This window comes from Amblyomma americanum, chromosome 5 (assembly GCF_052857255.1).
Source record: "Amblyomma americanum isolate KBUSLIRL-KWMA chromosome 5, ASM5285725v1, whole genome shotgun sequence".
Lineage (NCBI taxonomy): Eukaryota > Metazoa > Arthropoda > Arachnida > Ixodida > Ixodidae > Amblyomma > Amblyomma americanum.
The window spans coordinates 54,103,229-54,164,176 of NC_135501.1; the positions used below are offsets into that span (position 1 = coordinate 54,103,229).

General features: G+C 46.3%; 2 protein-coding genes across 2 annotated transcripts; both read left to right on the top strand.

Moving 5' to 3' along the window:
- The first annotated feature begins 6,428 nt into the window (after nucleotides 1-6,428).
- Nucleotides 6,429-24,960, top strand: LOC144134694 (uncharacterized). The gene is made up of 4 exons (XM_077667542.1): nucleotides 6,429-6,490; nucleotides 8,385-8,685; nucleotides 23,085-23,192; nucleotides 24,793-24,960. The coding sequence occupies exons 2-4, from the start codon at nucleotides 8,434-8,436 to the stop codon at nucleotides 24,880-24,882; spliced, it is 450 nt and encodes a 149-aa protein (XP_077523668.1). The 5' UTR covers nucleotides 6,429-6,490; nucleotides 8,385-8,433; the 3' UTR covers nucleotides 24,883-24,960.
- A 15,585-nt stretch (nucleotides 24,961-40,545) lies between these two features.
- On the top strand, nucleotides 40,546-56,764 carry LOC144134695 (uncharacterized). Its single transcript, XM_077667544.1, has 4 exons — nucleotides 40,546-40,582; nucleotides 41,775-41,987; nucleotides 42,974-43,166; nucleotides 56,683-56,764. Exons 2-4 carry the CDS (start codon nucleotides 41,933-41,935, stop codon nucleotides 56,714-56,716), a joined length of 282 nt encoding a protein of 93 aa, XP_077523670.1. The 5' UTR covers nucleotides 40,546-40,582; nucleotides 41,775-41,932; the 3' UTR covers nucleotides 56,717-56,764.
- The last annotated feature ends 4,184 nt before the right edge of the window (nucleotides 56,765-60,948 follow it).

Sequence of the window (60,948 nt, forward strand, 5' to 3'; positions counted from 1 at the left end):
CAGGTGGTGATATGTGGCCACTGATAGCTAGACCTTCATCCCAAGGAAAGAATGCACAACCATAACTTGGTGCCGCTGCTGCTTTAAGCTAACAGAACGCTCTACCATACACCCCGCGAAAGCAAGAAAAGCAGATGTCTTCCTTTGGACTTCCTTGATGGGCTTTTCTACAGGATACGCCCGGTGTGCTGCCATAACACTACTGCGCATATTTTTGTAACCGCAACGGTTTACGAACATTGCTTCTGAGAATGTCACAGATTTGCTGCTAAAACCACGAAAGTAAGAGGGCTTCAGGGGTGCCAGTGATTTCAGAGAATGCAAAAAAAAATTGGCGGTGGTTTAGCTCCTGGTTAAACCTGAAGTGACGCGATAGCTACAACTGGCCGAGTGTAACTTGCTGAGTTGAATAGCAAAGTCTTTAGCCGCTGAGTTTCGCTGGGCGTTCCTTCTTCATCTTCTTCCCACTTGACACGGCGCATGCGCACAGCTGTTGCAGCTCGGTTTCGCCGGCGCGCCGCTGCTGGCAGCAGCTTCTCCGCACCACAGGGCTGGTCACGTGACGAACGACGTGATCAGCCACGACGCCGCGCCACCGGCAGCTGCTCTGCAGCACGTAACTAACCACGTGAAAGCGTGGCGGCGCAGCCACAGGGTGGCGGCGGCGCCACGCTGAAGGCTCGAAATGCTACCGTAGTGTAGCTTTCGCTACAAAATAAAGCGGAGTATTAAAGTCAGTGCTTTAATCGGTCTACACCTGTACGCACGCTGCGCATAAGCTTGTGTTAACATGCCGGAAATAGATCGATCGCTGTAGCTCCTATGCCGCAAAGAACGAGCATGCCGGCCGCGGCCTGATCTCTACTTCGTTCGTTTCTTTCGAGAGCAACGCCGGTACAAATGCCCTTAACTGCACTCTTTCGACGCATGTGGGCTGCAGGGCCGAATTTTTGATCCCGCCATGCACGGCACTATGGGGTGGTCCCACATGTTGCGCAACGAATATTAAGAATTTCATTGAGAGAAAAAACGGAGAGAAGGGGCAACGATTCTTAACAGGAAATTTCTTATTTCAAGGGGAGACAAGCTCTTCCACGGCCGACTCACCAACTCATAAATTCGATCAATTTGTGGCGTTCTTCAGCGAGTCTAGTGGGGACACCAAAATGTTTTTTTTTACATGTGGAGCAGTGCTGTACCAGCGTTCCTATCGCTCTTCTACCCCCTTTTTAAGGAGATGCAGGATTAGGGGAGATAGTAAAGTTGGTCGGAATATTTGCTACTGGTGCGAACCAGCTCTCAAAAATGTGAGATTCAAGTTATGAAAAAGCCAGTGGTCAAATTCTTAGTTCAATCCCCCAAGGTGAAGTGGATTGTGTAATTAGGAAGTAATTACTCACTGCATACACCCAAGCGTAGCCGTACGGCTATAAATGAAACCTGAACAGCCGCTGTAAAAACTTTGTAGTTAAAAGAAAAAATCGTCTTGGTCCGGGGTACGAACCCGGTACTACAGCTTGAGCAGAGCACGTACCAACTGAGCTCAGCTTTTCTTTGATTAGCTTTCCTTTGTTGCCTTACGGCTGCGCATAGTTGGGTTGTAATGAGCAATTACCCCGAAAAAGGTAGGTAATTACCCCGAAAAGTGTTGGATATGAGTTTCCTTGGGAGAGTGCACTAATACATCGTGTGAAGGTTTGAAGGTGACCAGATCTATTCGACAGTGCGAGACCAAACGCCATGTTTGCGATGGTTTTGGAGATGCGTACCTCAAGATGAAGGTTCATTGCGTAATACTTCCACTTATTAAAGCCATGTAACCTTCATGACTTTAATATTAGGAGCATCTCAATAGCATGTGAAACTTGCACTCGTGGCATTCACTCAGTTGCCATTGCTTGCATGCCTGTTTGAAGGACTGGTAAACTGGATTTTCATCGACGTTGCTAGAAGTGTGTGGAAACTGGCGACTGAGGAATAAAAGCACATTTCAGCTTTAAAACAAGAGGGGGGAATAATTACCGCCTAAGAAGAGCAGTTTATTGCGTGCGCGTTGCATCAGCCTGCAACAGCTGTGTGAGAAAAAAGACCGTTTTTATTTCATGATTTGTACTCGCTTTCCTCGCAAGTTAATCGGCGGTCGCACAACTTATCGAGAAGAGATACGTTGAAATGGAATATTTTCGTTTAGGTTTTTCGTGTGGCATGGATAAATCAGTATAGGCCTATATGCTTTCCGTCCGAATAAATATTCATTCTGGCATGCGACAGATGCCACCCTCATCATTCTGTAGTGCGGTAGCTGGTGTTTCCAAAATTTTAACCGCGTGCGGGACACAGCCTACGTACAACTGACATCATTTTATTGCTTAGCATGAGCCGAACCGAGGAATTTCTGCTTCGTAAACGCGGTTGGGAAAAAAAGTGCTGTTATACATTTCCACTCATTTTATAACTCATGAAAAATTGATGTAACGAAAATGGCATCAAGTTTTCTATAGCAGCATTTATATTCCTAAAATCGATAACCACAAAAAAAATATCCGGTCATGAATACATTAAACAGATAAATATCACTTACCTTGGGCTCATGGAGCCCGTATAATAGAGGGGGTCAGAGGTTACAGGTTAGTGCGCCGATGCAAGCTTCGCAGCGACTCCCTGTCAGAACGCCTCTAAGATTGCCCCATAAGCTTAGATGCGAGCCCGAGTCATGTGTCTTTAAAGACACCCTTATTATCACGGAAGAAGCCTTACGTTGAAAACTGCGCTCTAATCTCGTTTTTCAAGTGCCATTAGTATTCGTTTCGTCACCAGCATGGCGGTTAATAATTTTTTGATGAATGTTTTGCTCCATAAAACTTTGCTACACTTCAGTAGATAGAACAGAAAGTTCCGGAGTTACCGCCACATGTCATCAATTGCTACTGCTTGTCTTGCTATCAGATTTCTGGGCGAAAATTATCATTTATTGTGACCCGAACTTCGCAATGGCACTTACTTTTCTTTTTTGAATTTTAATTTTTCAGTAGCCATTTCGAGCCTGGTAAAATACCGGAAGGAATTATGGTGTTCCTGCTGCACATAAATTTATCGAGCTCTCCCAGCTTAAAAGATGAAAGGTTTTCTTTTTGTCTTGATTATTTTACTGACTAAAAATACCAGCACAAAACTATCTTTTAACCATAAGTGCACCTGCTGTGCAGCTTTAGGGCAAGTATAAATAAACTAGTGTCATTAGACTGCTGCTGCGTGGGCGCTGTCGTAATGAGGTGAAGTATAAAACAGTGGAAGGTTTAGTTTATGGTTTATGCAGGTTTAACGTCCCAAAGCGAATCTGGCTGTGAGGGACGCCATAGTGAAGGGCTCCAGAAATTAGGCCACCTGGGGTTCTTTAGCCATGCACTGACATCACGCAGTACATGGGCCTGTGGAATTTCGCCTCTATCGAAATTCGACAGCCGTGGCCGAGATCGAAGCCAGATCATTCCACACCAAACAAACCAGACGTTGCTCTCGACCATCTCTAATTTATTAAAAAAAATTGATGGCAACTTATCCTAATGTGTGCAATCAAAGCCTGAAATATTATTTCCGAAAAAGGTTATTCTTGAGTTGGGGGCAGTTTGAATATTTAGAACAGGCGACAAACCAGTCACTGCTCAATAATTAACAAAAAATTCAAATTTGTTGAAAACGCTTCACAGTATTTTTCGTTGAGATTCTCAAAGGCTTTTTGTTTAGATATAATTCGGTGCGTGCATTTTTATACGACACAAATATTAAAAAAAATTAAAAATATATGAAAATACTATTTTGTCGTTTTTTGTTTCAAACATGAACTAGCTCGCGGAAATTTTGAAATAACCGGTTTGTTTTTCTGGATGTCTTGTACCTATAACAAACGTTACAGGTGACGAAACTGCGTACATCGGTGAAAAAAAAATACTAAATTTGCAAAAAGGAGCGTTTTGAGCCAAAAACAGTCGTTATTTTCACCCCGAGGTGGTCCAAGTAAAAATACTAAGGATGGCGGGTTGCAGAGATCAGTTTATTGCCTTTCATTTCTGAAATTTATATCCATGTTATTTTTGTTTAAAATGAAAAAATACTTTTTGAAGTTGAGCTCTCGCGCCTCAAGCCGCGTCATCACTTAACGCCTCTTTACCGCAAACCACGGCGCCTGGAATGGCACGACACTTATGACCAGATGATAACTTCAGTTTGTCGTCGTTCGCTGCCGTGCATTTTCAGGGATGAAGCTAAAAAATATATTGTGTGACATTTGGCGGATGGTATGCAAAAAACGAGATCGTTTTCGCCTTCAAAGTTCGATCAGACCCGCTTTGGTGCGGGGCAGCCAAGAGAAGCAAGGGTATTCAGCGTGCTGTTTTGCATAGACCACGAGGAGGGATGACCAGCCGGCATGGCAGGCGTATCGAAAGTGTTTTATTTATATCCAAATAAAAGCGCAGGCCTCGGAGCGCACGTGAAGGTGCGAAGTGCACACCGCTGCGGCGAGTAACGCGAGACGCGCTGGCGGTGAACGCGGCCCGATCGCGCGCAGGTGCGTCGCTCGCATGAAGGTGCTTCGCCAGCACAGCGGCTCGTCTAAAACTGTCGCTGGAGTTTTAATGCTGAAATTGCACTGATTAAGTGAAATACATCCAAGACATCACATCGGAAACAACCGGGCATGAAAGGGTCAGGTACCACGTGGTGCTGCTCTGTCGCGTATAGTTTCAACACCGGATCGTTCTGGTCGTTTCCAGATCGACGTATTACAAGCTCTTATGCTGGTGCTTTCGTCTGTCATGGCGCTGGCAAGAATGACTGAGTGCGATAGAACTACACCGAACAACTAGCTCACTTGGGCATCTGCAGCCCCGGCAGAGTTAAAGAGTCTTTTCCCACGTATACCTGTTCGACTACTCAGCGTTCCCATGCTTAGATGCACTGCACACCTCACTTAAGAACAAGAGCTCTACATTTTGTCTGGCCGCAGTGTCGGCATTGTCGTGCTCGGCGCTGAAGAGGCGTTAAGAGACGACGCAACTTGCGGCGCAAGAGCTGAACTTCGAAAAGTCCTTTTTCACTTTAACCAACATTTACCTCGATCAAATTTTCAAAAATGAAAGGCAGTAAAGAGCTCGAGCTAGCCCGCAATTGTTTCATTTTTAGTTTGTCCACCTCGGGTTAAAATTAACGAGTGTTTTTGGCTCAAAACACTTTCTTTGCTACCTAAGTATTTTTTTTTTAGCTCGATGCACGCAGTTTTTTCACCTGTAACATTTCTTAAAGTTATTAGACATCTAGAAAAACAAAACGCTTACTTCAGAATTTCCGACAGCAAGTTCCAATGTAAAATAAAAAACGACAGAAATGGTACATTTTCATATACTTTTTAATTTTAAAAAAATTTTTGTGCTGTATAAAGCTACGTGCGTCGAACTATATCAAGAGCCAGAATCTGTGCATTTCAATGGAAATAAGTTTGGTGTTTTCTATAAATATGAATTCTTTATTATTCATTGAGCAGTGCCTGCTTTCTCGCCTTTTCCAAATATTCAAACTGCCCTCACCTCACAAATACTTTTTTTTCGGCAAAACTATTTCAGGCTCTGATTACGCACATTAGGGTAAGTGTCCGTGAATTTTGTCATGAAAAAATTGGAGATGGTCGAGAGCTACATCTGAGACGTTTGGCGTGGAATGAACAAGCCGCGTCTTTCGGGTCAGCAGCCGAGCGCCATAACCACTGAGCCACCGAGGCGGCGAAACAGTGGAAGGACAGGGGGATTAGCGTAACACTGCTTATAAGTGTTTTTTAACGGTAATTGTGGCTTTACACATTTATACTGCTGCGGCCGACGACGCGCTTCGCGCTCATACTTAGCCCCGCTTTTGCAAGAAAAATCGAGCCTGGTTAACAAGTGTATAATTATCCTGCTAATTTTACACCCAAGAGAGATGCCATAATCTGACCTGAAAATAGCTACACACTGTGATCAGTTTTGTTCTAAATGTTTTTTTTTTATTTTGAAATAGTAACAGTGCTAGTGCATTTAATCAACGTGAAGGAGCAATACGTAGAACCAGTAAATATTTTTTGTGCGGGGAACCTCTTTTTTTCGTGGAATCTCCGCTGAGTTCGTCCATATTCGCAAATGGGTAACCTACCTTCGTAGAAACTATAAAACGGCGGCGTCATGCTGGAACTAAATAAACAACACTTGAACAAGTTGGCACGAATTTGAATCGTGCACTATGAATGTACAGATTTCGTATTTCCGGTCACACTAACAAACTGCTTACACAGAGAGTGCGCTCGTCTTTTCAAGTTTGCAACGAGAAATCACATGCCTCAAAATGAAAGCATTTGGGAAATCTCTCGCTACAAGGTGCAATGGTGTCACGCAGCTGCAAGAGCCCGAATGCCAGGCGCTGGGTTCTCGGTAGCCGGACGTTTATTCCTGTTCTTGTAAAACAGGTGGGTCTCGCATACCTTGGCTTCACTTCCCAACGTAATTTATCTATTTCCTATCACCGCCTTCCACGACACATTTTTCGTTAATTGTTGATAATTTTAAATCAAATAGGTTTTAATTCGCACTGCTTGCTACCTTCCATGCTAGGTGCCATAGTGATGTTTGGTGTATGTAGCCTGGCAGCGCCGTTGCTGTCATTTCTTGCGTCTGGTGTTGATGAATGTGCTATCGGGGGCAAATGTCTCTGGGACGTTGGGAAAGCGGCTTAGGACTATGGGCGCTATGTTTTTCGGTGATCGCGTCACTTCACTTCCGCAATTAAAGGACGTCAGTTTGACTTTAACCTCCTACAATTTTGGGCTTCATCCGGCGGCTAATAATAGAGCTAGCGTCTTCGTTTCCGGCTCGCGCGTGTTAGGAACATTTCGCTCCGTTTATTACCCGCTGAGCTCGCGAGGGTCAAGAGCCGTCGTGTTCGTTGATTGTTTGTCTTCAAGGGTGTACCTCTCAGATGAATGATTTTTTAAAAATGTCTCCCACTGCAAATATAAGTGCACCATTTTCTGATGTAAAATATGACCCTTCTAACCCAATAAAACAAGCTCAGACCAGGGCCTAAGAAGGCGTATTGGAGAAGAATGTATCAGGACTGAGCTTGTTTTCTGGTCATCGATATGTGGAGGCATTATTGCAAATCAGCTTTGTCAGCCCAATAGTGCTTTTGATATTTCGTGCTCTGTACGGCACTCCTGAGTCTGACTGCAGCAATTGATCACTGAAGCCAACAAATTCCTTGTATCGATCACTGAGATAATCTTGATCATCATTATTTAAGTCTACCGTATTTCTGATTCCACAGCAATTGGCATTATACAAATATTTGGATACTTAAGCCGTTATTTTCATTCAAAGCTGGTGGAACCTTAATATTTATTAGCGCACAATAAAGCTAGAAAGGCTTAGCGCCCCATGAAATGCGGGCGCGGAAGGAGAGCCAATTGGAGGCCGATCCTAGAGTTTCCCTGCCTTACATTCCAGGTGACCTAGGAAGTCACGAAAGCTATCGTTTTATTTTTTCTCATTCAGCGCCAATCGAATTCTCGAAATATGCTGAATATACCAGCAGACGTTTTAGACGAGAATGCTGAGTTCAAGCTCAGTTTAGTGGCTGCAGATTGTTGATTCCTTATGTAAAAATTGCGATTAATCGTTTTTAGAGGCCAACTGCTACGTTTTCAAATCTGAAGTGTTTTGGCACCCGAGATACACCTCACTGAAACTTTGCGCATGAGCGGTCGATATGAAATTGTGGGAATACGGAATCCGTACGATCTGTAAAAACATTAGAACTCCGTTTGGCTGCTTTAAAAAAGTTTTCTATATGATTTTTTATTCTTTTTTGTAGTATTCAGGTCAATTTCTTAGGATATATGTGACGTCATATTATGTGAATGAAGTGGAAATCATGTGCAGCACATGGACAACGGTAATGGTTTAGTTTAGTTTTATGGGGTTTAACGTCCCAAAACAACGCATGCTCTGAGGGACGTCGCAGTGGAGGGCCCTCGATAATTTGTACAATCTGGGGTTCTTCAACATGCTTTGACATCGCCTAGTACACGGGCCTCTAGTATTTCACGTTAAACTAAATGTGGCCGCCGCAGCCGGAATCGAATCCACGTCTTCCTTGTCAGCAGTCGAGCGTCATAACTCGTAACCAGTCTGCTACCGCGGCGGCTCGACAATGCAAATGGGAAAGTCGAAATCAGTGTATACTCTGCATGCAAGGTCCGTATGAATGTTGACTTCCCCACCTAGAACAATTCCATGAACGAGATTAACTACTGCAGCTTTATGCTATCTCGATGACCTAAAATTAGAAAACTTTGTTTTCAGCACCTGTGCTTGCAAGCTGCTTGGCGAACACCGATCGCGGATCCTGACAATGCCCGCTTACGTAGCAGGTACTGGGCTGCTTGCTACGATCGCTTGCGCCACACTTTTCTCACCTGGAGACGTCAAAGGTGAAACGTCGGTCTGGCGAGATCCTGGAAGAATTGTGGAGGCGGACTGGGAAGGCGTAGACTTTTCGGGTAAATCGCATTACAAAGAAATGGCCCGCTATGCTGCAGCCCACTACGAATCGCCTAGCGGCTTCCGTCTGTCGGTTGTGAGAGTCTTGCTGGTCGAAAAGAGGGTAAGGAAACTGTAACCAATGGAGGAAAAATTTTTTCCATTGCCATGACTTTTTTTTTAGTATTGCACCTTCACTAGGCCAAATGCAGTTCTGCGGCTAACTTGCGGATTAATATACATCGAATGAAATAATGAACTAAAGTCATGCCTTAACTTGCGCGGTGAACTTCGTACGGCAAAAAAATCTAGGCTCCCCGAAGCCACGAATCCGTCGCACCACGTTCTACGCGCTGAACAGAGAGAGAACGCCGCCAACACACTGCGCCATCTGGTCATGCAGAGCGCGCAGCCGTAGCAGCGAAGCAGTTAGTACGCGACGGCCGCTCTGCAAAGTAGACACTGCTGAGCGTTCTTTCATAAAAAGAAACGAAAACACTTGAGAGCTCTCTTTATCACATTCTTGAACAATAAAATGCGATAGCATTTAGGACCCGCTAATCCACCTTAATCCATTTTCTGAGCTGGGCCTACTTCCAGAACTTTACAAATCTTTGGGGGCCTTTTGATATATTCAGGAGTGGACCAACATCCATATTTTGGGGTGCTCTCATTTTAAACTTTGGCGGTGTCCTATTATTGCCTTACTGTTGGTTACGCAATGCTGATGACATTATGACCCTCTGAATCTCATTGATAGATCACGGAGAGTTCTGATATACTGAAGGATGGACATCTGGGCGGGTTGGTAATAATTCACTGTGGGCGGTACAGCCTGAACTTGACGACGGACAAAAGCAAGAAGACGCTAGCCTGTGTTGTCTTCTTGCTTTTGTACTTCGTCTAGTTTGCGCTGTACTACCCGCAATGAGCTCTCATATACCCCTACTGACGCAGTAGTGCAGCGGTTAAGCCAAGCGCCACTGCCCTGCGATGGCATTTGTTGCCACCGGTGAGGCTTGTGGGACACATGTCTCGAGCTGCCGTAATGCTCATGCGTGGCGGTCATGCGCAGATCCACGGTGGGCACGTGGTAGCAGCATTCAGTTTGCCAGCGGAGGGGGAGGGGCTGTTTGCTCACTATCCTGTAAGCAGGCTGCCACCTTCCAGTGGGCAGGCTGTGATGACATCACAGGGTCTCACGACCTCTCACGACTAATTAGAGATTTTCGAATTTCGCGGCACTCTTCGATTTGTCAGTTGGATGACGTGACCCTGATGACTCATCATAGCATTCACAATTGACAATTCATAGAATCTAGTTACGGATAATCAAGAACTTTTTTTATGAGACGACAGGCTAAATGCTATCCTATTAATAGGCGTCGGGAAAGTACTGAACTTTGGGTGCTCACGTACCACCAGAAAACTCTTCCATGAGACCAAGAAGCTTTTTCGACTGTGAGCTTGATATATTGTTTTCTTCTGCGATTCGAGGCTCTCTACATGTACTGCATTCTTATGTTTCAAGTTCGATTTGGAAGGTGCCGTTCGCCGCACGCCTTGCATGCGGCGGTTGAGTTTCAAACATGTTCTTTCGGTGGAGGAGGTATTCTTCAATACCACGATGCCTACCCGACAATCGGCACAAATTTATTGGTCAGAGATCTCGTAAATGCTTCATCTTCGCTGCAGAGAATACAGGTGAGGATAGTGACCACAAAGGTTTTCCACGTTAACTGCATGTGACTGAGTGGGCCTCTCAATGTTTTAAATTAGAAAACTCTGGCTCACATTGCCAGACTACCGGCCCCGCTACACGTGGTATCGGTACTTTTTTAGGCGACAATGCAATACAGCATGTCGAAGAGCTATAAATGATTTTAGATTTAGCTATCGTTTATCAGCAAGAACTCTGACTTCAATGCTGTGCTAGCGAAGGAGTACGTAAGGGAGTAGACTGTAGGAAGCTACGACATAGGTGCCCGAAATAGCAGCATCAGGATAGTGCAGTAACCTACGATTCACAAATTCATTCTTGCGCACACAAGTGGCAGGAATTGGAGGCAGAATAATATGAATGAGAAAACAAAAATGATTGTTTATAATGCGTCCATCCCAGTATAGAGCAGCACGTGGATGCTGTAGGCAAGTCGAGTTGCAACGACTGAAGTACTGGGAGGTCCAGAATTAGCCTAGACTTGTGGAGGGGCAAGGAGATGTATTGTAGAAAAAGGACGTGGATGATTTAAGATTGGTAGAGAGAACGCAGGAATTTGATAATCTTGTTCGAGAACAGCTGTTCCGCTCAGTTGAGAAGGGCGAATACATATGACAAGTTTGCCGATACCATAACGGAGAGGATACTGCAGAGTGCTACCACGCGAAGGAAGATCTTGCTTGGAAAGGCCAGATAATAAAGGCCTCCGTCACCATGTAAAAGCAAAAAAAAGAGAAAAATGTGACGACGGTTCACAAAAAATGATTCCTGGAATAATGAAACGGTGTTAAAATTATTGCTGTAAAAAAATAATTTTATATATAATGATGACAGACAGAGCGTAATGGTTGTTTCAATTTTTTTTAAAGTGCACATATATCCCTTTCTTTACTCACAATTCATCTTAAGGACACTTTGGAAGTTAGTGCCTTATGTTTGGCCTCCCATAAATTATTGTAATTTTAGGCGCTGCAAGATTTGGGGGTTACAGTTTTTCGCTTTTCCCTTCCTTCAAGGCATTGACTAAAAACCTAGTCTAGTAGATATGTGACAAGCTTGCCAATACGTTGATGGAGAGGATCTGGCGAACTGTGCTAGGCGATGTAAGATGTTATTTGCAGCGGCCGAAACTTGAAGGTCTAGGGCACCATTTATTAGGGCAAACTATCCGAAATAGTAACGCAAACTAGTAACTATACGGCAAGCGGTGGTAACGAATTATACAGAAGGCATTGAGCGAACTATAACAACTATGTACGTAGCCTGAAAGCAGCAGGTGGAATAAGCAAAAGTCTGTTCGATACAATAAAAGACAAGCAAATGCACTACAACTAACTCATGACTGAAGAAAAAGGGAACGCCGACCAAAAGGTTGTTGTTTAAAACGAAGACGTTTCGGCTTCCATACGGAAGCCTTGATCACGGCTTCCGTATGGAAGCCGAAACGTCTTCGTTTTAAACAACAACCTTTTGGTCGGCGTTCCCTTTTTCTTCAGTCATGAATCTTCTACCCGACCAGACGAGATTTCGTCAGACTTTAGATTTTACAACTAACTCTATAGGCAAGACTGCCAAAGTAGCAAAGAAATTCTGTATTGATTTATACTATCTCTGATATAGCGTAAACCGCCATGACAGAGGCAGCAGCGAAGGAAATGTATATTAATGAGACAGCATTAGATGGTTCATCCACAAGAGAACGCGACGTCGCTCATAAATTGCCGGTATTGAAAACCTATAGCCACTGGTCGAAATTCTATGGCGTTAAAAAAGGCGGGAAAAATGTTATTTCAACGGCTAGTAGTCGCTACTACTACTTGCAGTCCACAAAGGAAAAAAATAGAACAGAATTCGGAACGGAGTTCGAATATATTTTACTGGAATGGGAATATAGTTGCAATGCTTCTCGCGTTACCTGCACGTACGCTCCTTAGTACCCCCGTAATTATTTGCGGATGCAACATACGTGAAGTCCGGAAACCCCTGCAAGAATTGCGGGGGAGGGGGTGGAATAAATGCTTACAAGCTGGAAAGACGAGAAGTTGGGCTAGAAAAACTTTCTGCACTGTGTACGCAATGCTTCAGAGGCGTTGAATATTCCGAAAAAAAAAATGAAACTTTATTCTGAGGAAAGAAAGCGACGCAGTAACTGCCCCAATACCCGAACCGCGCCGTAAGGGAAAGAAGAAAGGAGAGAGTGACAGAAGACAGGAAGATAGAGGTGCCGTAGTGGAGGTCGCCGGAATAATTTAGACTACCTGGGGATCTTCAGCCTGCACTGACACTGCACAGCAGACAGACGCATTTTTCGTTTCGCCTCTGTCGAAACGCTGCCGCCCCGGTCGGGTTCGAACCTGGGTAGTCCGGCTCAGTAGACGAGCGCCTTAACCACTGAGCCGCCGCGACGGGCGAGAGTGTACCGGAATGAGGATGAATGCGGATGCTTAAACGTATATATAAATAAAAACCGATTTGGTTACTCCGTTGCTCCCAAGCTACTAACAAATGAAAGCGCCATATCGCGGAAAATTAAGAGAAGACGCTGGCATTCAAAAAATGGAATTACTAACCAATCACAATAACACCATTATTCAGATTTCAGAGAAGTTTACAGAGTACATACGTCCACACATTTGCCTAGAAAACTCGAAAGGCGCACTGGGGAGCAGAATGGCTCCATTTACGAAAGGATTGGAACTTAAAGCAGCAATTTACCGTGCACGCGCATTCCCATGAATCGTGGCATAATTATCATGTCCTGGAAAGCTATATGGAAGCCGACAGACAGTGACGAAGGCCAGGACCGCAAACCCGTGCACGTCGTTCGAGTGCGCTAGACGAGTACCTAGACGCCTGTACTATCAGTCCTTGCATAAAGCGTCTGCTTTCTAAGCGCACGAATGAGAAATTCTTTTTACGACTCATGTTCCAAACATTATTAGCTTCCATTAAAGGGGCGAATATTTAATGTTGTCCCGCGCATGCATCTGTTCAAAGCAAAAATATTTTATTTGGACCAATTGGACAGGCTGCGTGTTTCATAACTGTTTAATCGTTAATTCTATAACAGTGCTAACAATTCGTCGCTGAAACTTGTTACTCAAATAAACCGTTCGAGCAAGGAGTCACTTGTCAGATTCGGTAACAAATTGCGTTATCTCCAGGAAAAATATAAACAATCTTTAAACGAATTCTTTCAAAAGACGGTCTAAGTCGCATGTAAAGTAAAAGGTGATTGTAACACCGTCTTTGCTCACCTGAACGCAGTGCATAAGTTATTGTCAGAAAAGGCATCAATGCACAGTAGAAGCAAGTATTTTTTAAACTTTAAGTCCAATTTTACCGAAACAAAAAGAGCGATTAAAGATCTACTGAGAGCTTCTAGAAATAAAATGCAAAAGAATGACGACAGCATGGTGTACGGAATCACCAAGACTTAATAAAAGATGTTACTGGGCAAGTCGGTCAGTTTTTGAAAAGCCATGATTAATGCAGCAAATCAGAGGACACACAGTAGTATCAGTGGACGGGCGCTCTTTAGCAATGAATCGTAGGTTGCAACTGGTCTTACAACTCAGTTGGACGTTCCACGCGCCGCGCTTGCACCATTCAGTTCACAGAAAATATTCATGGCCGCCAGAGAGAGCAGAAGGACTTGAATGGAACAGAAGTCTGCCTGGTTTTCGGCTTGCATGCTACTTCTAAAGGACGCCAGGCTGTTTTGTCAATGTTTGTGAGCATTCCAAGTCTTTCCCATGTAATAGAGAACTAATGCTTTCGCATTCACATCCAAAGAATCCCTCTAATTTTGTTGTCTTGAATTCGCAGACATGATATCGATGTGCAAGTATACCTCGAACATCCACCAGTCCCTCCACGTGCCTTCTACATATTTCTCTTGTACATAACTTTCTGTTTCTTTTTTAAGACACGGCGCTGCAATCATACGCACAAAAATACGAGGAGACTCTCTACCGCCGTCAGCACGATTAACGCAAACACTTGATTGCGCCTTTTGCACTGATATTACGGTCACTTTGCGCTGGGCACTGAGTCCGAGACCACGCTGCACGGTGTGTTCGCGGCGGTTGAAGGAAGCTCGGGCCCTGATTGCACCCTAATATTGTCTCAGACCCAGAGTTGAGTTGCGTTGAGGTGTTGAATGCTACAGGTGAGATTAGCCTTGCTTATCTGCCGGCAATTGCTCCACCGTAGCGTCAATTCTATGCTAATAATGCACTAAAACCTGTCGGATCTACCCGCTATGCACAGAGTCACATATAATACCACATATTCCACTCCCGCAGTCACCATCAATGCACACATTCAGTTGAGTTGAGTTGAGTTGAGTTGAGGTGTTGAATGCTACAGGTGGCGTCAGCCTTGCTTTATCTGCCGGCAATTGCTCCACCGTAGCGTCCCTTCTATATTAACAATGTCCTGAAGCCTCTCACATCTACACCGCTATGCGCAGTCTCTTATAATAGCACACATTCTCTCCCGTAGTCACCATCTATGCACAGAATCAATCCACACAATCCACATCACAGTCCACTCCAGAAGTCACCATCTATGCACATATTCAGTCACAGTAGAACATAGGCCATTGTAGTGCCAAAATCCATACACATATTCACTCACAGTATAACGTAGTCCACTCCGGAAGACACCATGTACGCACACATTCCATCACAGTAGGCTATACTCCGTTCCTGCTGTCACGATTTAGAAACAAGATCCGCGTCCTGCAGAAATGTTAAAAGAAGGCGAGCAGCCTCCCTACTGCATGTCTTGTTTCCACTCGGGTAGACAATGTCCTGAAATGTGGTGTGACGGGTCCCTCTCTTCTTGAAGGAAGCGAACATCACATGCCTTTCCGCGTTGTACTCTGGGCAGTACATAATATAATGGTCGATATCCCCGCACACACCACATAAATAGCAAAGCGGAGACGATGCTATGCCGGTCTTATGCATCCATGCAGGAGTGAAAGCAGAGGCCGGGCGAATTCGATGTAGAAGGGTCGCCTGAGATCTTTTCAGTCCCTTGGTCACACATGGTTTGTGGGACGCACTTCACAGGGTACTGAAATGATCGAGCACCGTTTTCCTGCAGATATTTTTCCATTTTGAGGTACTTTTTTTGATGGAATCCTTGACAGAACTTTATGGGCGAGATTGTCTGCCACCTCATTACCGTTGACTCCTATGTGAGAGGGCGCCCATTGGAAATGTATAGTAAAGCCTCTGCTGTGCAGATTCTGCACCAAGCGCAGAGAGCTTATAGACAAGGCTTCAGTAAGGAATCCGCGCTCTAACCTCTGAAGGGCAGATTTTGAATCAGTTAGGATGACAACAGGTTGAGCCGGAAAAGACCCTAACTTCCGTAAAGCCGCATCAATGGCAACACTTTCAGCCTTTGTGGAGAATACGACAGCAGTACAGCGTACGGACCACTTACAGTACAAAAAAGGAATGTAAAAAGCCGCTGCGCTAGCTTGTTTGACCTTGTCCACAGAGCCATCCGTAAAAATTTGAAGATGGCAGGCATACTCTGTTTCCAAGTGTTCAAGTACAAGCGAACGCGTTGCTGCCAAAGGAGAGCAGCGCTTTGCACTCACATGGGGAATTGTAACCTTAAAGTGGAGGGTCGGAAAAGACCAGGACGGGTTTCAACCCTTTCCTTTGCCTTCGGACATTAAGGCCTAAAGAACTAACAGTATTAAGTGCCGAGTAGGCCTTCGACTCATATCACTTGCAGAGCCGCTGGAGAAGGGATCGCCCAGCTACCGTCTCTCCTAGGCGGTCAAGATGCATTAGTAGCCTCTGAGAAGCGATACGACTAAGAAGTTTTGATAGGGACTCATGAAGTACTGCCTTATTCATAGCCGCCTGGGGAACCTCAATGGCTCTTCTTAGGTCCTTTCTGTCGACAACTTCGAAACGTTCAAGTTGTGATGCCGAGGGGGAAATTAAAGGTAATTGATACATTATGCGACTGACCACCAGCGCTTCATGAAGTTTGACCATTGAAGAAGGGTGGTTTCCCCATTGCTCACGTGCAATTCTACGGATCACATTGAGACGAGAAGATTAAGATGAAACAATCGCGTCGACAGCTTTTCGCCACTGTAGACTGGAGTCAATAATGACGCCCAGGAAACACGTGTGGTTGAATTGGCAGATGCAACAGTGACCAACGTTTATCTTCAACCACGCTTGACGCCTTCCGACACCCGGAAACAGAGCAAAGCCGGATTTTTCCACTAATAGAGACAATCCCACACCTTGAAGGTAAGCTTAATTGTACCGAAAGTAGAGCCTGCCGAGCTATCACGGCTAATCGCTTGTGTTCGTAATAGGGAAGGCCAGTCATTACGTCGTTAAAGAGCGTGGGGGAACAACACTTCCTTGAGGCACACCTCGTGATAGAACCCTTTCGGTGCTTAAGGTACTCCCTAACCGTACATGAACTACACTATCACTTATAAACTTGCAAATGAATCTTAACATGTGGCCCTGTTTGCCCATGCCTTGAAAACTGTTTAGAATTGAGCTTTGAAGCACGTTGTCGTAAGCTTTTGCAACGTCAAGAAAAATGGCTAAGGTGGAAAGGCCGAAAGCTCTCTGGTGTTCAAAGTGACTCATCAAGTCTAATACGATATCATGGTGCGGGATCTTGGCCACAAAGACATCGGCGGAATCCTGTCATACATGTTGGCAATGACTTGCTTTCCTCTAGCCACCATGATAAGCGTTCATTTAGCAGCTTCTCCATCAACTTAGCAACACAGGAGGTCAATGACAGAGGGCGGTATGAGGCACGGTCCGTCATGTCTTTGCCATGCTTCAGTACTAGAACTACATGTGCCACCTTCCATGACGGAGGAATTTCGCCACGCTCCTAAACTCGATTGATGAAGTTTAGGAGCTCCTTCCTGAGTTGCAAGGGCAGATTATTCAGCATTTGATTGGTGATGCCGTCGGGACGTGGTGCACACCGGCGCCCCAGTCCACTGAGCGCAGTCTGAAGCTCGCGAAGCGTGAACGGGACGTCCATGATGGACCTGGATGATGTAGGTGGTATATATATATATATATATATATATATATATATATATATATATATATATATATATATATATATATATATATATATATATATATATATATATATATATATATATTCCAGAATTGGCACGTACGAGTGCGTCTGCAAATTGTTCTTCCAAGCACGCATTAAGTTTTTCCTTGCGTATTGCAACAGCTTCAAAAGGCTTCGAAGGGCGAGATTCTCCTGCAAGGCTGGCAACAACTCGCAATATTCTTGTCATCGGTGAGAACACAGTCAAACTAGCGCGGAATGATGCCCATTGCGCCTTGTAGAGCTTGTTAATGGCCGTCTAATGGCTGAATTCAGCCTATTTAAGGTCGACTTTAAGTCGCTGTCGTCCTTCTTCCGCATGAGTTGGCGCTCCGCCCTTTTTCTTCCTGAGCAAAGGTTACTGAGTTTTAAATCCGGGGCCAGAAAATGATCAGGTAACTTGACCACCGTAGTTGCTGCCAGCCTACTAGAAATCATTTTGCCGATAACGTCACCAGAAACACGTCCTAGGTGCTCTCTGTACTTGTCCCAGTTGACCACATTGCTAATTTTAGGACCACGCATACGAAAGTTGGCCGCAAATACAAAATTCGGATAGTGAACATTTCCCATACGGTCAGGCGCTGTTGACCACTTCACGCCGACGTCAGGTGAGCGCAGAGGCAGGTCTATAGCTGTTGCTGAGGCTGGAGGCCGGAAGAAAGTGGGGCTTCCGTCATTGGCATCACAGAGGTCCAAACTGTCAATTATAACGTCTACGAGTTTGCGTCGACGGGAATCCGTGTTCCTGCCTCCCCAGACGGCGTGATTGGCGTTTAAATCACCGCAGATGATTCGAGGAGCTGGGCAGCTATCGCAGAGCTGTTGTAGAAACAAATGCAATGCTACCTTCTTCCGCGGGGACACGTACACGGATGCAATAGAAAGGGTTCGAAAGCCGAGCTGTATTCTCACAGCCGCTACCTCAATGTCATCCGTGCAAAGATCGGTAACGCTTAGAGAAGCATGTGGAATTTTCCTTTTTATGTAATGCGCGGCACTTCCCGCAGGAAATGACTTTATGCTGCAGTTTTTAGGGGCGACATATCCAGTCAAACATCTTCCTCTTGGCAGGCTAGCTTCCGACAGGGCAAATACTGGAACACAAGTCTCTTTCAAGAATAGTTTTAGTTCAACTAACCGACGCAAAATTCCATCGCATTTCTATCGCAATATAAACGGCACTATTTGCTTGATACTAGATCTACGAGGTTGAACGCCATCCATATTAGATCTAAAAGAAGTTTGATGCGAAGGTGGTAATTGGGGACTCAAAACAAAAGCCCCAGATGAAGGAAGTTCTTCAGGTAACCAGGCGCCATCGCTGAAACATGTCAACGCAGGGCCTCAAACAAAACATGAATAAGGTCAGACAGACTGATTTTTGAGCTCATTATTTTGCGGAACGCCCTCACAACATCGACAAAAGATGCCGACGGGGACACACTCTTGGCCGCAATAACTGGTTTTTCTGTAACTTGTGCAGATGAGAGCCTACCTTGCCGTCGAGTCTGGCTGTGATGCGGTCGCTTAGGAACATGGACACTTTGTGCTGGAGGTCGAACAACCGACTCGCACGCAACAGAACTTGGCGTCTTGCTGGACTCAGGTCTCTTAGGGACGTTGTTGGGTAACGCAACAACATCAGACTCCAGCACTCGGAACTCGTCCAAACCTGGCACAGGCGTCTCAGTCGGTTGGGTTTTGGGTCCAGGAATAACGTATATTCGACGGTGCAGAGCGCTCACACGGAAGGGGCAGCCTCCGAAATTCGCTGGATGACCACCACCGCAATTGGCCCAAGCAAAATCTGCTTTGCAGGTTTTAAAGTCGTGGTCGCCACCGCACCGCTTACAGCGTCGATCCTTTGTGCAAACTTTGTCCACATGCCGAAACCGTTGGCATCTAGAACACCGCGGAGGAGCTTCAGTGAAATCGATAACTGGGTGTTTTGTGAATCTCAGATCAATTTTTTCGGGGCGCTCTGTGTTGGGAGCGAATGTCAGCACGATAGAGTTGGAAGGTTTAGCAGACAATTTATTTTCTGAAGACTCCACAGGACGTATGAGTCGTTTCACGTGCAGAACACCTTGTGGTTTCAACTAATCAAGTAGGTCGGGTTCTGAATACTACTTTGGTACACCAATAATAACACTGGTTTTCTTCATGTAGGAAATAGCAACTGCACGTTAATTTTGATATCACCAATCTGAAAGCACTGCAGGAGCTTGTCAAAGTGCCCTTAAGTCGAGACATCCAGCTGAAGAGCCCCTTGCATGGTGATCCTCCTACGAATCGGAGCTGATCGCAGCAGTGATTGAATGGCCGCGAAAAGCAAGATGGGATTCACTCTCTCTGAAATCAACCCCTTTCTCTGTGGGCTCAACCACTACCGGGGTCCCGACCATTCTTTGCTTGCAATGACTCACCAACTTGAAGCCCTCCTTGTCCACGTCAGCCATATCGGCCACTGACTCCTAACCGTTCACGATCGTTGACCCATCCCCACTAAGCAATGAGATCGCACTGTACGGTTGGTGGTCTCCATGTTCTGGTGGCTCCATGACCTGGGAAGCCATGGCCGTCTTTTCCGAGCCAGCCTCCTTTGATTGGCGTGGTCCCTTTAGACATGCCGGTGCCGGAGCAGCCGTACTCTTCCCGTAGGGACAGCACCGCCTTGAAGATGCAGCCGTCCCCGAATATTAAGATAAAACTACGTAAATTAGACAAATTTAGGTAACGAGACAGAGCTGGAGCGACAGTAGGTCGAACAGACCCAGCCGCCGAAGCCAAGCGGCGCCAGTGCCAGTGGAAGACACGCGCTCGAGCATTTCTTGTTAGGCGTGCTGACGGCGGTACAGGCGCCAACTTCGAACTGTCTATTCCGAAAGTGAAGCACAAGTATTTATATCTGAAGTCCCCATCTGCAAGATAAAGCATCAGACAGCCTACATCTGCAGCGTGGATGGAGTCGCATACTAGATACCCCTGTCCGACGGGGTGTCAAAACTAGGGCAAATTGGGCAATGCATCAACGACCGCATTAGGGAACACAGCAAAAGGGTAGAACTTGATAATCAAGTTAAATATGCAAATTTGATCGTGCATGTTAGCGCATGTAAGTGCGAGCCTCGACTGGAAAAGAAAGGGATTCTAGGTAGAAGCATGAGTATTCAGGTGAGGGTTGTGTTAGATTCTTTGCACATAAAAAAGAAATTAGTCCTGTGCGCAAGCGATGCTTCGACCAACTGACACGCGGCAAAGTAGACTTTCTACGCAGACACGAGAAACCGCTGAGATAAGTCGGAAAGTGGGCGTAGTTCAATGCTATAAATGGATGTGCTTCACTTTCGGACTGAAGAGTTGGAAGTTAGCGCCCGTCCTTCGTCCCTTCTTTCTTAGCGTGTACTTGTAGTGCCATGTCTTTTTCAAAACCCAACTAGCCTGCCAACATACGTTATTGAAATAACATCCACTCACGTTTTTCTGCTGTCTTGGCGCTCCGTTACAGCACATCAAACTTAGGTTGAAACGTTTGGAACCAAGGAGTTCTCTGCACGAGGGGGCCGATATAGCTGCCGTCAGCATCCACGTCAGGGTTCCTCTCGAGTTCGACGCCGCGATATAGAACAAACGCAGCTATCGAGGGCGGCGAACACTTCGGGCGCTTCGCTTCTCGGCTCGTCGGAAACCGCGGCACCGGTGCACGCAGTCGGAGCGGATAAATGTGCCCGAGCCACGTGGTCAAATCAAGTAAAAAAAATAAATATTTTGAGCATAGCGCGTGCGAAAATTGCACTTCCCTGTCAATATTCTTTTTTTTTTAACGACGTAAGTGGTTTCGGATACTGAGTAGGGAGTAAAACAGCACGAGAAACAGGGACGAGAAAGAGACGACACACAAAGAGCGATGTGTTTGTGTCACCATTGCTGTTTCCAGCATGATTGATATGCACCAACTGGCCTGATTCCAAACTCTTATAAGGCTTTGATACACTTGAATCTAGAATATAGAAGTTGCGAATTAGTGTCCTTCAGGATAGTGCATTTGCAAACGTGAAAACCACCCTTTCTCCAACGCCTTAGTGCGGGAGTGCTCGTTATACTAAGTGCTAAGCATAGCTACAACGCACGACAACCTAGATGTGACGCAGTGAAGTTACCCTTTTTGTTTCATAAGGTGATGCAGGAATGTAACCGGGTTCCTTAACAAACTGGTATTATTTCTGGCACTCGAGTCTTTAGTGTGTCGCACCAATCAGCATGGGGCCAGCACAGTGAAGGAAATGATTGATTTACTGGCTGAAGTGCTAGAAGGTCTGATGGCGTATAGCCGAACGGCACTGGACGCCGGCACGAGGAGGGAGCTCAATTCGCCTGCACTTCGGCGTCATCGTCTTCGGCGGTTGGTGCTGTTTCTGCTGCATAAGGTTGGTGCTCCTGCTACAGTGCCCCCCCCCCCCCCCTCCCCCGCGAGTGAAGGAGACCGGTGAAGCTGGGAACCCAAATGATATGCGTCGCTTCTGAGGAGTGACTGGGAAAGATGGCGGAGGAGGGCAGCCGGCTGGTTGGGGCGGAGAAACTACACATGTAGGTGCAGTGGGCGGAGCGTTCTTTGTGAAGGCGGCCTTCTTGCGGTCGATTGAAATGGTGTCAGCGCGCCCATTAATGTCGACGATGAACTCCGATGTTCTTTCGAGTACATGGAAGGGGCCGTCGTAGGGGCACTAAAGCGGCTTGCGGACAGAGTCTCGGCGAACAAAGACGTGTGTGAAAGTCGCTAGTTCGGATGGAACGTGGTCACCAGTTTGTCGCGCCAATCAGTATGAGGCCAGTGCGATGAAGGCAATGGTTGATTTATTGGCCCAAGACTTAGAAAATATCATGCCTGGACCCAGAGAGAACAAAATGGCGCGTGACGATGACACAAGGAGGGAGCTCAATTCGACTGCACTTCGGCGTCATCATCTTCGCCGGCTGGTGCTGCTCCTGCTGCATAAGGCCGACGCTGCTGCTGCAAGTCCCCGCTTTGAATAGCCTTCTTCTTAGGTTTAATTTTTTCGTTGATCTACTGTAATGCCAGAAAAGCCGCAATGGGAGCGAAACAGAAGATAAAAGATGCCGGCTCGTGCGGCGAGGTCGCCATCAGTGCTTCTTGAGGCCATAAGTGCCTACATGGAGCTGTGGAAAATTCGTGCGCTTCGTCTGACGCCCCTAATTTTTCTGATATCTATGACATTTCTTCTTATATCCTGCCTTCTCTTCATCTCTGTGGGCGGTCCAAATAGTCCGCTTGTAGTCGACTTGACAAATCCATGCGAATGAATTTTCTCTCTTATCTTTTCCTAATGAAATCGAAGTGTTTTGTGTCTCTAATGGGGGCCATGTGGCCTCTAGTGTTGTGCCTGTGTTATGTTATGTTCCTGGTAGCATCTCCTACTGGGTTCCCATGGCTTGGAGGCAAAGCAGAAAATAAATATGCTGCCTTAGCAGAACACCTACAACCAAGTTGTAATATCTACGCCGCGGTAGCTATCTGCAAAATTTCCACCACTATACAACAAGGCGATATAGGAATCGAAATTTACAAGTCAGTCTGGTAAAGGATGGTATTTCTGCAAATGTGGACTTTAATTCAATGACTGCCTTTCGTTTTTCAGGTTTTCAATGGGGACGTGAAGCACAAGGTAACGTTCGCATTCGCTCGCACTAACTGCACAAATCAGGAACTGTTTGAAGAAAACAAGTGTCAACCTTTACATAACGAGGTAAGCGAAGCTGTTATCACAACAGAAAGTTAGGGTGACAAACATTTGAGGAAACCAGGACACCAAGCACCCCTAATGCACCTAAAGCAATAAGCCTGAAATGGCACAAACAACGTAGCATGTCCCTTATTATCATCAAAGTCCAAGGTCAGATTCTCCTATCTAGTATAAAGGTTGACAAAAGCTAAGCTTTACAGATTTTATAAAAATAGGCACTTAAAGATGCGTCAAATTCACCTCGCCATAAGTTATACGGTCAGAGGGGCGCTAAGTGAGGAAATTATTGTCCCCGTCGGGCACCTGTTTAAGTGAAATCAATTAATGACCTGATTTATTTATTCAGTGAAGCGGGCATGTTTCTGCTCTAAACTAAGATGCAGCCATCATCACAATCAGTTGCCTGACTATGCCCACTGCAGGACAAAGCCCTTTCCTGTGCTAGCAGCGGGCGCTTCATTTCTGCAGACTTCTTAGTCTCATCCACCCGCCTAACTTTCAGCCTCCACACACTACGCTTGACTTCCTTTATAATTCAGCTCGCTTCCCTTAACGACCATCGGTTATCTTGGCTTCGCGTTATACGAGCTTGACGAGTCCATTATTCTTTTTGGTTTCCAGTAGGATGTCATTAGCCCGCATTTTTTCCCTGACTCTCTTCCTGTCTCTCAACGTTACAGCTCTCATTTTAAATTTTCTAGGCCTTTGCGTTGTCCTAATTAAATATGAACCGCTCTCTTTAGCCTCCATGTTTCCGCCGCATTGGTCAGCACCTTAAGCACAACTGTTCTGTACTTTACTCCGTAGTCATATTGGCTAACTCTCATTCATTATCCCAAAGGACCTGCCCATATGAGCTCTACCTCATTCTTCTTCATTTCGGGTCTTCTGTAGGGCTAATATTATCCGTGGCCTTTTGTGGTACAGACGGTGTTCGGCCCCCTTCACGGGGTTGTATTGGTGAAGGACCTATCATACATTTTCCATTTAATTTGCACTGACATCAGCATGACGGCACCACCAGACGACAGCAGCAAGCAGAAAGTCTCAGAAATCACAAGGTGGCGGGTCTGCACGTCGAAGTTAGCCTTCGCTACATGCCACGCGCATCGGCTCACCATTGGCTGTAATATGGATCCAATGGTGAGGTCGGGTCACTTCCAAGCCGCAATTGCGTCACAGAATAATAGTGAACAATGCCTGAGAAACAATTTGATCCTGATAGAATGCAGCTACAGGACACACGGTCCGAACATTCTTTAGACTTTAATAGTAATCATTGATTGTACTTAACTATTATAAAGTAAAGGAAAAAGTAACACAGAATGCTTATGTTTCTTCACCAAAATGTTGGTTAATGTACTTCGCTGTCATATAGCTGTGAATGTTTCTCTGCAAGCATCCTGAAACCTGCATTCGAACAAGAGAATGAGCTTTGGAACGAGCATTACAGAGTTATTCCCAACACTGCTAAGTAAGCATTAGGGCCTCATTTTGAATGCCCTGAAAATAAAATTTTTATTTCTCATTATTATTCGGCATGTACACAGTCAACAATTTTTTTTCAGAATTTCGGTATTACTTCATTCTGTATCTTTTCTAGACCGCAGGCCAGTGCACGGCGGCAATGCGACAACACAAGCACAAGCACGACCTCACAATCGACTGGGTGCAGTGCATCGACTACGTTTGAAAAGAGCCCGCGGAGTCTACGAATATGTCGGGATGTAATGCCCCGTTGCGGGCCTCTGAAGAAAAAATAAATAAATAAATAAATGCCCCAACTACAGTGCCAACTACCCCAACAATTATTACTTATGAAATAATTGGTGGTTTGCAACTTCCACAATGGCAAGAAAATAGTTTATTTTACTTTCTGGATGACCTCTATCGAAGGCCGAATACACATTATGATTTTTACGGAAGGACAAGATTAAATAAACAGAAATCAGTGTCAAAATCATACACTTGCCAGGCGGCCATTCATGATGTTCAGTATTTAACCTGAAAATGCACGAAGCGATTAGATGTAGTAAGCTATGTTCGCGACGGTGAGACATTTATCTATTTAGACATTGCGCAAGATTCCAAAGGTACTATACCGCTTTTTCTACCGTTTAAATCCCAGAAGGGTTTTCTTGTAGCACCAGTAGAAATCTTGAACTTCGCTGCAGAAAGGACCAAAATTCCTTTTAACTTCCATAATTTTCTACACTAGGAATGAATATTTAATCAGACGAGATGGTCCAGAAGCAAATCCCCCTGAGCTCTGAAATTTTGTCAACGAGTGAACATTTACCCGAAATTGACTATAGCAGTATAATGAAGCCTAAAGATATAAAGACATGTTCAGTTCACTTTTCCCGCCGGGAACTTACGAACAGAAGCTTTATATGCATTTTCTGAGTGGTGGTCAGACTCGCCAGGAAAACCCACATTCTGAACTTTTTGCCAGTCAGATATTGGAGGGGCCGTCGCTGTGGCTCAATGACCATGGCACTCGGCTGCTGTCCCGAAGGACGCGGGTTCGATCCCGGCCGCGGTGGTCAAATTTCGATGGAGGCGAAATAATGCTAAAGGCCCGTGTACTGTGCAGTGACAGTGCACGTTAAAGAACGCCAGGTGCTCGATATCTCCGGAGTCCTTCACTACGGTGTCCCTCATAGCCTGAGTCGCTTTGGGGCGTTTAAACCCCTATAATCCATAAACCGTAAACAAATCTTTGAGGCATTGCTTGGGCTGTGCTGCGTCTAAATTCGAGTGCTAGAAGCACACGACTGCCTTACAGTTTGTGTCGGGCAGTGCGATGAGTACCATCATGCTTCTCTTCATAGAACGAAGGAGGGCGCCGTTGTCACATCCTCTCACCATCACGACTCCAGGAGCTCGCACGTCAAGATCCTCCCGTCGTTGACCCCTTGGATCATTTGCGTGCGCACGGGACGCTGGATCTGCACGTGGTCTTCGCTGCCTTTCGCTGAGGAGATGCAGAAGTTGTTCCCACTGCTCTGCTAACACAATATGAAGCGACATGTTGGAAAAGACTCCAAACAGGACCCTTCCACAACCTTCACATTCTACATAAGATGTATCCGGAGCAGTATAGGGATACAGGGATACATGTCCGTGGTGCGGGGCAACCCCCATGCTTTATCATATCACATGGGAATGCATACACAATGTAGCTTTCCAAGGTAACAAAGAGCCAAATGCGGAGCAGTGGAAGGACCGGCTAACCAGCAGCCAGCTTAAGGTCCAAAGAGGCCTAGTGAGCCACGCATGCCGGATGGCCAGGGACAGTGGTGCCTTGGACTAGGAGCGCCAACCTCGCTCAGCCTGGAAGACATCGGCAATCTTCGGGCAAGCAGCAAGACTCCTTTATTAGAACAATAAAGTTTATTCACTCACTCACTCCCACTGCTCGCTAGGACGCGGCCTCTCTTTCCCGTCACAAGGAGAAGAGAGCGAATGATGGCACGTTCATGAGCAACGTGCAGCGCCGCTCGCACGCAGTTGCTACCATCATTTCGCACAGCCGCCCATAAACGTTGTGAAAGTGGCTCACCTTGCCTTCTCCATTTAGCGCTTTGAGAGGTAGCGTCTACAATGGTTAGACAGTGTAACGGAAACACAAATTAAATCAAGGGAAAAGCGCTCAGAGGCTTTTCACATTACAAGCACCGCAATGAATCTCAACATTAACATGATATCATTAAGGTTAACATAATATCTGCAGAAAATCAGGCGTCGTCATCAGCGTTGTGAACGAAACATTTCTGCAGAAGCAAGCCAGGTGAACCACCTAGCTCACGTGACCTTGTGGCGTCATCACAAACTTCCGACCGATTTGTGAGCAAACTGACCACCGTGGCAGGTGGCATGTTACATGCATGGTTGATGGCGAGAAGTTGGTCGGGGAGGGCAACCTGGGTCACAAAACCCCACCGGTACCCACTCCTGCCTTCACAGGGCAGTGGCGCATCGCATAACTTTCCTTATCGCGAATTAAAGTGTACTGAAAAAAAATAATGAGAATCACTTGCCCCTTCCCGCATTTCAATGCTTGATATTGTAGCTTATTATGCCCAACATTTCTTGACAAAAGCGTTTTTGAATACGAACTACTTTATGAACGCAATTTTTCTATATATTATAATATTCCACCGTTATTACCAATATATCGGCTTATGTGCCGTAGGCAGGGTTGAATTTTTTTTTATTAACGTTCTTGCTGTCGTGAGAAGCATTCGTCATTGATTTTTCTTTCGCAGTCTCAATTGTTCGATGCCATTGATGGAAACAGTCTAAAAGAAAAATTTTGCTGTGGATCGGAAGAGTAGATCATTATATTGGATTTTTCGATAACAGTGCCTTACAATTTTTCAATGTTCAAAATTTTTGTCCAGAAAGCTTGAGCATGAGTGGTAGTTTTGAACTAACAAAATTCCAGAGTTGTGTGTGGGCAAATCTTTTCGAAAATTTATTGATTAAATATGATGGTAACACTCAAAAAGAATACAAGCAAAAAAATAAGCTACTGCGCTAAGCCAAAACTTAATATAAAAGAATTATTGTATACAAAATGTTACGAATGTTCTTAGCTACCTTTCTTGCGATTTCAAGCTGCCTACATAACACATTCCGGTTTCCGTGGCCTTTCAAGTTAGGCATTATGACTGAAGTTCCACTAGAAAAAGCAGTCGCGTGAGGACTTAAAGTGAAGGTGGATGTGTGATCTGCTGCACATTATGCTTCTTCCGAGCTCCGTTCTTGTTATTTTATAGCAGAGCTTGCAGTTCCAGCTGTTCTCTTTTTTTTTCTGTTGGTAGTATGAAAAATAAAATCAAAACTGGGAATAACCTTAAAAAAGGGCGTGGCCTTCTTGGATATCATCGTAATGAAAAATCTGCTGGCGCATTTGGCAAAATATCTGGGCAGCATATCGCAAACACCCTGAAGCACCGATTAAGGTTGCCCTCATGATTTACAGGTCAAGCGCACGGCATGAATTACAGAGTGAAAGGCAAAATGAACACACGCGAGAGCGTGCTCTTTTGTCAGGGGCCCCCGAAAATAAGGCTCGCAGTAGAAACTGAAACCGACCCTTCCACGTGGTTCTCAAACTCAACGCAGCCGCCGCGGTCCGGGTTCGAACCCGACCGCGGCGGCTGCGTTTTTATGGAGGAAAAACGCTAAGGCGCCCGTGTGCTGTGCGATGTCAGTGCACGTTAAAGATCCCCAGGTGGTCGAAATTATTCCGGAGCCCTCCACTACGGTACCTATTCTTCCTTTCTTCTTTCACTCCCTCCTTTATCCCTTCCCCTACGGCGCGGTTCAGGTGTCCAACGATATATGAGACAGATACTGCGCCATTTCGCGGCGGCTGCGTTTTTATGGAGGAAAAACGCTAAGGCGCCCGTGTGCTGTGCGATGTCAGTGCACGTTAAAGATCCCCAGGTGGTCGAAATTATTCCGGAGCCCTCCACTACGGACCTATTTGTTTCTCTCTTCTTTCACTCCCTCCTTTATCCCTTCCCTTACGGCGCGGTTCAGGTGTCCAACGATATATGAGACAGATACTGCGCCATTTCCTTTCCACCAAAAACCAATTATTATTATTATTATGTCCAACGATATATGAGACAGATACTGCGCCATTTCCTTTCCCAAAAAACCAATTATTAACCTCTGCTGTTCTAAAGAAAAAAAAGAGAAGTGCTCAGTGCAGTAGTGGTGGTTTGTTGAAATAATAATAAAAAGGAAGGCTACGATTTTTGCTAGCCCCGTCATCTGCCATCGATACTGAAGCATCTGAGCTGGGGCAGCGGAAATAAAGGATAGCAGGCAGAATGGAGAAAGGAAATGAAAGAGGTGAGGGGATAGGAAGATAGGATAGGGAAGAGGTGATATACACAAACACGATAAGAAATGTGTTCAGGTGGCGGGCATGATTAGTTCATGATGAAGCGTAGCTTTTCGCTTTCCAGGAGTGAGCGGCGCAACAGAAATTGAAATGAAATTGGTTTTTGGGGAAACGAAATGGCGCACCGTAAGAAAAGGGGTCAAGGATGGAGTGAAAGAAAGGAAGAAAGAGGTGCCGTAGTGGAGGGGCGCGGAATAATTTTGACCACCTGAGGATCCTTAGCGTGCACTGATATTGCACAGCACACGGGCGCCTTTTGCGTTTCGCCTCCATTGAAACGCGGCCGCCGCGGTCTGGTTCTAGCTCGGGTGCACCGGATCTCCAGCCGAGCGCCCTAACCACTGAGCCACCGCGGCGGGTGCGCAACAGATGCCATGAACGGCAACCGGCGGTCTATGTCCGATCAATGTTTGATTTTCCACGTCGCCTCCTTGCGTTATAAAATAAAAAAAGGAAACTGAAATGAAAGAGCTGGTGCTATACTACAATACCAGACGGCGCAGTTTGTCAAAAAGGGCCGACATTAATTTTTTGCGACAGGTTCAAGACGTCTGTCTGATGTCCTTGAGAGAGAAAAGAAGGCGTGAACTTCATTGACTTGATCATAATAAAAAATCTGCTGGCGCATTTCGAAAAATATTCTGGCAGTAAGTTCCAAGGACCCTAAAGCACCAAATAAATTCCCTCTCATCGTTCAGAATTCAAGCACACTACATAAAAACACAACATAGACGGTAAAACAAAACACATGCCTGTGCGCGTTGCCATCCGAGCCGTCTGAGACGAAGTCTCGCATCGTAAAGTGAAATCCAGCCCTTCCATGCGGTTTTCTCATTCACCACGATCGCTTAAAAAAAAAGAAAGAAAGCTTAAGAACTGGCGAAAGCGTTCATCCCAGCCTTTCGCCTTTGAGGAGCGCGCAGCGAAATAGACACCATGATCGGTGACCGGCGCAGAACTTCCTGTGATCTTCATTTCTCGTGTCCCTCCTGACGTTAGAAAATGAAAAAACAAAACTGCAACCATAGCCTCCGCGATCATGTGCGCCGTTTTTCGCTCATGGCCAACTACGCGGACCCCAGTTTTTCTTTGACAAGGAGCCTTAACGTTGCGGCGATAAAACTAAGGCTCGGTCACTGACTTAGTCAGCGAGAAGCAACATCAAATAAGTATTTTGGACTCGAAAGCACTGCACCAGCAGGCTTTCAGCAATAAATAGGTTAACCTTGAGCCAAGGTGTGTTTGACTAGCTGTACAAGGATATCTCACGAATGATAGATTTGTCCATTCCAGTTCATTATGTCGCTATAATAAGCATTTCTGCAGTAGCAGCTGTTTAATCAGTGGACAAGATTATAGTGCATAAATGGCAAAGCTCCATTACTGATACTAAAATTTCAAAACCTCGGTCACTATCACTTTCATGTCAGCAGCCCTATTCGCACTTATTACGGGATCAGTTCATCTCGTGTGGAAACAAACGTTCCAAAATAAACACTTGTAACCTGGAATTTACTTCTTCGAAAGTTTATTCTTATGGTTAAGAAATTTAAAACATCCGTTTTCTTTATACAACTAACTGAATAGTAAAATAATTTTGACATTTTACAAGAATTTAATTTGAAGTAATGGCTGCTCATGCCAAATCCGTGGGGCTTGCTAACAATAGCTTAGAGATCCGTTCCAAAAGTAGACAACTGGGCGAATTGGTGTTTCATAATTGCGGACGCACAGCCACACACCACTAGGTTAAAAAAAATGAAAAAACACTGGGTAGTTTCCACCGCCGGTGTTGCGAGAAGCAGAGAGGCGACCAACAAGGAACGTGAACACAACCAGACTGATATATTGCTCTGAAACACTGAGCTCCGGCTCGTACTTCACCCCTCGTCCTACCTTCTTTGAGGTCGGGCGCAGTCGAAACCATACGCCGTCGAACCTCGAAGCCTCAGAAAATTACAGGTAACCATTACATTTCCGCACTGTGCGGTGACAAATCACAGGGGCACTCAAGAAAGAAAAGCATGTCCACAATCTCGCCTGATCCTCAGCTTCCTCTCAGCCGAAAGAACCGGTAAATACCTTACTAAGTACATTTAAGTGTTTGCCCGAATGCCAATAAGCACTCATTCTTGGGTCACTGCTATGTCTGACCAACTCGCCCACCAGTTCATGTTGTACTGCTATGTGGGTTCTCGTGTGTTGCCACCGCATGCCAGTGCTCTCCCGAGCGTCATATGCCAGTGATGATCGATCGCTCGGATGCCACAGCACATAGCCATACGACAAGAGTTTTGGCGACGGGTTAGCCACGCTTCAGAATACCAAATTTAAGGCTTTGCTAGCAATATATTGGTGTCGTTCAAAATATTAGCATTTGAAAGTGATAGTTTGCATAATCTTCATGGCGCGGCTCGGGTGACAGGACCTCAAGGCTCTGAGGAAGGTTTCGAAATTGAGGCTAGCAAAAATATTATCCCAGTGCCAAGTGTGGCGTCGACGAGATCCGCAGCAGCAATTATTGAGCGCTCTTATCCTCAACCGCTGCCAGCATTCTGGCGCGGAATGCAGACATGCACTTTTTGTATGCTCGATGAGCTCGCTCCAGCCAGCGTCAGTATCGCGCTGGTTCCAAGTGTCAGCCTTCAGCGGGCTTCCCGCCAAGCCTGGTTAGCTTTCCTGGAGGAACTGTCGGGTGGCTCACTCCCCCACCCGGCGCTTGCATCTTCAGCACTCACCCTATCCAGCTGCGCCGCTCAATTTTCATGTGCTCATTCCTGTGCCACAAAACCATCTTACTCTAGACGCTTCCCTGCAAGCGTAGCGGTCGGCGCAGTCGAACCTCGGGAGTTACAGTACTGATTCGGTAGTATGTTTTCGATGACTCAGCGACAGTGCTGTGCCCACTTACGCCACACCACGGAGACCCGGAGCTCACAGACAGCACCTTGGTGCCAGCTGAGAAATCTGAAAGAGAAAAATAAAAACGACCGGCAGGTGCCGTGTGTGCAAGCAAGGCACGAGCAGTTCTGTTCAAGACGCTGCTGAGATGGTTCTCTTGCTCTCGTGCTCTGCACTGAGCCCCCGCGATTACCAACAGTGGAGACTACCGGGCACTCAACGCTCACATGTCGAAGACAGCTATCCCGTTCAAGACATTCAAGTTTTCACCGTCAGCTTGGAAGGCTGCACGATCTTTAGTAAAGCGGGCCTTGTGAAGGCGTGCCATCAAATCGTCATCGACCCTGCTGATGCACTGAAGACGACCACTACTACATAGTTCGGACTGTTTGAGTGCGTGCGAATGCCTTTAGCGTGACGCAACGCAGCTGAAACTTTCCAAGGATTTATCGCAGAGGTGACGAGCGGACTACCGGTTGTTGTTGCCTACATCGACGACATACTGGTAGTGAGTCCTACTGCGCATGATCACGAGAGCCACATCTGGGAACTGTTACAACGCCTTCAACAATTCTGCCTGGCCGTATATGGCCAATGGCCCGAAATGCGTCTTCAGGACTTCCAAAATGGAGTTCCTAGCCTACTACAGTGTACCTCGGCGTTGAGAATTCATCCTTTGCCTTCCCACGTACAGGCCACAAAATGAAATCTCAGCACCCACAACACTCCGCAAGCTGTGGGGTTTCCTTACCCTGTTGAATATCTCACGGAGCTTTATTCGGCAGTGTGCCGAGCTCTTGCATCCAGTGACTTAAATTCACTGCACGATGAAGAGTTCGTTATCTGCAACTGTCTGGTTTTGCGAAGGCCAAGCCGCTGTCTCGGCTGCAAAACGAGCCGTTGGAGATGAAGGGCTGCAGGCCGCAAGATAACATGAACTGAATCATGTTGGCGATCCACGTTTCGTGTACAAAGGACCCCTTAATTCTGGCTCCTGGGGTGAATTGTCGCTGCTTACCTTGTTCATATCGGCTGATCGGTATGGTAGCTTGGCACCCGATGTGTCGATACCACTTTGTGTTGTGAAGCTGTGAACGCCCTTCATCATTCCAAGTTGCATGCAGTGCTACGATACATCTAAACTAGTTCACGCGGTATATTGTTTTCGTATCTTTTCGTATCGCATGAATCTCTACTACAACAGCTGTATCTTACCGGTACTCACCTACGGGGCAGAAACGTGGAGGCGAACGAAAATTGTTCAGCTCAAATTAAGGTAAACGCAGAGAGCTATATAAAGCTAAGGAGCACTTAGGTATAAGAGTTTGTAGCAGGAGCAGCACCAGCCGCCGAAGATGATGACGCCGAATTGCAGCCGAATTGAGCTCCCTCCTCGTGCCGGCGTCATGCGCCATTCAGCTGCATGCCATCATACGTTCTAACACTTTATCCAGTAAATCACTCATTTCCTTGATCGTGCCGGCCTCATACTGATTGGTGTGACAAGTTAATCGAAAATACCTAAATAATCTGCGATTCGCTAATGACCTTGCCTTGCTGATTCACTAAAGAGGAGAGATGTGAAGGGTCGAGAAAAAATAAAAATTTAGGAAAAAAACGAGTTTCTTTCGTATTTTTTCAATCACAGTGAACATGAAAAAAAACAAAATTTCTGGACCGATTTTTTTTTTCCGCAACGCGGCACCAGGGCCCTTTACAGAGACCAGAACTCGTGGCGAAAACAAGCCGCAAGAGTTCTGGTTTCGTTGAAGGGTTGCGACCGAACCGGTGTAGGATCGCCATCGTCATTTTCAAATGGCGTGTCGTGTTTCTTCACGCTTCGACGTACCCGAAACGTTAGAGCTTCGAGTACTGGTCTCTACCGCCTGTACTTCGCCGCAACGTGGCTGCGTGTTTCGAATTTCGCTATGGCTCGTCCACGATCGCAGGTGTGGAAACATTTTAACGTATGTGACTCACCTACTGCGGGCAAAAAGCTGCAAGCGTTTCGCAAATATTGTGGCACGTCGCATGGCTTCTCTAACACTACACATCTCACTGAACATCTCTTGTCCTGAAAAAAGTGCCCTCAAGAGGTGAAGGAGGTGTATTACGTCGCAGCCCAAAACAAGCCATCTAGAAATTCATCGACGGTCTCGTCAAACGAGTGCGAGAGCTCCAGTGTCTCACTGGAACCTTCTTCGATGAAAAATTCCGCTAGCGTCTCCTCTTTTGAAGAGAGAATCACGCCCCAACTGCAACAAAAATTGATGAAACCTTGGCCAGTGCTGTGTATGCAACGATAGGATAGGATAGGAAAACTTTTAATATCCAACAGAAAGAGGGTAGCCAGATGGCTACCCGCCTAGACGACGGCCGAAAGGTCTTGACTCTCGGCGGCGGCTTCGGCCAGTCGGACGAGTTGTAACTGAGTCGCCGGTTCGGAGCTCAGTAGTAAGGTCTCCCATTGATCTTTTGTGTTAATACCTCGTCCCTCCCGGGGAGCATGAGGACATTCCCATAGTATGTGGTCCAAGGTGGCCCTAAGTTCGCAGTTCGCGCATTTTTCTGAAAATTGCCCTGGGTACATAAGACTCCAGAGGGCCGGGTTTGGAAATGTGTAAGTTTGTAACCGGCGCCAGTTGATGGCTTGGTATCTGGACAAGGATCTATCCGCTGGAGGAAGTCTAGCTCGTTGCAAACGATAGTGTTGTGTAATTTCTCTGTAGGTCACCATGCGATCCCTGTCTGTAAAGACCACCTCGCTCGGGTCCGCCCGGAAAGAAAAGCCTCGGGCGAACTCGTGGGCCGTCTCATTACCAGGCAGGGATGCATGTGCTGGTGTCCAGACTAGCGTAATTTTCCGGTCTATTACATGACGGCTTAGAATTGTATTCGTAAGAGGGGAGACCCGGCCCCTGCTGAAATTTAGTATGGCAACTTTGGAGTCACTGATGATGTATCTCGCTTTTGTGCCTACACAAGCCAGTGCTATGGCAGCTTCCTCTGCAGTCTCTGGGTTACCCGAGAGTATGGAGGCACTTATTTTGAGGAGTTGTTTATTATTGACGACCGCGACGGTCATCGTGTTCTTACCATACTCAGCGGCATCCACGTAGACCACGTCCTCGTCTTTGTAGGAGCGGAAGCGTTTCTCTAGCGCCTCTGCCCGCTTGGCCCGGCGCACTGAGTGATGAATAGGATGCATATTCCTGGGTAATGGGGGTACAACTATATTGTCTCGAATTTTTCCGAGCATGTCAACTTTGGCGGTTGTTCTGTTATCTCGGCTAAGATTGAGTTTTTCTAGAATGGCCCTGCCGGTTGTGGTCCCGGCTAAGCGTTCGATTTGGGACGTTCTCACTGCTTCCGTAATTTCTTCCAGGGTATTATGCATTCCCAGCTCTAGGAGGCGGTGAGTGGATGTACGGATGGGCAATCCTAGAGCTTGTTTCGTGCATCGCCTGATAATTCCATTTATTTTTTCCTTTTCTGAAACTTTAAGATCAAGGAAGGGGGCAGCATACGAGATACGGCTTACTACGAACGCCTGTACCAGCCGTAGGAGATTATGCTCTTTCATGCCGTGTCTTCTGTTGGCAATCCGCTGTATGAGCCGCATAGTTTGTTGCGCGCAGTTTTCCATCTTAGTTATTGCATCACCGTTATACCCGTTGCTTTGTATGCAACGAACACGAAGTTCTCTGTATAGGAAAATTAGCACTGGCACGCTACTTTCAAGATGCGTCTGCCTTCATACACACCACCTAGCCGGTACTAATATTCGCGCTTTGAGATATACGGCAGTAGTGACAGAGGGATGTGCGCTGCATGCGTTGGCACGGACAGCGTTGTCACAGAAACAAGGCGCTCGAGCAATACACGTTGGGATTGACAACACTCCTGCACTGAAGCCGCAGTGGAGCATACGCCGCCGGCGTACATTGGGCAAATTGGCATTGACGATGAAAAAGTTTAAGACGCGCATAACTGGTACCTTCGTTCAGTGCACCCCTGAATCGCGCTTTCATGTAGGTGACGGTGATGTCCACCTGCGAAAAACTGTGTTTTCGCATAATATTTTGTACTGAACATTACTAAACCGGCAGCCAATGTGTTTTCTTAAATTTTTATCGAAGCTCTTTCTCTTCTATGTTGAATAGCCTTACAAACCCATGCTGAGCTTAAGCCCAACGGGGTCCGCTCACCTTTTATTGTTAATTGAAAAGAATTAAATCAGCGCCACACCGTTCTCCCCCCGAAAACTATTGCCTTTACAATTCCAGCAGAAGTTATCTTGAATTTAATGGACGGAGAGTAATTCTTTTACTTCCTCATAATGCTTTCTTTCTTGTTGCCGAGAAAGGTCAGAGCTACGTAGTCAGTAGTAATGTCCAGGCATGTAGCATGTACAGCAGCTGTCATGGTTCCTCTGCCCAAAGCCCGTTTCTCACAGCGTATCGTAGTTGGTGATTCTAAATGACCAACTATCATGCGAGTCGTCTTCCAGCGCCTACCCAATATGCCTAACTTAAGCTGTCCATCTTTGGCACTGGCGTATGAAAGGGCGAAATTCCGCGTGTATTATCGAGGGCAGAAGCGCCCAGGACGCATTCGCGCTCGTGCAAACCTATCACTGGCTGCGGTATACTTTTTTTTATCGCCATGTCAATTCCTGCTTGAGGAGCTATAGTCTCAGAATGCCCCAGAATTCTTGTTCCGGCCCTTCAACGCAGTACGCAAAGCAAAATTTCCGGAACCGAGCTGCTGGTAAGACCCAAAAAGAAATGGAGTTTACCGGCGCCTCGTCACAATGGTGACATCCGCTGGGGAGCGCTCCAGCATGGAAGAGCAGACGCTTCCAGACGACCACCTCGGGGTGAGCGAAATGGACATGTCCTCCTCGGACCACTGCTCTGGTGACGCAGCGAAGAATTTGAGCCAGCGGCGACGCATTGTAGGTATTTCTGTGCCCGATCGTACATTCTTTATGCGGTAATGAATATTCGCCCTATCTCTTCAAAAAAAATCGCTCGCGGTGTGATGCATTACGCTGTATTTCCTCTACGACATTGCCACCTGGGTGCGATTGGCACTGAATGGCATTGGCACTGGATGCGATGCGAAATCGGATCAGAGAACGAAAGCACGCGATTCACAACCGTTCTCTAATAGCCTGATGCAATGAGCATGGACTTATTGAACGGTCCCGGTAAGAAAGGAAAGGGGCAGGTATCAAAGTGCCTCTTCGCAGTCTTAAGGACCAAAAAAGTGTGCCAGAAATTTTTAATCACATGCGGCTAAATTTACACCAACTGTCTGCAGGAAAAGGTGCCTATTATTTAAGTGGCTTCGCTAATCAAGATTTACAGGCTGGTTTTAATTTCACTAGGATATCAGCGGTCAAGGCGGAGAGCAGGATTACCTGAACCAACCCAGAAGACAGGTTCAAGTTTGTCTGTATTACTGAGTTGACACATTGAATCGAATGCGAAATGTAAGAATTATACACATTTTCCTCTCAACGCGCGCACCAAAATTACGCCAGCATAATGGGCAAACTCTAAACCAGAACACTTTCCTTAATTTTGCAGTTGCGAAATCTTTGCTGTACCTGATAATATTTTGAATGACACAGCATAAATTCACGTTTCTTTCCCATGACCATCGGCTGCTTTCGTTTGTTCAAAGATCGATAAGGCGAACTCATTCTGTTATTTTCTGACATTATTATAGACAGGTGCTTGTTTATACCACTGACAGGAATCCATAGGCGTCAATACTTGCGTGCCAATAAACGTTTCATTAGTCCTACTATCATTCTGATATGCCATGCTCTTTTGATCTTTCGCAAAAAATCTTGTCGTCAGGAGGAAACAGCGAAAGCATTTGGACGCCTCTGTTGTAAGGTTAAAACTTGTCATTTCGAATTACCCGCCCATATGTGTGCACAGATCTGCTTTAACGCTGGCCTGATCTTTTATTCCGCGAAAGGCACCAGAGGTATCATATTTAGTGCCATTGTATAACTTTTTAAAAGGTCATTGATTCTGACCAGGTGTCGCCTAAAGATCTGTTATTGTTTCGTTTTCGAGGCATTCTGAATTTTTCGTTCCATTTCGACAAGTTCACAAGCGAGACACTTCGTTTCAGTATGCTTTCCTTCTAGTTCTGAATACAAAAAATGTCCAGTCTTACGCATATAGCAACCGAGAGGAAGGTAGATGACGATGCCTAAAAGCTGAGAGCACTCAATAAAAAAAGTTGATGTCTAAACGCTGAGAGCACTCAACAAAAAAATGTTGACAATAACCACGTTCTCACGCTGGCATGCTGATGTATTCGTTGAACGAATAAAATAAGCGATGTTGAATATTGGAAATGTTGTTTTTACTTGTTTATTTTAACCTTCCCATCTGCGGTCTTCTAAACCACAAAAATTACCATAGACCTCCCAAAAAACTGGAGTTCTTCTTTTAACTGTTTTTTTATAGGCTCTTGAGCAAAAGTTGTGTTAGGCACGGGACCTGTGAGGCATTCCCGTTGGCGTTTTGCTACTTTTAAAGTGACCTTGACAGGTTAGTTTCCATCGCCCTCAGCGCTGTCTTTGCACCCTTCCAAGCTTCTTTGTTAGCGCTCATTCAGGAATGCCTGCAGTCCTAGCGTGTAGCCTTCTAGCCCATACGGTGTCACCTAATAATGGAGACCAGTTGATACTACACAGAACATTTTCTTGGTACAAACCGCTGAAAAGGGTATAACGTCTGAAACTGACGAATAATAATATAATAGTAGAACTCTCAACGAAACAGTTCGGATTTAATGGAGGGCTGAGTTTAATTTTTTTATAAAACGCTCAGCTTCCTAATCACTCCAGCCACAGTAGTGGCTTAAAGACCACGACACAATGTTTGAGTGGAGTAATACGCTGTGCACGTGTTACGGCTCGGAACGAAGCCAATAAAGTCATATTACTCTTCGAAGTGGCTGGCATAAAATACGCTCTGTGCACGCAAAGTATTTGAAAAAAGAGTGAAATATTATACACTGCTAAACTGACGAGTGCAACTCCAGAGCGCAGAATTGTTTTATTGTTTGTTTCCACAATGTTGTCTACTATTCACCTCCGTCTAAATACTAGTCCTGCACGGTGCATAATAGCTGCTCTCTAGGCTTAGCATAGAGACGCAGCTTTTCCGATCGTGCACAATAAGTGAGGTGCATTCTTTATTCAGTCCATCCATTAAACACTACTGAGCTCGATCTATCATACCCTTAGATACTGCGTGGATTGTGCGTCTGTTGAATTGTGTTGGTTGGAAACATTTAGAGAAAGCAGTCTTAATACGAATGTACACTAAAGGTCTTGTAAATGATCAGTACGATATAGTGTTATGACGGAAACAAACCTGCAGAATGAGCAAGATCCGTTGAGACATGCTGTCCACAAGGTAGGTGGCGTGCCCTCTGAAGGCTTCTTCTTGTGTAGTCGCTCCATCCGTCTCGTCCCACTCGAACTATACCTTCCAACAAATGAAGGATCATCCGCTGGCGGGCCCAGATGACTAAGCAGCAACAAACTTGACCCGTGTCCGATGCCTGAGGCAGCGATCAACTGTGATATCCCGTCGCCATATAGCGCCGCGAAGATTGGTTTCGTGCCATGCTCGACGATTGTCGTTGCCATCAACAAATTGAGAAATATCCGTTGAGACATGCTGACCCCAAGGTAGGGGCAGTGGTCTAAGATTTCATGCTGTTGTGTATAATAAATTTAGCTTTCCGAAAAAATTTGTTGCATCATTCCCTAAGGCTCATGAATGTACGCTACACTTAGAAAACCAAACTTATAGCACACCCTTTGTCGTACACGTCCTCACTATCTTAGTGCATTGAGTGCAGAATAAACGGATATTATGTCATCGTGATTTAACTCTAGAACACTGTGATTACTTTAATACGATCTATTTAATGCGGACACGGTTTACATACGCACGTATTTCTTTAAACAGCTCAAACTTCCATAAAACAATTAAAGTCGAAACAATGTTCTTTTGCTCTTCTTTTTTCATGCGCTCAGACATTCCCGAATGCGGCCATTCTTTATTCTGCTTATTGTTTCGTTAATAAAAAAGGTGCTGCTTTTTTAACCTTCTAAGACACTGCTGTTTCTAACCTTATCTTGACTTTTGTTCGTCATACAGGAACTTTGTTTTATCTAAATTCACACACAGAACAAGATAATAAGTTATGTTTTGGACAGAGAGCAGTCTTAGATGTTGCCTCGCTGCGAGATATGCCATATGCTCGCAGAATAACGTTTGCAAGGAGCAGAAGAGCAACGTTCTCGAATGAAGTTTCCGAAGACCAGCTATGAGGTCAAGGTCTGACCTTGTCTCAAAAAGGGCGATTAACGCCTAGAAGCAGGTGTATAAAAGCGCGCACCATTATCATTTATACAAGCAACAAACTTTACAGCCGTACTGTTTATAGAGCTTAAACGAAACTCTCGCAATGAAAGTTTGTACCTGCCTTGTTCTTGTTCTGTGTATAGCATCTGCACACAAAAGTAAGTTGATGCGTCATAGAACACTACCTATGTCAGCTGCGTAACCATCCCGTTTTTCCTATATTGTTTGGAAGTTTTAGAACTGTAAGCAAATGCAGTATGAATTATTTGGTCGCCGAGAGTTCCATCAGTTTTCACCGACGGAACGTTTGCGCCGTGATTGAATACTCTAATATTTTAACTGCGCACAATGTCAATGAATGAAAGTCTGCAATGCATCCAGAAGGTCGTTTTCTCTCTGTGCCCGCAAACTACATTTGGGCTTCTTTTGCTGGAAAATAACACTCTCGCTTTTGGCATTTGTTAACTAGCGCGAGGTACATTTCAGCGTGATTGAGCTGGGAGTACAATTAACCGAATTTAATATCATACTGCCGAAATACTTCAAATAGCTAACGTTTCGTTACACAGCGTTTGTTTTGCACCTTTTCAGTGCCTTCTTGGTAGACATAGCCGTCTCGAAATGAGGGTTGATTATTTGTTCACATCGTTTTGCCTTTGTGCATATGCATATCTCTACGTGTATCCACCTTGTTATGGTCTTGAGCAATACCGCTGCGTGTATAAATAATTTAAAAAATGAAATGCAATAAAAAGGTGAAAGGTAGTGGGCGGAGGTCTGGAAATTGCAAATGTTTTGAAAAGTGGCAGAGATATTGTTCTGAAAAGCGCGCAGCTACTTCAACGCGTGTGCAATATATTTAACGTACCAAATTCAAGCTTGCCCGTTGATGTAGCTGTAGTCACGAAATCTTCTTGAAAATTATTTATGGAAGGAACAAAATAGCTTTTGTCTCTGTGACATTGTTCCACTGACCAATGTACAAGAAAATCGTTATGTAAGAAGAAAGTTTCATTAAAACTGCCGGTTCACAATAACTCTGAACTTTCTTTTCAACATTTTACCATTGGCTTTATTTGCCTGATCACCATAGTCTGTTATAGGAGAAGCTCTCGAGGTACTGGTAGATACATTCTCTGATGAAAAATAAAAATTGAAGGTAGATACAGCGAGTCTAAAGTAATAAGAAGAATTTTTAGCCGGTAGTTCTACGGTGCTTCTATCAGCCGATCCCTAAAAACGAAAACTACGTTCGAGATTAAAAACCGGAAGATGTACAGGCTAGAGCCTTGACTTAGCAAAATACAGAATTTATATGTTTCTCCTCATATTATAGCATTTTCCATATAGGACCACCAAGCGGAATCAACAATAGAGGAGAAAGAAAAGAGCGAAAAACCTGTCAGTCTGCGATCAGGGAATACGTGGCGGAGTCTACCGTAAGGATCCCCAGATATTTCTACAATTTTGAAACTAAGAGGTGCGAAAGGTTTTATTGGAATGGCATCATGCCGGCCGGCGTATATAGCACCCGTTTGGCCTGCGCTTCAGTGTGCAACCCTGGTAAGTACGAGAGCTCCTGGCACTACAGCTTTTATAGAAGCTACTGTGTTTCCTGTTTCATGCATATAGTAAGATTCCTAAGTACACAGCAAGCCGTTGAGCTCGCAAGCTTTTGTTAGGAGGCACCGTTCTGAGGTAACCGAAGCCTAACAGATAGAATATTGAGATAAAGAAAATCTGATCTGCCCCAGTAGGTTGTTTTCTTGCGTTTCTGCTCATATTTATGTCCTAGAATTTTCAATTCCTGTCTTAAATCGGTTATGTGATTCTTTTTCTCTGGCTAGGCCCGTTTTTTCTTTTCATCGTTGTTCCAAAACATTACGACGTCACTTATGCTCATTTATCTTATTTATACATGAGATATATAGAAGACAAACATAAAAGTGCATTTGACAGTTATATTTTTTCTTCTCCCATCGCAGCCTTTACTTCATATTGCAACCATCTTTCTCCTACTGGAATTGTTTGAAAAGGAACAACAATTTTTTTTAGGAATAACAGCACTGATTAACTAAACAATCCGACCGCTCTCAATTATGGCCTTTTTTTTTGCGGAAAGTGCATTGACTTTCTTAAAGTGAGCATCACGTCCAAGAATACATCTGTGCATGCTGCTGCTAGCACGTTTCTGTCTGTCATGTTTTTATGGTAGGAATTACGGCAAACAAATGATTACTTCGTGAGGATGTCTACCTCCTTGGCTGTATGGAAACTGGCGACCATAAGACACAACGGTTTGTTTTACAGCAATACTCGGATCAGTGTGCAGTGCCAAACATGACGTGGTATTTTTCTTATATGGAGTAAGTATTTCTAGGAACGCGTTCTTTAGCATCTCTTAACGTAATGTAATGCATGAACTTGCTAACTTCCTTGAGTTATACAACAATTATTGAAGAAACTCTATTCAAAAAGTGACAGATATCTTCACATGTTCATGTTCTTGATGGCCTTCACCAATGTCAAAATTTGTTCCTCTGAACCAGGTGAAACTGCCGGCTTTTGCACGAAAGAACCACCGGCAGGTTGCGAGGTGACAAAACAGTACAACTACAAAGCTCTTGCCTACTATTACAACAAATATTCCAGGACGTGCGTCGAGTTCGAATTCTGTGGGCCCCCGGTTAATCCAGAAAGCAATTATTTTACCACGAAGACAGCGTGCTTGCTGCAGTGCAGGTAAAGAACGATTTTCTTACCATCAAAATTTCTCCTTCTCGTCAGACAGCGTCAATGTTAAACTCCCGAAGCAAACTAATAATGTAATGTGAAGACGTCGAACAAATACAGTGAATATGAACAGTGAAAAGTGAACAGCGAACGGCGTGAATGATGTCAGTCGCAGGACGGCTTGACGACGTCGAAGAATCTTGGGTAGTAATCTCATAGGTCAAGCCAGTCACTTGACGGAGCACTCGATAAGGGCCACTGTACTGATAAAATTTCTCAGAGAGACCGACACGGCGAAAAGGGGTCCAAACTTGGACGAGTGAGCCCGGTGAATATGGTCTTGGCGACTCCTGCAGTCGTAAACGGACTTCTGGTAGGTCTGTGCGGCGGCGATCCGGTCGCGGGTGACTGGCGGGATGTAGTTGCTTGAGAGATGGCGTTACGTGCATACACCGTGGTTGAATGAGTAGAAGTCGGTAGCAATGTATTCAAGGGCAGGGCAGGATGCCGACCGTAGACAATAACAACGAATAGCCGGTGATGTCATGCCGCCCTAAGACCCTCAGTGCGCACTGCCTCCGACATTCCTGAAATCCGTAAGATTTGATAACTTGGGCTACAATATACGACTGCAAAATTTTGGCTGCTTTCAAAATTTTGGCTGCCTGCCTGGGAAAAACTACGAAAGTTTCAAAGCCCAAAATAAAACAAGAGTCTCCTGTTCATTCCAATATTCGCTTATATGTGTTGTCTGCATTGTTACGAGTGTTATAGGGGGATTAGACGTTCTTCAACGGCTGTTGGAAGCAGCGTGAAATCCCTTGTGTTCTTTTACCCCCACTTTAAAACGTGCTCTCATCAGCTCCATTTTTAAGCACCGCCGCTAGGATAAGAGCAAAGGTCTTAAACGAAGCTAAGAGAGAGAACATCTTAGGGCAATAAACTTTCTTCTATGGCTGCCGTACTTGCGATGTTGTCGTTCGACATACTGTACTATTTTCCCTTGCAAGGTCTCTGGAGAATATGCCTATAAGCACTATGCTATAAATGTTAAAACCTGCGGAATGGTCCCGGTGAGAGTGGAATGCAGCTACATAAACCGCTTAACTTTCAAAATGAAAAGATTTGACGACGGCTCCGGACCGTAGACAATGAGAGAATCGCAGTTTTTGTAGCGATAGCTACATTGCGGTAGCGTTTAGAGCCTTCAGCATAGCGACGCCATGGCCCTGTGGCTACGCCGCCACGCTGTCCCGTGGTAGGTCACGTGGTGCGGAGCAGCTGCCGGCGGTGCGGCGCCGTGCCCGATCCCGTGGTTCGCCACATGGTTGGTCACGTGACCAGCCACGTGGTGCGGAGCAGCTGCTGCAAGCGGCGCGGCGCGCCGGCGAAACCGAGCTGCCAAAGCTGTGCGCATGCGCCGTGTCAAGTGGGACGAAGATGAAGAAGGAACGCCCAACGAAACGCAGCGGCTGAAGACTGACTTTGCAGTTCAACTGAGCAAGTTCCACTCGGCCAGCTGTAGCGATCGCGTCACTCCAGGTTTAACCAGTGCTAAACCACCACCAATTTTTATTTTTTTCCTAAACCGCTGGTCATATTAGATTGTTTCACATCTATTAACAGAGGAGGCTAATTTACACTATTTTAGTCGTGAAGCAGAAAGTTATATACATACAAAGAAAAGCAGAGGGGTAAGCGTCGTTTTTCTTCTTTTCTAAAACTTCGCACTGGGAGATAGGAAGAAAGGATGTAGGTTGACGCTATGGACAAGACAAAGAAGTGAAGAATACAAAAAGCAGCTATTGGCCTAGGCTGATGCTTTTTGCATAGAGAAGGAACGCTTCGGTTCTTAGGAGCCCTTTGGAAGCCTACATTCAAGTGTCCGATTAGGTATCCTGCAAAAATAGCCCGCGAAAGCAAGGGGCCACGAAAATGGCAAGCGCAAAGCTTTCGCCCGCGTGGTGGGGGCAGATGTTCCATACTTTTACGGATTAGACAAGAAGCACAGATTCCAAAGTGTGAACGGCCCGCTTGATATTGCTCCTACGATACGCTACGAGGTCTGTGCACAGCAGTTCGTGGCAGCGTTGCCGGGAGCCTCGGTCGTTCGCGGACTCAACCATCGACGACGTGGGTGAATGGCTCACACTACCAACGGATGAGTCGCTACAATAAGTGTGAGTCCACCGCCCCGCTTGTAAACGTCGTCTTTTGCTTAACCGACACGGTCCTAACGTGATATGACAACCACGAGGATTCTTTCACGACATAGGACCGCTTTGTAGGCGAGCTCAAGAAGTGCTTCGGCGACTCTGTCGCGAAGAAGCGGGAACAACAAACTCTCGCGAAAATGCTCAGCCTACCGTTGATACATGTACCAAGTACAGTGATGAAACACAAAGTTATGCAAAGTCGTCTCTCCTCGCATGACAGAAGAAGACAAAGTTGGCCACTTACTTAAAGGATTAGCCGAAGACATCTACACTTTTTTTACCGGCAAAGCAAGTCACGAGTCCGTGTGTGGCGTCATCCAGCACTGCCGCACGTTTGAAACATTGAAAATGCGTTGCAGGTCATCTAAATTTGACTGCTTGTCCGCAGTGACGACGGTGCCAGCTGTAGACACAGCATCGTCATGTCATCTAGCTTCTACGATCCGCCAGATTGTTTGCGAAGAGTTGTCAAGGTCGCTGGAACTCACACGGAATTCCTCAGCTCTTTCTTCTTTGTATCCCACGCGCCCTGCTTCGCCAGCCGCCGCTAACGCAGAGGACTTGCAGGAGCACCGGGTACCCCGAGGGCTGCGGCCCAGCAAAAAACCGCGATCGCCCCCGAAGCACCGGCCCCGCTTTTACCAGCATACGCCAGCCACATACGACTAGAACTTTCGGCCCAATACTTCCTATGATGATTACTTGGCGGCGAAGCCTGCTCTTGGACCCTCTCTTGCGTGTTACCGCTGCGGTGAGCCCGGTCACATCTCGCGATTTGGTTTCCGCCGTCAGCCGCCCCGTTACGGCTCCTCAACCTATCCTCCGCAGTCCCATTACCAACCTGTTCCTTCTCGGTGCCGATCCTACCCGACTGATTCCGGCAACCGATGGCCTGTACAAATGCGGAACCATTCGCCGGCATTGGATAGAAGTGTGACACCGCCTCCAGCTTTCTGCACTCGTCAATCTTCATCACCCCGACGCCATTCCTCCTCGCTTTCGCCCGAAAATTAGTCGGCGCACCGATGGAGGTGAGGTAGCTGGAAGTATGCCGCCGGAAGAGGTGTCCCTGCCTGTAGTTATGTAACGCAACTAAGTGGATGTGCTAGTGGATGGTGCAACTGCGATGGCTTTAGTGGATTCTGGTGCTACTGTTTCCATTATGAGTGCTGCATTTAAGTGTCTCCTTGGGTGTAACGTTTTTTTTCGATGGGACAAAAATGTCCAGCTTTGTGGTGTGAGTGGCGAACTCTTGCCTGCAATTGGAGTGTGTAGTGTTAAGGTTTCCTTGAGCGGTGAACGCAAGGAAACCTTACCACTACACATTCCAATTGCAGGCAATGGTTCGCCACTCACACCACAAAGCTGGACATTTTTGTCCCACCGAAACAAAACATTACGTCCAAGGAGGCACTTAAATGCCGCACATTAAAAGCGGAACAGTAGAAGGATTCAACCCTATGGTCTCTCCTTGCGGAGGCTGAAGACCCCTCTGGTGCAAACCAGTTTCATGTACGAGATGGTCTCCTGTGAAAGAAAAACTATTCTTCTACAGGTCGCGGCCTTCTCCTGGTAGTTGCGAAGAACCTGTACACCTCCGCCTTGCATACCATGCACGATTACCCTACATCTGGACTTCTTGGGTCGGCACGAATGCTTCGCCGTACCCAAGCACGCTTCTACAGGCCGAAAATGCAGGCCACTACTGAGTGGCACGTGGCCAGCTCTACTCAGTGACCTACTAGCATTGCATCTTCTCAGCTTCACCCTGTGACACCCCCTGCAGCAGCGCTCGAGCAAGTGTGCATAGATATCCTGGGCCTATTCCAAAACTCCTGTCATGGGAACCGCTGGATAGCAGTTTGCGTTGATTACCTCTCTCGATTTTGCGAAACGGCAGTCCTGCCCTCGACTACCGCGCATGTTGTGTCCTCTTTTGTGCTGCGATCCATCGTCCTCTGCCATAGACCTCCAAAAGTTATCATCAGTGGTCGTGGTAGGCAGTTCACCGCTGACGTCGTGGAGTAGCTTCTCCTTTCCTGTTCATTACATTTTTCGTCATTCTTCGCCTTGCCATCCCCAGACGAATGGCATAAATGAGCTCACAAAACCAACGATCACTAACATGCTGTCAATTTACGTTATTCAAAGCGCAAAAACTAGGACAGCGTCCTGCCATTCATCACCTACGCGTTCAATACCGCGCGCCATGAGACTACTGGCTTCAGCTCCTTTTTATAATACGCTCGCCCCCCACACTACACCCTGGACATCCTTTTACCCTTTTATTGGTCCGCACAGAAAAAAAATACGCAAAAACATAGATGAAAGAGAGAGGGAGCCTGGATCAGCAATGCATTACCTGGCATAAACCCAATGCAAAGAAAAGGAGCTAAACGCTAAAAAAACTTAGTTTAAAAAGAAAAGCAGGGAAATAAAGACAACAAACAAACAAAAAAGTTAAAACCCAAAGTAACAGACCAGTCAGAGATACAGATAATGTCACAAATAATGTCAGCACAGATAGTGTCACATGCACAGATGGTACGAACAGAGTGTCAGGCCACAGTGAGAGGCATCCATGCCCAGCAAAGGAACACAGACGGCTTCTTTGTGCAGAGCTTGTGCAGGATAAATGAGGGACGAAGGAACTCATCGGGAATGTGTAGGAATTGTGCTGCTGATGAGATGAACCATTTGAATCAGAACAGCACAAGCAGCAGGGTTATTCAGAAAAGAGGGGTAAGTAGACGGTGTAATGTCAGATGATGTCACGGATCTCCGGAAGACACTCGGGCCGAGAGAATGGACTAGGCGACAGGTGTACCCACACAGACGCACATTTAATACACCCTATGTAACACAAACACTAGCACACAAAACTAACAAACCTAAAACAAAACACAAAGTTTACCAATACACACTACCCGGGAACACCCAGTCTACTAGCATTCGGCGGTTATGCTCAAGGTTTGGTGCTGATGAAGCGTTGCATGGGTCCAGTCAGTAGCATCCAAGTAGCCGGCGCCGAGGTGGAGTTCGAAGTGCTCAGGCTGGAGTCGCTGGCGGCGTCGTTGGCGGTGTCGTACGAGCTCCCGGTCCAAGTGCCCGCGGAGGTGTTGCCGGTGTTGTTGGCGTTGGGGGCACCGCGCGGGTGGCTGGCAACAGCGCTGGAGACACCCCTGTCCGTAGCAGGTGGTTGCGTGAGCCGTAGGCTGCCCGGAACGGGCTCAGGAACGGCAGAAAGTCCACGGCGCGACGCCGAAACTCAAGATCACCGGAGCAGTAGCCGGCGTTGCTCTCATCCACCCGAGGTGTTGTTGTTGTTAGCCTATCAAAACAAGCCCTGACCGGCCGGAAGCGTTGTCGTCGTCGTCTTTGTCTGCTTTTCTCCACCAATCATCTCTTCCCACTTCACCGAATACTTCTTCTTCATCTCCTTTATTCTGGGGTTAATGCATGCCATGCTTATTGTCATCCTCGTCGTATTCTAAAAACTTCTTTAGTTTATGCTTCAATTTCAAACTTCCTCTCACATGTGACAGACAAGCAGAAAGATTTTAAACGGGAAACGAAAGCAGAAGTAAGGGAACAATTCCGGAAATAATGACTGACAACTTCGCACAACATGCCACATGAACAAGTTAAAGATGGAGATAGACCAATTTTTTTTTAAAGCAGAAAGGGAATCTGCCATGCCCAGTGAGTAAAGTAACAAGAGGACTCCTTGGTAGTCGGATAGAAAGAATATTTAGCGTATCAGTGATCCAGTTAATTAATTTTGGGCCGCCATTATTCTCTTGCTAATAAGTTTTCCATAAAAGAAGTGAGAAATGGTGTAAGCGGGAAAGCACGCAACGGCGTGAAAGGGTAGAAGTGTGTCAATGGCCATATTGCCGGATATGAAATAAAAGAAATGGGGCAAGAGAAGACAAACGATAGAAAGGTTTCTAAATGGAAATAATTGGCGGGTTAAATGAAGTAATTGAAGACAGGGCAGAAAGCAGGGACAGGGAATCAGCGTAAAAATGAACGGGCACAGAAGGAGGGTTATTAATAGCAAACGCAACAGCAGAATAGAAGGCTACAAGCTCCGCGGCATAGGCACTAGGGGTGGTTCTAAGGATATGCGATGAACGTATAAAATATTTTGTATGGAGCTAAGAACAACAAAAGCAGCACCAGCACAGTGATAAGTGAATCACTCGTCAGTGTAAATATGCACTGCACGTTGACAAGAAAAGGTCAAGGCTTCCTGATAACTAAGTTGAGCAAAAGAAAATTTAAATTTCAATGACGGATGGTCAGACCAGATATTAACTACAGGCTAAATTTCAGACGGGTTATAAAATGTCTTACTGTATACAACGGGTTGCCGTAATGTGAAAAGCATGAACGCTGCACATAACTGGCCTAGATTAATAGGCAATGGTAGAAAGTCTGCAAAAACATGAAGAGCAGCGGTTCGCATACAATTGCAGGCACCATTAGGAGCAAGTGGAATTCGTTGAAGCGATAAGACCCAATCGGCTTGCCAGAAAATGGGGCAATAATACCACGAAGCTCGGGCGGCGTAGGTAATGGGGGAAGAATAACTTTATAAAAAATTAGGCGCAAATGCGAAGGAGAAACACGAAAATGGGAATAAACCATTTAAGGAGTTTGGTCGTATATGTAATAAATTTCTCTTGCAAATGATTAACATGAGGAATAAAGATTAGATGGGAGTCAAAAACAACTCCTAATTAATATTGGGTTGACACTTGAGACTAATTGTCTAGGCGTATAGTTGGCTCACGTTTGCGCAACGCCGGGACAAGATTAAAAAATAAAACATAACACTTTTGGGAGTATAAGTGAGCATAATAGTTGGCACGCCAGTTTTGGATTAATGTTAAAACATTTGAACGCAATGTTGACAACTCGCGGCTAGTCTTTCCAGGGACAAGGATAATGGTGCCACCAGCATATGAATGAATGTGGATAGGTGAGGGGACAGGAAGATTTTAGAGGTGATAAATTAAAAGGTTCCAAAGTAAAGGTGAAAGACGTGAACCTTGCGGACTTTCGACAAAAGAAGGCACAGAAAGAGTACAAGAAGCAGTCCGATGGGTCAAATTTCGGTTATGTAGGAAAGAAGCCAAGAGGGAATATAAATTTCCTGGACAACGATGTTGCCTTAACAAATTTAAAACCGAAGGGTGGCAAACACTATCAAATGTACCTTTCAAGTCCATACTACCATTTTCTTCCGAGCCTCATGAAGATCCTTCCATCACCGAGGCACTGTCTCGCCGAAGAGGCCCAGCGCCTTGACCGCCTTCGTATTCTCGCCTCCCAAGATTGGTCCAAAGTGCTCTACGATGCCCACCGGCCCCACGTCACTCAGAGCCCTGGTGATTTGGCATTGTTGTGGCGGCCTTTCCGGACGCAGGGATTGTCGCAGAAGCTGCTGTCCCACTACAATAGACCCGATGTTATTATTGAGCAAATTAGCCAGTTCAATTACCGCATAGCGCGTCTTACGTCAAGCGGCCGTTGTTCTGCACGAACTGAAGTGACTCATGTTACCCGGCTGAAGCCCTACCTTTCGCGCGGTGCTTCTCAACTCGCCCGGCGGGCTTCGGCTTCGTAGGGGAAAGAGGCGATACCTGTTCTGCGCGGTCGGCATCGTTGACTACGCAGATGAGGAGAACGAGATGGATGCGTCTCGTCTCATGCTCGGCAAGCGGACCCAGCTAATTTCAGTCGCCCGTCCTGGTCTGAGTAAACCCCTAGTCTTAACAATATCGTAGTCCTACTATATACGCAGAAAAATATATTAAGCCTTCCATGCTCACATTTCCACGAATCGATAATGACCATAAAGTTGATCCTCCTTTTGCATGTACCGATTTCATGCGTTTTTTTCTTTCTTTCCGTGGCTATTTATGAATAGTATCAACTCCCCGGACCTATCGCAAATAATACTGACCACGCCAGATTTATTAATGCCCTAGAAAAAATTCCTTGTTGTCACAGAAGATCGGCGCACCCCGGAAGCGATCCCCCACTAATGCGCATAGTAGATAAAAGAACCTCGTGTGAGCTGCTGCCCTCTCCATTTTGCTCACTGGCGCCTCGCGAAAGAAAACATATCCGGGCTTGCCGTCGAACAGTCGAGAAGTCTCAAGTAAATGCTACTAATTGCCGACGGAGAGGTTGTACATGATGAAAAAAATAGCGTAAAAGAAACGCGAGGGACGGAAAGGGAACGACGCCGACAGACAAGCGCCTAACGTGGGGCGATGCCTCAACATTAGCCTAGGTGAACATCGTAATTCCCCAAAAAGATCATTAACGGAATCTTCCTGAGCATTGCCGCGAATGCAGCGAAGAAGAGGAGCACAAGAAGAAAAACTGTGCACCGGTTTTTTGTAGAACCACCGTGCTTTTCAGACATCGCGATCAGCTCGTACGTCAGGTTATGGAGGCATACTTTATAAGGAAATGTCATGATCTGTGTGTCAGCGGGCCCACTGTGAAATTTATTTTTTAAGTCTCCGCATTTCACTGATGTCCTTTTCGATAACGGGGCTTTTCGCTGAATTGATTCTTCCTTGGCGATAAGTGACCCATATGCTGCTTACGATTCCTTTTTCCTTGTGGACTGGGCTTCCAAGGGTCTGTTTATTTTTTGTTTTTCTTTCAAAGTTACTCGTATAAATTGCGTGTTTTGGCTATAAACCGCAGTTGCGAGTTAGAGTTAGCGCTTGTCAGCATCGTTTCCTTTCCATCCCTCGTGTTCCTTTTGCGCTATTTTTTCATCATGAACGTTATCAAACTCGCCCATCTTTCGGCTTTGCCTATTGAGAGAATGTAGCCTTGAGCGCGCTCAGTGATGTCCACTCTTTTTCGCTCGCGCCCCGGTGGCGCTGGGTAGGGCGAACTCGATTTTTCTTAATTTTTCTTACCAATGACGCGCATCTAGTGTGAGGCTGAGAAAGAAATTGTACAGTTAATGAAATGAACATGTGCGCACCTGCCGTCGCACCAAAAGCGAAGAGACGTGGCGCACGCCTATACGTGAAGTACGTTGAGATCTGTCAGCCCGTGCCACCATTTTAGCTTTGGAGAAGCGCGCCCGCACGACTTCCGGGTCAACACCACTCTCCCAGCCAAGGACTTGAGAGGCAGCGTGCGCCGATCTTCGGGAAGACCCCGTCGGACTATCGCAGCGCCTGGTGAACAAAATGTGTTTTGTTTGTTTACCTCTCTGTCGCTTGTATTAGTGCACTTTAGCTGCAATATTTCTATTTTCTCTCCGGAGTGTTATTTGCACGAGCTTCATTGTATCGGAAATCACTTTCTATAGGCTCGTACGAGTGATTGGAAATTTTTCTGTGCCGTGTCCTTGCTGCATACAGTTTGTTTTGTTTTGTGAGCCTATGGTCTCTACCCATTACGTTGCTTGCGACCGGCGAAAACTGGGTACCAAACGACCAACCCCCTTGTCACTTGGTAGACAGTCTAGCTGAGTTGCCACTCTGAGTCGAGGGCATCTCTTCTGAGACCTAGACCGCTACCCCACACACTCTAAGGGTGTCTGGGAGTGCACGCTAAAGTGCGCTAAGGTGACAATTGTAAACATCGTAATCTGTATTGTAAAACACTTGATAGTGTTACAGCTAATTTATCTGACCGTTTGGCAATGTTTTTGTTAAAAATAATTGTTACGTTTTCGTTAAATTTTACTTATTGTTTTCATATATTTTCGAGAAATAAGATTATGATCCCTTAATACTTTAAATTTTTTCTTCTGTGTGTTTGTTTTGCTTACACGAATTTCGTGCACTGATTTATATGTTCATTGTCATATCTTTTACTACCTGTTAATATTTTCCGGAAACATTATTCATTGTACTCGGTTATTTTTCGCCCACTTTTACATATTTTAGTACACCCACCACCCTTTTTGTAATGCGCTGACAGGCGCTTTATGAAAAAAAAATGAAAATAAAAGATGAAGATGGAGGTGCCGCTGCGTGAATGACAAGCCCCTCAACAGCTTATAGCAACAGCTGGTGCTGTTTGGGTCAGTGCGCTGGGAAATTTGGTCTTTTCGAAAACGACTTAGATGAGTGCCGTATCGAGAATCTCCTAAGAAGACACCACCTTTTGCACTACAGATAAGGCCGAAAATCCGGCAGGGGCAGCCGCTATCACCCGCTACGGTGGCTCAGTGGTTAGGGCGCTCGACTACTTACCCGGAGTTCCCGGGTTCGAACCAGACCGCGACGGCTGCGTTTTTATGGAGACGAAACGCTAAGGCGCCCGTGTGCTGTGCGATGTCAGTGCACGTTAAAGATCCCCAAGTGGTCGAAATTATTCCGGAGCCCTCCACTACGGCACCTCTTTCTACCTTTCTCCTTTCACTCCCTCGTTTATCCCTTCCCTTACGGCGCGGTTCAGGTGTCCGCCAATATATGAGACCGATACTGTGCTATTTCCTTTCCCCGAAAACCAACTATTATCAGCCGCTATCAAAACATCAAGAAATTTCGGTGGATCAACAATGCACGAATCACGACGTTATTTTTCATGCGACTACAATGCTCCTGAGTGCACAGGAATAGGATATTGAGTACTTATACTTGTGCATATGAGTGCAATTTAGCCACATCTAGATGGAAACATTCGTAGGGAGTTTGTCTAAAAAGTTTCCCAAACCTGCAGCGTTAGTTTCGAACCACAGCATAAACAGAGGACTTTCCGTTGAAGGCGTTGATAAAGTGTCGCTTTCGTGCCTTAGCAGCGAGGAATCTATTTCTTGTGTGGACTTTCCATGTGGAAGAGATGATGCTGTCGATAAGCTAGAGTAAGTCTGCTAGGCGGGTAAAATATAAGCCGCGGTATATCCGGCTGATGTTGCGGATCCGTCTGTACACACGCGCCCACTGAATAAATGTGCACGAATTGGCCGCTTGGGAGTGGCACCTGTTAGCAGTAATGTTTTTATTTTCCCTGAAATGTAGTGGAAGGAAGATATGGTTTCTTTAGTCTTCTGTTAGCACTATGATAGCGCTTCATATGGCATCTGACAGCGCTCGCGCTTTGCACTCGCTTTCGTCATATGGAGAACGATTTTTATTTTGTTCAGAGCCTATAGACATTAAGGCGTATGGTAGAGGTAGAGACATCTCGAGCCCGGAAATATAGATATACGATGCCTTTTGATACTCTGGCCGGCACAGCTGCAAATGAATCCACGCATTCCTTGGAGACAACCGGACTGAACAATGACAAGTGCGTTTATTGAGCGTGATAGTTACTGCCTCTGCCCCAGTGGAAAACTGTCAAATATTATGAATACAACACTTAAACGGACTCGGCACTGAAATACTGCTGCCCATTTTAGGCGAATTATCCTGGAACGTCCACTTCTACTCGCATTAGTAAACTTGAGGATGCCTGCCATTCATAATACCACCCACAAAAAAATCATTGTGCGCAGAACGGACACTTAATTTGGGATTATACGCATGGGAATAATATTGTTCGCTTCCTCCACCACACCATCGAGAACATGGCGATCGTCGATTTGTCCGCGCCAACGGAGGCCCTCGTGTATATACAGTGTCGTCCACTCTTAGGGGGAACGCACGGCCGCGTGACACTCTCTTCGAGCGCCAGTGAGACCGTCATTGCTGCGCATCGAGGCAAAGTGGCAGACGACGCGAAGCACTTTAAGTGCCATCTCCAAAGGCGCTTTCTGGGCGTATCAGTCTGCGCAGGCGCACTGCAGGAAACGCCGGCGAACCTCGGCGAGGCGCCGATATCTTTGCGTGCTAGGTGTCGGCGCCAGCGCACGCGCGCTCGTGTACGCGTCGGAATGGGGGGTCTGGTTTACAACGATCGGAGGCTCGCGGGGCTCTGGGTGACCCTTCTCTTCAAAGTTTAAGTTGTCCTTTCAGCGCTCCCCAACCCCTTCTCTTCACGGCTTGAGATTCTTTCCGTCGACTTGACAGGAGAAGCAAGCCAGCACCAGGAACATGAAGATGCATGCCCTTTTCCGACGCCCGTCCCGGCGTGCGCCAAGAGCCGAGACGCTGAGCGCGTACGCACAGGAAGGGCCCTTGGAGCTGGCTCTTTATTACCCTGAGCCACTTTTCTTGGATGTGCGGCCGTGTCGGGTGCACTAGCGCTCCCACTAGCGCACCACGCGCTCGCGTGTTCACCCTAAGAGTGGGCGACTGTGTACAAGGTCGTCCACTCATAACGTGAACACGCGAGTGGTTCGCCCTGCTCTTAGGAGCCCCAGTGTGTCCTTCGCAGCCGTGTATCCAAGTTAAAACCCAGACGACGCAAAGCACCATTTCCGGATCCCTCTTAGCCAGTATAACTTTTTTTGCATGCGGCGAGAACGTGTTGAACGTACTGGCGCTCCGAAGCGCACGGCCCAGCACTCCCGTGTTCGCCTTGCGAGTGGACGACCCTCCACATTAGTGGGGCGCGTGCTGGCCGGGATTAGACCAACGGTTGTTATCGGCGAAGGCAAATCATATACAACAGCAGCGCTTTCATGCGCCGAATTTTAAGAGACAACACAGAATATAAACTTTATGAGTGAGATCGGCGTTGTTCCTACAGAGGTTAATTTTCTAACCATCACATAAAAAGGCTCAACTCACGCAGCGGTAAAAGCAATATTTCCAATGTACGTTTCGCATGCCTTCTGCACGCGCCCATTGTTGCGTGCTTCTGTTGCGTGCTCCAAATGCGTTACACATTCTCATTTTGAAAGCCTCTTTTTATGTGTGCGCCTTTTGTTCGTTCTTCATTATGTTTAGCTGGAAGAATATTATTCTATATCTGTGACTCCCTCTACATTGTGTTCGTGAAACTGACATTTCGCTGCAGTTTAATAAGACCGTTAAAATATTCGGAAAACAAGAACTTTCCGCTATTACAGTTATCAAGATGCCTTTTCTTTATTTGCTTGAAATGTAGTGAACTTTGTTGATGCAAAAAAATTTAGAAAGCATGTCCTCGGGAAACCACCTTTTTGTGTCTAATGCTTTCTTTATATTCTTTATTTGATGGTCTATGAACAAGAAGTGTATTTACTATTTTCCTATCGTGTATTGAAATACGTATACATAACTGCCGCTCGCTTATATAGGCTGGATAAGATCAGTGCAAGGCTCTCAGTCTTCATTTACTGCTTGTAAATGATGTTGAGAATAGAAGTCAATATAGCTACGCAGAGTGCATGAACTTAATCCCGTTGTTTCTGTGCCATGGCTTAACAAGACCTTAATTTTTTACAGTGGATTTCCAATCATTTCGAACAGCACCGAGTGAAGATGGAACCTTCCTTTAAGGAATTCTTGTAGAATTTACACTCGCATGCACTCTAGAATACAATCAAGATGCGCCACATCATGGGGAACATAATTGTATTACGGGTTAAAAGTGTAATAAACGTAAATATTTTTAACAATTAAACATTCTTTGATACAAACTCCGACGGGTTTCTCTGATGCAAGTTCAACTTTAGTGGCCAAGTAGCATTTTGCCAGTGTACCCAATGCTAGCGCGGTTTAAAACGCCCGTCTCTTTCCTTACCTGCCGACCCTACTCACTCGCCGTCCTCGACTTGGGTTGAGTCTACTTGGCAAAAACTTTATAAGGTCTGAACGATAGGATAACACCGAGATGCCAACAGCGGACGAGATTGCCTCTCAACACTAGATTTATTCGTCGTCCTTCTCATTGCTCAACAACGGCCCATACGTGGATCGTTACACATTCACAAAAACATCACTCAGGTAGGATTTCAAGAGCTCACCTGTGATGTAATTGCTGAAGTCAGTTACGATGTCCTCATGCTAGCAAAGGGCAGTGGATGCGTCAGCCTCAAAAAAAGGTGCAGCCACTCCTTGATGGGGCCATATTCCGCCGCTGGTTCGTACTTGCGCATGCACAGTGCTTCTGGTATTGCCGGCATGATATCGTTTATACACTTCACTGCAGGTTTTAGGAGATGTCGACGCTGCTTAGGGAGGTAAATAACAGTAGCTTGATGTCGTTATGTTTTTGAACGGTACGCCGGGTCCTTGTCATGTGTAGTTATGGGACGCTTGAAGACATAATTCAGACAAAAGTACAGACGGCAACCCGACACTACGGTTAGTAGTCGCCGTTCCCTTTACTCAGCCACGTTACTAGAGCCACCGCGTTGTCTCAGTGGTTATGGCACTCGGCTGCTGACTCGAAAGACGCGGGTTCGATCCCGGCCGTGGCTGTCGAATTTTGATGGAGGCGAAATTCTAGAAGCCCGTGTACTGTGCGATGTCAGTGCACGTTAAAGAACCCCAGTCGGTCGAAATATCTGGAGCCCTTCACTTCGGCGTCCCTCATAGCCTGAGTCGCTTTGGGACGTTAAACCCCCATAAACCATAGACCATCCATCATGTTTCTGACGTGGACCTTCACATGTTCTGAAAATGTTCCGTGAGCTAGAATCTGAAGACATCATCGGTAATGCGATTGCAGAAGTTGGCCACAAAAGTGTCCTGTGCCCAAAAACGTCGAGCATCAGACCGTGCACTGACAGTTTGCAGGTGTGCATTGCAACACAGTGATGAGGGTGGCATCCGAGAAACACCTCAGCCGCCTTCTCTCCCTCTCCGGCATCCTGAACTGCAAGATGCTGGCTATGCATAACGTGCTAGAGGGCGTCAACATACAAGGTGTGGTAAGAAAGGTATGTTTCGTAGGCTAGAAGCGCACCCCCACATTTCTGTCATTATAATAGTATGTAAAAAATGAAAAGCGCGTCAGACGGTTCTTACCAGAAAAAGAAGCATACAATGCAGGGTCCGAGCAAAGCAACAGGTATATCAATTATATCGCCTCCTACCACGCTGCCGTCAAGGCAAAATTCAAAAGCGTAACAACTGTAATTTTTCTCGCATCGATTCAAATGCATATAGCCACTAAACTTGCAATAGGAGTATTGCCAATTGGCCAGTAAATTACACAGCTGCACTGAATCATATATTGCATATGCTGAATTGGAAAGATGGATCAAACGAAAATATACTGCAAGATAATGTTTGCCCCTCTTCAAAACATGGTCGATCACTGCTCTACAACATCTGCTTGGATCGTTCACTCGGCCATCATGAAAATTTGAACAGGTCGCTACTTTCAAATGGCACGAAATGCGAGAGGGTACGTTTTATTTGCGATTTTGCGTTTTATCCTTGACAGGGAGAACAGATGTGCACGCCTGGGCACAGTTACTGCAAGTTCCTTTTACACGTCGGTGTCAGGGTCAAGCTGGCTCACAGCGCGTAAAGGTGCTCTAGAGCGCAGTTTTTCAGCTTTTCCCGACACTCTGTGGGGATTGCGCACCATGACAAGATCTGCGGGTTCAGAGCGTTTCGTGGAAATCAAGGATAATCTGCTGCGTATGCTGCGGCACCATATTATGGCGGGATAAGTTTTGGACATGCATGTGTTGCACGTGTGCTGCCACTGCAGCAGTTTCGAAACACGTGCATGCGTCAATTGGGGAGGACTAATTGGAGAGGGTTAATTGGGGAAGTAGATCATTATCTGCAGAAGATAGAGTTAATTAGAGGGAAATGGGAGACACCTTTGCCCTGCAGTGGACGTAGCCAGGATGATGATGATGATTCATGCTTCCGTTCTGCATATCTGGCTCCTGCATAATGACGGCTGTGCTGCCGTACAGAAGGTAAAATAGGGCCAACTGCGCTGTTAAAGCAGAGGGCTACAGGCGTGGACGAATTGAAGACACGAAGGCTGATTCACAGCTAAGTGAGAACCACTCGTGTGCCAGCGGTCATCCTGTGCCTTATCTCCGTGTAAATGGACGTTCACTCTTAAGAACGGCTCAGCAATGTTGTGCTCGCGCTTCCTTCCTACTGTTGAGCTCGGCGCTGTGCGGCCTGCTCTTGCCCCCCCCCCCCCCCCCCTGCCACCGGATACGGGCCGGTGTAGTTTCGGCTACTAGGCTTTGTTCCGGTGCAACGCCAGCGGTGGGGATGGGCTGGCCGGGGCCCGTCCTCTGGGGATGCAAAACCCCATGGGAGTGGCAGCGACTCCCAAGCGACTGAGTGGGCCAGTCGCGCACGTGAGGTCCGATGCCTGTGCGGAGGCAGGCCTGGTTGTATAACCAGGTTGGACTCACGGAATTGGGCTCGAAAAGTGCTCGAAAACCAAAAGGCCTCTGCACGCGGGGGCGTGCGTGGCTACCGGCTGGCGCGTCGGTTTCTGGTCACGGAGAGGCCAGGTCCGCGCGGGGGTTTCCAGCAGAAGGGCTCCTTGGGAGCGATGTCCTCGGGGAAGCAGCCAGGGATGGCTGACCGCGGGGCCGTGAGGCTAGAGCGCGGGACGCCGAGGTACGGGGGACCTTAGTACGACCGATGCGAAAACCGTCGATGTTGTGGAGTAGCGGTGGAGTAGGACCGGGTTATCTCACGCTCGGCCAGGTTCCTGGCTTGTGAGCCGGTCAGCCCGGCCCTGAACACTCCCTCCTGAGTAGGTGTGGAGCAAGCCAGGGGAGGAAATACGTCCAAGGTTGGTTGGTTGGTTGGAAGCACAGGTGGGTCCCCGGGAGTCTAATTCCATTGCCTGGATCCACCACACACACTTCCGGAGTCTGAAAAACCGCGAAAAACACTTGACGGTTAGTAGCTGGGCAGCGATTCGCAAGTCCGAACCGGACCCCTAAATGTCGTGGAGGAGCCCGAGGCAGCTGACCCGGGTTAGGATTTCCTGTCTCCGAGTCGGAGCTATTGCGTCGTTGGGTGATCGGGCATCCCGTGAGTGGAGCCGCACCATTGGTCAACATCGACGCCCTCCCGGTCCTGGCCAGACAGGAGTCGAGCAATGATAAAATGAGGGTCAATGTCTCGCTGTCCCCATTCCCATCACATTACCCATAACCCTTCTCTCAGTCCCATTCCCACAACCTACGTCCCACCCCCTCCGCTACGTCCCAGGGGAGATCAGGGGAGTCTCCCCGGGCCCGCTCCCCTGGCTGTGGGTCGCTTAGTAGCATTACCCCATTTTTTTATTTTCTCTCCTACGGGTGGCAAAAGCACAACATTGCCTTCGGGCCTTTTCATTTATATTACGATTGGGTTAAGCCTGTTCTATTTAAGTGGCACAGGCAGGGGCCTAATGGTTTACATTCCTTTTCTGGTTGCCCCACCATACTTATGTTGAGCTCGGCGAAATTGGACATGGGGAGGATTCCCTGAGGACCACGGCGAGGGTGGGTGAGCGCTCTGGAGGAGACGTGGCTGGAATGCCGGAAGCAGCGACGATAATAGCGTCCACACGTGTTCGTTCCGGTCCTCACACGACGAAGTACAAGATCAGTGTTGCCCTCTTCAGTCACGCTGGGGTTGAACAATTGCCCGAGTGCCGCGCCTTCGATAGAGTTTCCGCGTTCCGGTCATCAGTACAAGATCTTTCAACCCCTGCTGGGAGACAGCCTGCATTCCTGTGTCACGCAGGTGCCTTTCGGGTCCACATGGGCCTGGTCCGGACACACG

Excerpts from the sequence above, each read along its gene's own strand:
- LOC144134695 (XM_077667544.1), top strand. The coding sequence starts at position 41,933 with ATGCCGGCCGGCGTATATAGCACCCGTTTGGCCTGCGCTTCAGTGTGC. Across the intron at positions 41,988-42,973 it reads CGCTTCAGTGTGCAACCCTG|GTGAAACTGCCGGCTTTTGC; the intron begins GTAAGTACGAGA and ends CCTCTGAACCAG. Across the intron at positions 43,167-56,682 it reads GCGTGCTTGCTGCAGTGCAG|TGGATTTCCAATCATTTCGA; the intron begins GTAAAGAACGAT and ends AATTTTTTACAG.
- LOC144134694 (XM_077667542.1), top strand. The coding sequence starts at position 8,434 with ATGCCCGCTTACGTAGCAGGTACTGGGCTGCTTGCTACGATCGCTTGC. Across the intron at positions 8,686-23,084 it reads TCTTGCTGGTCGAAAAGAGG|GTTTTCAATGGGGACGTGAA; the intron begins GTAAGGAAACTG and ends TTCGTTTTTCAG. Across the intron at positions 23,193-24,792 it reads GTCAACCTTTACATAACGAG|ACCGCAGGCCAGTGCACGGC; the intron begins GTAAGCGAAGCT and ends TATCTTTTCTAG.